Source organism: Notamacropus eugenii, chromosome 3 (assembly GCF_028372415.1).
Source record: "Notamacropus eugenii isolate mMacEug1 chromosome 3, mMacEug1.pri_v2, whole genome shotgun sequence".
NCBI lineage: Eukaryota > Metazoa > Chordata > Mammalia > Diprotodontia > Macropodidae > Notamacropus > Notamacropus eugenii.
The window spans coordinates 294397160-294469248 of record NC_092874.1 but is presented as its reverse complement, the minus strand read 5'-3'; the positions used below and the strand labels follow the sequence as shown (position 1 = coordinate 294469248).

The 72089-nt window shown below is 42.7% G+C and overlaps 1 protein-coding gene and 1 long non-coding RNA gene across 2 annotated transcripts; one reads left to right on the top strand and one right to left on the bottom strand.

Annotated features, from left to right (window-relative positions):
• The first annotated feature begins 23275 nt into the window (after positions 1-23275).
• LOC140534676 (uncharacterized) lies at positions 23276-45141 on the top strand. Its single transcript, XR_011977421.1, has 3 exons — positions 23276-23579; positions 43951-44135; positions 45050-45141. It is a non-coding gene; the product is annotated as an uncharacterized lncRNA (long non-coding RNA).
• Positions 25493-65980, bottom strand: CYTH4 (cytohesin 4). The gene is made up of 13 exons (XM_072655972.1): positions 65815-65980; positions 56304-56386; positions 54780-54844; positions 54215-54281; positions 49333-49451; positions 48062-48142; positions 46249-46361; positions 45271-45419; positions 38886-38997; positions 35670-35746; positions 34107-34178; positions 31989-32143; positions 25493-31273 (listed from the first exon to the last, which is right to left on the bottom strand). Exons 1-13 carry the CDS (start codon positions 65831-65833, stop codon positions 31201-31203), a joined length of 1185 nt encoding a protein of 394 aa, XP_072512073.1. The 5' UTR covers positions 65834-65980; the 3' UTR covers positions 25493-31200.
• Between the last annotated feature and the right edge of the window lie 6109 nt (positions 65981-72089).

Here is a 72089-nt window from a genome sequence, read left to right as displayed (position 1 = left end):
CCTTGGTGTTTGTGACTCCAGGAGCATCTTTATGTATTGGCCCGGGCTGTAAACTACTTCAGCTTTTAAGCAGAGAAGATACCAAAGGACTGGGGAATGATAGCTTGCTGTCACAGCATCAGCTATGATTGGGTCCTCGATACCTTCTGAGAGTTTACCTATTCTCTCTGTGTCGGGGTCGAGGAACCCTGATGGTGGAAGAGGGATCTAGTTACAGAGAGAAGAAGATTTCCATGTTCCATGTGCCAGGGAAACGTCACAGAAGTGGAAATTAGGAAGCAATCAGAGATGCACAGTTTGCCTGATCCAAAAACTCTGTTGTAAACCTGAGACCTGTTGTGGTAGCAACTGGCTAGTTTTGACCCCATCTTACTCAGCTATAGTCTGGCAGCTAGAGGTCTAACTCTCAGTGCTAAAAAGTTATTTTTGATTTTAAGGCAGTAGCAACAAAGAGGACACTGAACCATAAACATGACTTCATAAATGACCCTAACAGTAGCTTATCTCAGTAAAAGTATTTTACAGAGTAGCATAGGGTACTTTGGTCAGGGGTTTGTGATATGCCGAAGGGTTAAGGTGGTGGAGGTGTGAGGGTGATGACCCAGAGTCTAGCCAACATGACTGTTCAATAATATATATGCTCAGTCCCCAGCATCTTCCCAGAAAGGGCAGATGGGAGTCAGTTTGCTACAGGAGAAAGACCATGGACTCTGATGTCAGGAAAGACCTGAATTAAAATCCCATCTCCAACTAGCTATATGATCGAATAAGATAACTACTCTGAGCCTCAATCTCCTCATCCCTGAAATGGGTAAATATCATAAGTAACCCCTGTGTCCCAGGATTGTTGTGAAGTAAAGCACTTTTGTAAACTTTGAATGTCAGCTGGGATTGTTATTAAAATATTTAACTTTGGCTAATGGACACCCTGCTGTGGGATTCCTAGGGAGTCTGATCAATAGAGTAGATCTAGCTGAGAGAGGTTTGGGCGAGAGTAGGGGGGAGACACCAGGTATTGGACCATCCCTATGGAGCCCTGTTCTTCTCCCACACAGCAGCTTTTGGGTTTCTGCCAAGAACTGGATGGTCGATGATTGGAGGACTGGTTACTATGGCAACCAACGGGATTGTAGAGCTGGAGGGACTAAAGGGAAGTTAGCGGTGTGAAACTCTGGGGGCATAAGTGAGAAAATAGAGGTGGGTGAAAGGTCATTACCAAGCCCTTGAATATTTAAAGCAAGCCTGGGCGACTCCTGTCCCAAGGCTTTCTTTCCCTGTGGAAGGTCTTTTCTGCTTCCAGTCCCTCAGCTCCTTCTTTCAGCAATTCCCCATGGAAGGGTGACACTTCTAATAGGCTCAAGTCTTTAACAAGACTTCTTTGCTCTGTGGGGACGAGAGCCTTTCCTCTGACATTCACTAACTGTGTGTAATTCTGAGAGAGTCCATTCTCTTCTCTGAGCCTCAGCCTCCCCATCTGGGAAATGGGTATCCTAATAATGATTTTGCCCACCTTATAGGACTTATTTTTAAACAAAATGCTTTATAAACATTAAAAGTACTTACAGAAACACTGGGAAATGTATTGAGATGGGGATTGTATGTCCATTACCTCCAAAGGCAGCCCATTTCACTTTTACCTTCACTTTGTGCCATCATTAAGATGTTTCCTTACCTTGAACCTAAATCCTGTCCTTTGAAGATCCCTCTCTCTCCTCCTAGTGGTATCCTCGGAGGCCAAGGAGAGCAAAATCTCACCTCTAACTCTTACTGCTTGTGTGACCTTGGGCAAGGGCCTCCATTTTCTCATCCATAAATGAGAGGCTAGATAAGGATCAAATTAAATGGCATCTGAAATCTATTTCAGCCACATTCCAAGGAAGGCTCCTTCAGGTAAAATCAGATGCCTTATCCCTGATGAACCTTAAAAATCTTCAAAATTACTTAAATTCTTCATTACTTAAAATACATCTTCTCATGTCTTCTTTTCCTCAGGCTGAACATTTCCAATTCCTTCAATTGACCCCTCGTGTAGCATGGTACCCCATCTCTGCCATCTGGGCCACTTTCTTCTTGACATCCTCCAGCTTTTCAACATCCTTACTAAAATGGAGCACACTCCTGAACACAATGCTCCTGATATGGTCTTACTAGGGCAAAGCACAATGGTGCTGTCACCTCCTGAGTTCTGAAAAGTCTGACACTCCTAATGCAGTCCAAGTTTGTGTTAGGTGATTTGGAGGCCATGCCAAAATTCAATTTCTATAGTTTACTAAAAATTCTAGACTTTTTGAGTAAAAAAATACTCTAACCATTGCCTATCCTTGCCTCTCCCATCTTGTACCTTTGAAATTGATTTTTTGAACCTAAGTGTAGAACTTTCTATTTATTTCTATCAAACTCTGTCCTTAGATTTGGTTCAGTATTCAAGACTATTGAAATTCTTTTGGTCCTGACTGTTACATAGCATGTTTATTTTCCCTTCCAGTTCATGTCATCTGCAAATTTGATAAGTTTATCTTCACCTAAGTCATGAGTAATATTAATACTGAACAGCAAAGGATCAAGAAGAGACCCCGGCTGTACTCCACTTCCTCCAAGTTAAAATTGACAATTCCACTCTTTATATTCAAACAGGAACAAAAACAAACAAAACCACAAGTTAACTGCACTACTTGAGAAAGTAGAGTATAAGTTCTTTAAGGATGGAGACTGTCTCATTTTTGCCTTTTATTCCCAGTGCATGGCTTGTAGTAAGTGCTTAATAAATGCTTGTTTAATTGAAGTATGTCATCAGTAAATACCCTGTGGATTCCACATACTAAGGCACAGTGCTTGTTCATTATTAACAAAAAATGGCTGAGCATGTATGAGTTGTGTTGAAATCTTCTTTTCAGGAGGAGACAGCCTAGTTTAGTAGGACTGGCATTGGACCAGAACATAAAGAACTGGGACTTTTATCTCTGTTCAGACACCTACCATCTGAGAAGCAGTGTGTGGGGAGTTAAAAGAATACTGCATTTGGAATCACAGGGCTTGGTTTCAAATCCTGGCTGTCACTTTGCATCCCTGGGCAAGTCCCTTCCCCTCTCTGGGCTTTGGTTACTCCTGTATAAAAATGAGTGGGTTAGATTAAATGACCTCTGGCAACACTTTTAGCCCTAGAACTATAGTCCTGTGAACCTAAGAATGTACTTAGGCAAGATCCTACATTGATCATAGATAAGAGAGGCTTCCATTGGCTTCCATAAAGGGAACAAGCATGTGGGTGAAAGCAGGGAGCCTGGAAGTGTTTTTATTATTATTCCCATACTGACATTTTTTTAAAGGTCACTGTCCTAAAGTCATGACCTTGGGGGAGAGCTCTGAGCCTTTCCCTTGGAGGCAGGGAGGAGTTCCCTTGTTGTCTGACCACAGAGTCCTGGGAGTAGGGGTGTCCTTGGTCTACAGTATCATTTGTCTAGAACTGTGATTTCCCCTCCTAAAGTAGATAGCTTCTGTTTTTCCCTGAGTGATTCACATTTCAATGTTAAGTCATAACTGTTTAGCAAAGATCATGGAGGGAGTCATCAGGATTACACAAAAAATGCTTGCCTGGGACACCTGGGATTGGACATGGGGGAGGGGTCAGTTATCATGACATCTTCTCTGCCAAACCTCCTCCTCCTCTTTTTCTTGGCCCCAGGAGAGGATGAGGCAATGAGGGCTGAGAGCAGACGAGGGGGAAGGAAAACAGGAGAGGGAGAGGGAAGGCATGCTGGTCTAATCAGAATAAATATTCACTTGTCTGATTAGACTTAATTACAGTTGAGTTCTCCTTCTCAACTGAAGTTGATGGGGGGAGGAAGGTTTGGAGGGGAACACAGAGGTGAGGGAAGCCAGGAGACTCATGGGCTTACAGATATTGAAGGAATCTCAGAAGCCATCTAGTCCAATTCCCCCACTTTACAAATGAGAAAACAGTCCCAAGTAGGTAAAGTGACTTGTTCAAGGTCATATAGGTAGTAAATCATAGAAACATAGATCTAGAGATGAAAGGAACCCCAGAAATCATTAATTCCCATCCCCCTGCTTTACAGATGAGGAAACTGAGATCTGGGGAGTACCTGCCAGGGTCATTATAGATAGGAAAAATTAGATACGGCATTTGAAACCTGGTCCTCTGATTCCAAAGACAGCAGTCTTTCCCCTGTGACTTGCTACCTCCCTATGTGAGTAGAGAATCTGAGGGTATCCTCATTCTCTAATATCCTTTCAAAGTCCTCATGAGCTATTCCCTGACCTCCAGTTCATAGTAGGATATCTCTATTTCAGAAGGTTTTTGGGGGTGGGTGGGAGATGGTTTGGACTAGATCTCTAATAGGGTTGCCCTCAGGGAAAACTGTCAAGGATAGATGATTTGCTGTCTGCCCCTGCTCCTGTCCAACTTTCCCTCTCTTCTTTAGCTTCCATATCTTCCTTCATCAGATGCCTTTTTGATGCCATCCTCCCCCTATCTACTCCCCGCACAACATCCAGAAATTTCCTCGTCTCCATAGTCCTTTCTCACAGGGTCAGGTCCTCCATATATTCTAAGGGGAAATCTGTGGGACCAGTCAACTAATCTGTGCAAATAAGAGAGGGCTGGAGGACTTACATAGTTAAGACTGTTCCTCCCAAACAGGTGGCATAAAACATCTTGGAGGAGTGGTGGGTTCAAATCCAAATTCTGCTACTGGCTGGCTATTTGACCTTGGACAAGCTATTTCACCTCTCTGAAAGTTGAGCAAGATAATTTCTGAGGTCCCTTTAATCCCTAGATCTGATCTTACGTCCTCAGTCTCCTGGAGACAATGCTGTTGTTTTTATTGACTAAACCAGGAGTCAGTCTGCAGGTGGGGTTTCAGGTCAGGAAGGAGGACAAAAGGAGTGGTGTGTGTGTATGTGAGTGTGTGTGTGTGTGTGTGTGTGTGTGTGTGTGTGTGTGTGTGTGTGTGTTCTGGATCTTGCCACTGTGCTCAAGGAAGGAGCTGTCCAGGGAGGGTAGTTATGGGTAGCTTCCCAGCTCCCCCTGGTGGCCATTGGGCCAACTCCTACCCTTCCTAAACTCTGGATGTGTTCTGAAGATGGCAGAATATAGTGGGACTATCTCCTTCTTATTCCTGGGCACTGTGCCTCTCTTAAGAAAGTCCAAGATTTCATGATTTTTTTATTACCACATTAGCATGCTGACTCATACTGAGCTTGCAGTCTACTAAAACTCCCAAATTTTTGTCAGTCAGCAAAGCAAAAATCATTTATTAGTCACTTACTGTATGCCAGACACTGTCCTAATTTGTGGAAGTATAAAGAAAGAGAAAAAGAAACCATTATCCCTATTTTCACAATATAGTGGTCAGAAAAATGGCTCCCTCATTTTGGACTTATGAATTTGACTTTTTGAACCCCTGGTTAACCTTTACATTTATCCTGGTTGAATTTCATCTCATTAGATCCAGCTCATGGTTTAAAGCTGCCTAGGTATGTTTAAATCCTGACAGTGGTACAGTGTGTCAATTCTCCCTTCTAGCATTTTTTTATCTGCAAATTTGACAAGCATTCTATTTATGCCCTTGTCAAGTCATTTATAAAGAATATCAAAAAGCATAGGGCCAACCATAGATCCCTGAGGCACTTAACTGGAGACCTGCCAAACTGACATGGAATTATTAATGACTACTCTTGGGATTCAGCTATTTAGATAATGCTAAATTGATTGATGTACTGCTATCTAGTTTATACATCTCCATATTTTTTACAAAAATAGCATAAAATACTTCATAAAATTCTTTGCTAAAATATAGACAAACTATATCTGTAGAAGTCTCCTGATTTAACAGTTTAGAAAATGAACAAAAAGGAGATAAAGTTAGCGTGGGATGACTTTATTTTGTTGTAGCCATGTTGGTTTCTGATAATCACCTCTTTCTTTTCTAGATGTTCACTCTAGATGTTCACCACCTATTTGATGATTAGGTCTAGAATTCTTCCAGGAATGTAGATCAAGCTCACTAACCTATAGTTTCAAATCTAACTTTTGGATCCCTCTCTCACCTAAACTCACCCCTTTTCCCAACCCTACATGCTCCTGTTCTCAATGATCTTCTAAACATCCCTGACAGGTATTCAGCCATCCCAGTGAGCACATCTTTTCCTAATCCTTGTCCTTCTTGACATATTGGCAGCATCTAGCACTGCTGAACACTCTCTCCTTCTGGTCACTCTTTTCTCATTGGGTTTTTATGGTGCTAGTCTCTCCAGGTTCTCCTCCTGCTTGTCTGACCAGTCCTCTTTGCTGGTTCATCATCTATATTGTGTCCCCTAACTGTTTTCTTCATGTTCCTGTCCTAGGCCCTCTTCTCTCTCTACTCTCTCTCTTGGTAACCTCATCAGTCAACGAGTTTAGTTATCATATCCATGCACATGACTAACATATTTGTATATCCAACCCTAGTCAGTCTCTCTTCTGAGCTTTAGTCTTTTTTTCGTTTATTTTTAGCTTTCAACATTCACTTACATAAGTTTTAAATTTTCTCCCCCTTTCTCCCCTCCCCAAGATGGCGTGCAATCTGATATAGGCTCTACATATACATTTCTGTTAAACATACTTTCACATTCATCATGTTGGATAGAAGAATTAGAATGCAAAGATTCTGAGCTTTTGTCTTGCATCACCAATTGCTTTTTGGACTTTTCATGCTGGATTTCTGAGAGTCATCAAAAACTTATTAGATCCCAAACTGAACTTCATTATTTCCCGCACCACCTCAACTCTTTTCTTTTCCAAGCTTTCCTATTTCTGTGAAATCTGTCTTTCCAGTTTCCTAGCTTTGCAAACTAGGCATTTTCTTCTTTCCTTACTCTCTCTCGCCTCATTTATCTAAATGATTGCCAGATCTTACCAATTGTACCTCCACAACATCTTTCCCACTCAACTCTTTCTCTTCACTCACAAGTCACCATTTTAGTTCATGCCTTCATTACCTCCGCCCTAATTAATTGCAATAGCCTTCCATTTTAGTGTCCTGCCTCACTTTTCTTCCCATCCCAGCTCTTCCTGTGGGCTGTGGCCAAAGTGAATTTCCTTTAAGTGTCAATCTGACCATGTCACTCCCATACTCCATCAACACTAGCGAGTTCTTATTATTTCTAGTACAAAATATAAACTCCTCTGTTTAGTTTTCAAAGCCCTTCACAACCCGGCCCCAACCTGTATGTACAATCTTGTTGGAAATGATTTTCCTACCTCCACTCTTCAATCCAGCCAGACTGACTTTCTGTCATTCACGATACCCCATCTCCGATCTATGTGATTTTTCCTAACTGTTCCTAGCACTCGCTCCACCACATAGAATGCTTTTCTTCCTTTGAAATATAGCTCAAGCATCACCTTCTATCAACCTAAAACATTCCCTGATCCCCTCAAACTATCTTGTATCTTGTATACTTTGTGATTATGTATACGCCTATAAATTTGTGTATGCCTCCATAAATTCATGTATACATCCATAACTTTATGTATACATACATGCAAAGCAGGCAAATACAAGATAGTTTGGGAGAAAGGTACTAGCAGTGACAAGGATCAGGAAAGATGTCAAGTAGATAGAAGGCAAGGCTTGAACTGTGTATGTATTTATATATTGTATTTATTTTCTTTATGTTTGTCCTATATCTGCTTAATATATTTGTCTCCCCTTTAGAATGTGGATAAGAATTATTTCATTTTTAGTCTCTTTGTGTTTGTAGAACTTAGCACAAAACCTAAAATGCACTAGGCACTTCGTAAATGCTTGCTGATGGATTAATTGGTTGGTTTCACTACTCAAGATTGTACTTAATTTGGGCCAGGTGTCTTGAATTGATATAGGGCAATTAAAGAGATTATTGTCTTATCATAGGCATCCAATCTCTGTCAGTAACTTTTGTTCTGGGCAGTTAGGTGGTGCAGTGTATAGAATGCTAGTTCTGGAGTCAGGAAGACTTATCTTTCTGAGTTCAAATCTGTCCTTAGACAATTACTTAGCTATGTGACTCTGGGGAAGTCACTTTACCCTGTTTGCTTCAGTTTCCTCATCTGTAAAATGAGTTGGAGAAGGCAATGGCAAACTACTCCAGTACCTTTGGCAAGAAAATCCCAAATGGGGTCAATGAAGAGTCAGACATGACTCAACAATATTTTTTATTCAGTCCTTTCCAGTACTAGTCCTTCTCCTTAGGAGAGGATAAAATATGAAATATAAAAACTGAATTTCTATTTTCTCTCTATTGATAGTTATAGCCCCATCCCCTCCTAGCAGTGGTCCTCCTCCTTTTTTTGAATCAAGTCACTCCCAATATAACCAAAACAAACAAACACACACAAAAAATCCAAACCTAAACCTCCTTCTATTGGTTTTAACTTTCTTTCCTTGCCAACCTCAATTCATTATGAGCTTTAGAATGCCCCTCCCTCTTTTTACAGGGCTATATCATTGTCTTATATTCATCATCTGTTACCTGCTCTTGCTTCCATCTTCTGTACTCAGACTTAGAAATAAAATCTCAGGGGTGAGTACCCTGTGTATCCACATCAGTCTCTTTGAGCAGCACCTGATTTTCCTCATCAAAATTGTTTCTCCTTGGGTCTTTAGAAGAGTTTCATTCTTCAAAGTTTCCCTAGTGAGGTAATAAACTCAAGATACAGATTGAGATATATATTAGGACATGGCCAATGTGATAACTTTCTCTCCTTGCTTACAAATATTTGATATAAGGGTTTTGTTTTTCTTTCTGTTTGGTGGTGGAGGGAGAATTAAGGGAGAAAGGGTAGTAGGTGATAGGGTTGCCAAAAGGAAAAAGAAAAGGAAAAAAGTAAGAGAGAGGGTCACTAAAGCACTATAAAAATGTACAGAAGGGAACCAGAGGAAGGTCAGTAGGGAACAGACAAATAGAACCACTTTGAAATGATGCTGAATTTCTTGGAAACAAAAATAAGCTATATGAAGCACAGGTTTGCAGCTGTGTATTCAATCCTCTGTTCTGCTTTGTACATGGAAACATTTATCTTATTTGATGTTTGCTAAGTTTAGAATAAAAAATAAAAAGAAAGTTTCTCAGCACTCCTGAACTGACTTAACCTGTATAATTTTAGACCAAGATATCCTACATAGTCTTTCTCTTAATGCTTTGAAATCTTCTCTCTTCGCATCTAGGGTGCGCACCACACTATACCCAGCTTTCCTCTCCTCTATCACAATCTCTAAGGGGAGTGGCCACTTTCCTTTGAAGTCAGCATCATTTATACCAGTTTCTAGTTGTCCCCAGTAGAGTCAGATCCAGATAGAATTTCCCATTAGTCCTTCTACCTTTTGTAGGCTCAAATGATCATTCATGCAGATGACAAAGCAATCTGACGTCCTGCTTTGGGACAGGAGCACATTTCAGAAGAAATATGGATAATCTAAAATCCCTTATCACTGTACTATCATGCTCCTGCCCCAGGCTCCTCTTTTCTTCTCTATTTTCTCTTTATGCCCGGTGATCTGTAGTGTGCTCTGATAACAAAATTGCTTCTGTTTCTCCCTCTATTGGTTTCCCTCCACATGTTCTGTGCCAGGTTTCTCTCCCTTGGTTCCTGGATGTGCTTACATGAGTTGGCATGTTTTCCAAATTTGCAGATAAAGCAAAGCTGAGAGGAAGAATGAACACATTGCAAGGCAGAGTCGAGATCCAAAAAGATCTTTACAGGGTAGAACTTTGGGTTGAATCTGATGATAAGATGAAATTCAACCAGGATAAATATAAAGTCTTACTCTTGGGTCCAAAAAATCAATAACACAAGTTCATTATAGGACATATGGTTAAACAGATGCATTTAAACAGATTAATGTTTAAAGAGCTTTAGTAGTGTTTTCTCATACTCATTATAAAATAAACATCTACTTCTATATTTTCTGAAGAAGATCTAGTAAGACTATCATTACATTACATAGATAATATGTGCTTTATAAACTTTAAAGTACTGCATAAAACTTGTGAATTGATGATGGTGTATTTGCCAAGAAATTCATCAACTAACTAGGGTCACCTTTCCCTATTTCTCATTCTCACCTAAAATAATAGAATATTAGAGCTGAAGGGGCCCTGAGTAATCACTTAGATGACCCCTCTCCTTTGACAGAAAGGATAAACAAATCCAGAGAAGGGAAATGAATTTCTCAGCGTTCATTGAAGTGCATCTGGGTCTTTATCTCAGGTGTCTTGACTGCTATCTAGTGCTTTTATCATTGAATTACCAGCAACCACCTGATGGTCACTTCTCCCTTCCCCTAACCACTCTCCCACCCCATTGATATCCTTTTAAGAGCTTGATTTGGGAACAGAGAAAGAAGGTGCAAATGAGAGAGTCAGTACAGGGATCTTTGATGTATACCACAGCTTCCTTTCCTCCCCACTGACACATAGATAAGTTTCCATTCATTTTCTGTAGAGGGAAAGGCATGAATTGAAAGTTGCAGGATCAGAAAGTTGCATATTTCTGTCAGACCAGATGATGGCCCTGTTGAGTGGCTGCTCATTGATGACTCACACAGGGAGGGATGGTCCTGGAACACTATGGAATGGGCAGTCCACCACCCGAGTCTGTGGCTCCCAACCAGAAAATGAACTAATGATGTAGACCTCTCTCTGGGACATGATGAGAATTATTTCCTGAGGTGCTGTCCCCTTGAGGGGCTACTCAGCCTCCTCAAATCAGGTTACTCAATGTGTAATGATTCTGCCTCTCCATCTTTGTCTCTCCCTCTTTAAGTTCTCTCTCTCTCTCTCTGTGTGTCTCTCTCTGTCTGTCTCCCTCCCTCCCTCCCTATCCCCTCCTCCTCTTTTTCTGTTTTTCTCTTTTTCAATCATTGAGTGTCCCTCTGTCTGAACCCATCTCTCACTGTCTTAGTGTTTTTCTCTGTTTCAACTCCTCAAACCTTCTCTTAGTCTCTTGGGTTCAGGTCAACATAGTTGTAAAAGACCTGGATCTAGAACTGGGACTTGGGATATAGTCCTGTCCTTAAGCAGCCCTGTGTTCACTTCCCCTCTCTGGACCTCAGTTTTCTTATCTGTAATATGGATGTAATAATCTTTGCACTCCTTACTCCATAGGAATGTTGCAAAAAGTGTTTAGCAAACCTTAAAGGCTATACACTAAAAAATGAACTATTTTCTTTAGCCTTCCTATTTTCTCTCTTTCCTACAAACTGTGGCTGTGTCTTGCTCTTTTCCACTGTCTCTTGCCTTTTCTTCTTTTCTGACTTCCTCTCTGTTTCCCAGTCTGTATCACTATTATGATCTAGCCCTCTGCTTCCTTGGAAACTCCTTCTTCCCAAAATGAATATGGGTCCTGGCCCCTCTCTCAGCTCCATCTTCTTCCATCACAAAGTCTTTCTCAAAAGTCTTTCTAAATGGTTTATGTTGTCAAGAAGCAGCCTCTGGAGGGCTGTTTGGAAAAGAGGGAGTTTGGGAGAGAGGAAGGAGACAAAGGGAGGGGACAAGGGAAGGAAGGATGAGGAGAAGGAAAAAGGAAAGAAGGGGATGGAAGAGAAAGGGAAGAGGACAGAGAAAAAGGAGCATAGGGAGGAAAGGATAGAGAAAGGGCGAGGGGAAAGGAGAAGAGGGAGAGAGGGGAGAAAGGATGGGGAGGAGGAGAGGGGATGGAAGTTGGGAAAAGGAGGATATCAAAGAAGAAAGGATGGGAAGGAGGGGCCAGAAACAGGGCTTGGGCTCTAGGAGGGGCAGGAAGAAAGGGAGAGGGAGGAAGGACGGGAGGGGAATTTGGAGAGGAGAGAAGGGAGGGTAAGGGAGAGGAGGAAAGGGGAAGGGAGGGGAAGGCGGGCTGCGGCAGGGAGTGAGCGAGCGCTGCAGGTTTCCCGGGGAGGGCAGGCAGCTGCGGCTGCTCCCCCTGCCCTTTTTATGAAGATATATGGCTGTTTATCATGGAGATCAGTCTCCTGCGGTGCGCAGGAGTCCTTGATCCGGGGAGGGGTGGTGTGCTGAAATAAATACGCTCATGAACCTCTTCGGGTCATGTGGGGGCCCATGCTGCTGCTGCTGCTGTTGCGTGTGTGTGTGTGTGTGTGTGTGTGTGTGTGTAGTGTATGTGAGTGTGTGTGTATGCGAGTGTGTGTAGTGTGTGTGTGTGTGTGTGTGTGTGTGTGTGTGTGTGTGTGTGTGTGTATGTGTCGGTGAGGGCGCAGTGTTTGGGTGCAGGGGCGCACTGGCGCTCCGCCCGCCGACGGCTCGTCAGTCACGCCCGCGTTCTGAGACTGGGCGCGTCTCCATTGCCGCGGAGCCCAGAGCTGGGAGGTAGCAGCTGGAGGAGTCAAAAAAACGTCACCTCTTTCCTCCCCACCCCCACCTTCTTGGCCAAGAGCCAGGAGCCCCAGGGAGAGGAGGGATAGGTGGGGGGCGGAGGTAGGCAGAGCAGGAGCCCATGGAATGGAGAACAGCTGTGCCAGGCAGGGACCTCGGGGTGGGGAGCTGCAGCCGGAAGGATGGGAGACTCGAGCAAGAGGATTGGTGAGATACTGGGGTCGAAGTAAAGGGTCATTCTCCACCACTCAGGATTTTCGACATAAAGGGAGGGCAATGGAGATTGCCAGATGGAGGAAAGAGATCTATCTGCCTGACCTCGGAGCTGGGAGACCTGACTCAGTCACTGATTTGTCATATGGGCAAATTACTTCCTTTCTCTGGGTCTCAGTTTATTCACCTGCATTTTGGGAATGATAATCGTGGGTATGCTTGAAGGGACCTTGGAAGCTGCTAATCCAAGCCTCTCATTTACAAAGGCTTTGACCCAGAACACGTAGATAGTTCCAGAGGTAAGACTGAGTCCCTAGCTTCTAGAGCTGAAAGGGACATTAGTGATGACCTAGCCAGAGAATTTTTGAGAAAAAAACCAAAATTCAGAGGCCCAGAGAGCCGCAGAGCTGCCTGCAATTTATAAGGCAGATCCCCTGAGTCTAAATCCAACACTTTCTCTCCCACTTACCTCACTAGGCTCTTGTGAGGCTGCAGTGAGATAATGGATATGAAAGTCTCGTGCCACACACATGTCACCACTTATTATCCCCCCAGTGAAGTGACAAGAAGGCTGTTGTTGGAGTCAGGGGACCTGGGTTCAAAACCTGGCTCAGCCCACATGCTAGCTGGGGTATGGTGGCCTCAGGGCCTTTCTCAATAACAAAAACAAGCTGTCGCTTGAATGACGAATTTTATCCCATTTGGTTCCTGTAACAGTTTAAATTATCTACAGATATTGTTCTGGGGGCAGCTAGGTGGTGCTGCAGCAGATAGAGCTTGGAGTCAGGAAGACTCATCTTGAGTTCAAATGTGACCTCTGACATTTGATTAGCTGTGTAATACTGGGCAAGTCACTTGCTTGCCTCAGTTTCCTCATCTGTAAAATGAGCTGGAGAAGGAAATGGCAAACCACTTCAGTATGTTTGTTAAGAAAACTCCAACGGGGTCATGGAAAGTTGGACACAATTGAACAACAACAACAGGTATTGTTTATCTCCATTTTACAGATAAAGCCTTAGGGAAGTATCATGGCATGCCCCAAATCAGACATCTAGTAAATGATGATCCCCAGCAAAAGAGCTAGATTTTGTTACTCTCAGTTCAGTGCATGTCCCATAGCACTACAGCTTCCTAGTAAAGTGGACTTCTGTGTGGTTTTTTTTTAAGAGAGAAAGAACCAAGCTAAAAATGAAGGCCATTTGGAAATTTAGGATGGCAGGTCCTAAACTCTAGCCTGGTTCAAGGTCTAGTTTTGTTCTATGTCCAGAACTAGAAGGGACCTTAGAGATCACATTTTCTTAGGCTCATGAGATCACAGAGAGAAGAAACCCCAGGACTCCATTTTAGAGAGAAGGAAACTGAGGTCTAGGGATGTTAACTGGTTAAGAACAACAGATTTAGGCCTGGAAGGGACCTCACTGACCATCTAAGCCAACCCATAGGTGTAAGGGAAACCTCACTAGAATATACCAGAGAAGGAGTCAGTCAGTTCTGCCCTCTGAGGCCAAGCAAAAGTAGATTAATGTCTTTCCATGTGAAAATTCTCCAAATATTAAAGATAACTAAGTCTTCTGTGTTGCAGGCTAAGAACGGCCAGTTCTTCATCCTCCAAAGGCATGGACTCAAAGTCCTTCACATCATCCTGCTTGTCTCTCTTCAGGCACTCTCTACTTAATCAATGACTTTTAAAAACTGGGGTGCCCAGGGCTGAACACAATGCTCTGGATATGATATGTTTAGGGCAGACCACTGTCAGACCACAGTCTTACTGTTGTTGGAAATTATGGTCCTCAAAGGCAGTCCAACGTCCAATTAGTGTTCTTTCTCTCTGTGTCTCTATCTCTGTCTCTCTTTCTCTCTGCCATACCAGACTGTTGAAATATTGAGCCAACAGTCCACTAAAACCCCAAGATCTTTTTTTTCATACTACTGTCTAGACAGGTCTCCTCCCTTATCTTTACCTCCCTCTACTTTTCTAATGAGGTTGACTTTTTGAATCCAAACTGAAGACTTTGCATTTATCCCTATTGAGTTTGACTTTATTAGCTTTGTCCCAATGTTTCTGACGTGTTGCGAACTTTAAAAATCCTGACTCTGTCATTCATACTGTGATAATCTCTCCTAGCTTTGTATCATCTTCATGTTTGATAAGTATGCTGTCTAGCCCTTTGTCCAAGCCAAAGATAAAAATATTGACAGTCCACGGCTAAGCCCAGGTCCCTGGGGTGCTCTATTGGAAACCTCCTTTGAAGCCGACATCAAACCCTTGACAAGTACTTTTTGGGTCTAGCCAATTAACCAGGTCTGAATTCACTTGCGTGTACATTCTTTTAGACCAAATCTTTCTACATTTTACAAAAAAAAAATAGCACAAAGATGAAGGAATGGAAGCTAAGAAAGGGGAAGGAACATGCCAGCGGGCACATTTTGAATTAGTGGCAGAGCTGATCTCCTGACTCTTGAGTCCTGTGTTCTGGGCCAACCTGGAGCTAGGAATTTTTAATCAAATCAACCAATAAGCATTTATTAAGTGCCTCCTATGTGGCAGACTAGGTGCTGGGGATATGGAGAAAAAAGGAAACAGTTTTTGCCCTCAATTGAGAAGCTTACATTTTATGGGGAAGACAACTGGTACGTACATAAATACCTGCATCTAGACAAGCTAGTCTGGAAGGTAGGCACTCATTGCTGCTGGTGGGAGTGGGAGTGGGGAGGCTCAGGAAAGGTGGCACTTGGCCTGAGCTTTTAAAAGAGCTAGGGATTTGAAGAAGCAAAGGAAAGGAGGGAATATGCCTTCCAGGGATGGGGAGCAAAGGCTTGGAGACAGAGAGAGAGTTCTGTGGTGAAGGAACAGCAAGGCCAGGTTTGCTGGGCTGTAGAGTGTGAAGAGGGGAATAATATATAATAAGAGTAGAAAGATGGGTTTGGATCAGGTTGTGAAGGGCTTTAAATGCCAAACAGAAAATCACTTTGCATCTGCTACCCTGTCTGGTTTCAGCTCCTCAGAACAAGATGCCCCTCCCAGAAGAAGCTCATCACCTCTAAATTGACTACCATGTTTCTGCTAACTCAAATCTTGATGGACCCCACCTCCCTCAGCATCCTCTCTCTTCTGCTTGGAGGGCTAGAGAGCAGAGGACCAAACTCCTCCCAATGCCTTTCTTTATAGAGGGTAGCACCTGACCTCCTCATTTCACTCTACTTTTGTTGCCCTGCCTGGTTTCAACTTCACAGAACTGGCATTCCATGGTCCCTTGTTCCCTGCCCCACCTTTTCCTGACTTCTTTTGTGAGTTGTCTCCCCCTTTAGGTAGTAAGCTTGTTGAGGGCAAGAACTGTCTTTCTTGATTCTTTTTGTGTCTCCAGTACTTTGGCATATAGTAGGCACTTAGTAAACATTTATTGGATTAGATTGGATTGCAAACAGAGGAGTTTGTATTTGATCATAGAGGCAATTAGAGAGCCTCTGGAGTTTATGGAGGATGGGGTGAGGCCATTGTCAGATGTGTGCTTCAAGAATATGTAGAGATTCTGAAATTAGGACAAATTCAGTTATGTTGGGGTGGTGGTGCAGGGTAGGGTTATCTAAGATGTGACCATTCCAGTACACGGCTGAGGCAGACTAGTAGCAAAGATCTTGGGAACTGGGGAGGTTGAAAAACTGGGAAGCCAGAAGAGTTGAAGAGGGCATATATTTAGGTGATATAAAAGATTATAAGTCAGGTACTGAAGTTACGAGAGAGAGTGACAGAGACAGAGACAGAGACAGAGAGAGACAGAGAGAGACAGAGAGACAGAGACAGAGAGACAGACAGAGACAGAGACAGAGAGAGACAGAGACAGAGAGAAAGACAGAGACAGAGACAGACAGAGAGAGATAGGCAGAGAGGCACATAGACACACAGACATAGAGAGACAGAGACAGGAGATAGACCTGGAAGTAGGTAGCAAAAAGATTTGAATGGCATGTCCCAAATTCTACATATTGCTTTCAAAACTATCCAGCTTGTCTGTTCTCTATGCGTTAAAAAAGTTACAATTGGCTGATCCTTTCTGAAAAAGTGACATCACTGAGATGGGGGTGCGGAGGTACATGGACTTGCAAATGTTCTTTAGAAGAGGTTGAAACACCTTTCCCATCCACCACAGAATCAAAACATTTCCTCCAATGGATCCCCTTGACTGCACCTACTTCAAAACTTCAAAAGTCTGCAATTTCATTGGCATGGGGCTTTTTCCATTGCCACAGACTTCAGTCCCTTCCCATCCCTTTGCTCCTGTCCTTATGAGGAAGTCTGAATGAGTCATTGGGGGTCCCAAAAATTTCAAAAATAAGCCTCTGGACACTTAGCTGGTTTCAAGAAGAGCAAATCTTCATCCATAATCTTTAGAACATAGAGCAGAATTGAGCAGTGATCCTGAGATGGGTCATTCCAGCCTAGCACCTCATGCATTCAAGAGTTCCTGAATCCCTCAATGACACTTTAAGCACTTCTCTCTTCCACCATTACAAGGCCTCTTGGAGGAGAGGAGCACTGCTAAGCATCATTCCCTGGCTTTCCAGAACAGAGGGATTGTGAAGGAGCTGCTTATATAGATAAGAGAAAAGGTCAAGGTCAAATTGACTGTTCAGCAGCCCAATGAAATGTTTCCTCTTTTGATGTTTTAAGTATCAATTCCTTGGAAGACAATAATCGGTGTTATGGGTTATTACTTCATGTTTAAATCTGTGGATGAATCTTTTGTGTTTTAGTCATTTCTTTTGTGAGGAGGAAATAAATAGCTTCCCTGATGTACATCAGGAAAAACAGCAGTGAATTTGGAGTCAGAAGATCAGTCTTCAATTCCAGCTCTGCCACAACTTTGTGGCTGAGGTCAAGTTACTTTTCTAGACTTCAGTTTTGTCAACTGTATCAATAGGAGTGTGGACCTCCAAAGTGTCTTCCTTCTCAAAACATACAATTTTATGATACTTCGGGGGTACCCTAGACATGAGCCAAATCTCAACTTTGTTTAAGGGATTTTCCTCATTCTTGAGTAAAGAGCCAGGGACAATGAGAAAGAACTTGACTAGTGTCTGGCAGGGCTAAACCCAATACCTGAATGGGCCCAGAGATAAGGGACCCCATAGAGGAAGACGTCAGTCACAGCTCCATAGGGCAGCAGGTCTTTTCTATAAACGATCTGGCAGCCTGTGCAGGATGAGTTGGAGCTGGAGAGAATGGAAACAGGAAGTCTTTTAGGAAATTGTTTCAATAATCCTGGGGAGGGAGCCAGGAGGGTTCCTCTCTAAATTGACTTTCCCAACTTATATGAACGGATGTTGACTGAAATGAGCAGAACCAGAACATTGTACACAGTAACAGCCACATTGTGTGATGACTAACTTTGATAGACTTAGCTCTTCTCAGCAATGCAAGGATCTAAGACAATTCCAAAAGACTCATGACTGAAAATGCTATTCATATCCAGAGAAAGAACTTTGGAGTCTGAATGCAGATTGAAGCAGACTATTTTCTCTCCTTTTCTTTTGTTGTTTTTTTCCTTCTTTCCCTTGATTCCTCCTATTAGTTCTAATTCTACTTTACATCATGACTAATGTGAAGATATGTTTAATATGAATGTGTAAGTAGAGCCTGTATCAGATTGCACACCATCTTGAGGAGAGGGAGAAAATCTAAAATTCAAAATCTTATGGAAGTGAATGTTGAAAACTAAAAATAAATAAATTATATAAAGAATAAATTGACTTTCCCAATGGTCAGTGGGATATTTGTGGTAGAATGGTGGAATGGATAGAGTCATGGATTCAGTCAATATTTGGGTTTGAATCCTGACTCTGAGATGTCATGACTCTAGGTAAGTCACTGCCTCTCTGGACCTCTGTTTTTCCATTTGTAAAGTGAAGGGGTCAAAGGCAATGATCTCTAAGGTTTCTGCCTGTTCCATAAGCATTTTTATAGGGTAATTCTTGATCTTCTGATGGAAGGGAAGGTTGGCCTCTCCATTCTCTCCTAGGTGGGAAACTCATGTCCTATTCTATGTTTAATTTCTTAGAAACAAGGGGAAAGCTGCGGGAGTCTTCAGCCATGGGCCTCTCTTCCAATTTTAGGAGAGAAAATCTCAGGTTCAACTTGGGAAGCTAAGAGCAAGGTGATCCATACATTTCTCCATGTAGAACTGAGAACTGAACCAAAGTCTTTTTGATTCTAAGGTGAGTTGTTTATCCACAATGCCAGGCTGTCTCTCCTGATATAGTACTTTTGGCCCTTCAATACATTACCTCATTTGATCCTCATAACAACCTTGTGAGGTAGGTGTGTGATACTCCCAGGCTGAAGAATGCACCTTCTTCTTCCAGTCATATATAGTGCCAATCACATCCTTTTTTCCTTCCCATGTCCTGTCTTCCAGTGATCTTGGAAAGGTTGATGCCTACTCAAAGGAATGAATCTCTAACGGTGGATTTTCAGATCACAGCACTATTAATGGGCTTTTCTATCCCTATTGACATGATATGAAATCCATCAGTGTAGGAAGGGGTCCACTAAGCAGTTATAAGTTGCCTCTCACATATAGAAAAGCATCACCCATTATTGTTAATCAATTCCCCTGAAAAGTAGCTATGCATGAAAAAGTGTTACATTAACAGTTACTGTGATAGGAACAAAGCTTATGCTCACTCAGTAAGAAGCAGGGTGGTGAAACAGGATTCCCCTGCATTTGAAATCATAGGACCCCACTGGCCCTGGGGAGAGCCAGTCATCTATAGTCTAACCTTTATCATCCATACCTGAAGCAAAAACTACCTCTACAATATCCTTGAGAAGGGGTTGTCCAGCCTTCACTTTAAGACCTCCATCAATGGGAAAGCCATCACCTGCCAAGACAGCACACCCGGCTTTAGCATAGCCCTCATTCCCAGGAAATTTTTCTTGATATTGATTTAAAGTAGGACTACCTGCAATTCCTTCTCCCCACCCCCTTCTAATTCTTTCTTCCAGGCAGGCAGAATGAGTCTAATCCCTTTTCCACATGACAGATTGGTGTGGACCATCTGATTTACTTCTCTGGGAATTGGATGAATTATTTTATAGCTGGGTTGGTGCTGGATTTGGTTATAATGTATTAATGACCAGATTGCAAAACAATGACCAGGGTCCATGGGGATATGCAGCCTAGTCCTAGAAAGCCAGAGAGTCAAAATAAATAGAACATGGCAGCCCAGCCTGGAGCAGCAAACCAATTAGAAATGGGGATGGGACAAGGAGTATCTATGGCTTTAATACTTCTGAGAATTGTAGGACTCTAGAGCCAAAAGTGCTCTTAGAGTAAAGAATGTCAGATTGCAGAATGAAAGATTTGGAGAAAAAAGGGACATTAGAAGCTGTCTAGTCCAGCCCCTTCATTTTTACAGAGGAGGAATCTATGTCTCAGAGATGGAAAATGATATGCCATTGGTTGCACAGCTAAGAAGTGTCAGGTGGGATTTGATTCTAGGTCTCTGGGAAACCATGTCCATCACTGTTTGCTATACTAACCTCCATCTCTGAGCTGAAAGGGATTTTAGAACAGAATGTTTGAGCTGGATAAGAGAAGAGAATGTCAGAGTTGGGAGAGATCTTAGAAATGCAGTGTTAAAGCTTATAGAAGACCTTAAATATAATCTAGTCTAGCCCCTTGATTTTACAGATAGGAAGGTTCAGCCTGAATAGGTTAAGTGATTTTCCTGAAAAGCTAGCAAGTGTTGGAATTGTGACTCTCAGGTCTCTGCTCTTCAGGAGCAGCACTCCTTCCATTATGCCAAACTGACTCCCAAAACATGGCTTACAAGATACTGTAGCCCCAGGAGATCCCTGGGGAGATAACAAGAGTCCAACCAGCAACTATCAATAAGTAAGCTCATCTCTGGGCCCAGAAATGGCCCAAAGGAACTTAATGGGACTGCTAAATTTCTATGAGTAATCTTTGATAAATCCTGGAGAAGAAAAGAATGTGGGTGCAGTCAACAAAAGGTCAGTAACCTTAATTTCCATCACTGGCAAATTTTTTTGAATAGTTTAGGAAATTGATAGATGATCTGTGAATACTTTGAAAAAGCAAATGGTGATTGCCACGTGTCAACATGAAGTCATGATGATGCATCTGTAATCAAAATTCATTTATTAAATGCCTTTGAGGGTAGCTAGGTGGCACAGTGGATAGAGCACTTGGCCTGGAGTCAGGAAGGCTCATCTTTCTGAGTTTAAATCTAACCTCAGACTCTTACTAGCTGTGTGACGTTGGTAAAGTCACTTTACCCTGTTTGCCTCAGTTTCCTCATCTGTAAGATGAACTGGAGAAGGAAGTGACAAACCACTCCAGAATCTTTGCCAAGAAAATCCTAAATGGAATGACAAAGAGTCGGACATAAGGACACAATGCCTATGATGTATTTGGACCTGAGGATATAGAGGCAAAAAATAAAATGAAAACCTCAATGGCAGGTCAGTTATGTCACAGAATCTTATATGTGCAGCTGGAAGGGACCTTAAAGATTATTTAAACAAATTCTCTGGTCTCAAAGAACTTACATTCTATCCATGGAGAGAGCATGTATGCATTCAAAAGAAATACATACAGGATAAACATACAATAAATGCAAGGTGGTTTGGGAAGGAAGAACTAGCAGTTGGGGGGATTAGCAAAGGCTTCACATAGAAGGTAATTCTCAAGCTGAGTCTTGAAGGAACATGGAGTAGAAGGAAGAGGAGGAAGAGGAGAAGGAGAAGAAGAAGAAGAAGAAGAAGAAGAAGAAGAAGAAGAAGAAGAAAGGGAAGAAAGAAAAGGAGGAACAGGAAAGAGAGTCTTTGTGAGAGGAAGTGTGAGTAGTGTCTAGTGCAAAGGCCCTGCTAGACCAACCAAAGCACACTTGGGTTTTGGTAAGGGATTTGACAAAGTCTTCCATACCATCCTTATGGATAAAATAGAAAGATGGGTATGTGATGACAATACTGTTATGTCATAACTAGAAAAGTCCTTACAGGCCATCTAGTCAAACCTTTTCACTGTTCAGATGAAGATAGTGAGGCCTACAGAGATTAGCTGGAAGATATTCTCTTAAAGATCATCTAATTCCACCCTTTCATTTTTACAGATGACAGAATTGAAGCCTGAAGAACTTAAGGGACTTGCCCAAGGTCACACAGATAGCAAGTGGCAAAACCAAGATTTGAACCAAATCTCTTGATTTTAAATCCAACACTCTTTCCATACCATCACTACACCCACAGGAGGCATACTGGTATGGTAGAAAAAACACTGTATTTACTCTAGCTAACATTTCTATGCAGTACCCATTATGTACCAGGTGCTATGCTAAGCACATTGCAATTATTATCTCATTTTAGATTTACAATAACTCTGGTAGGTAGGTCTTATTATCCCCATTTTACAGATGAGAAAACTAAGGTGAAGTGACTTGCCCAGGGTCACACAGCTAGTAAGTATCTGATGTTGAATTTGAACTCAGACCTTCTTAAATCCAGACCCAGTTCTCTTTCCACTGCACCACCTAAGCTGCCCAGTTTTGGATCAGAACTGAGGGTGAATCCTGCTGCTGGCACTTAGGAGTTGTGGGACTTTGGACATGTCATTTAACCTCTCTGCACCTCAGTTTTCTCATTTGTAAAAGGAAGGTGCAAGCTTGGATGTCTTCCAAATCCTCTTCTAGCTTCAGAGCTGTAATTCTATGATCCTAAGTCATCTAACTTCTTAGGGATTTAGTTTCCTCAATTGTAAAATGAGGGAGTTGGATTAGATGACCTCTGGGTTCCTTTCCAGCTCTAACTACATGATTCTTTGATCCTGAATCACTCATCTTTGGGCAACATTTTCCTAAATTATAAAATGAGAGGGTTGGGCCAAATGACCTCAGAATCTCCTTCTGGTTCAATTGCTATGCTCCTAATAATAATAACAAATTAAAAATGCATGTATTCTTTTAACGTTAGCAAAATGCTTTGCATATATTGTCTCATGTTATCTTCAAAACAGCTCTATTAAGTAGCTTGCTATTGTTGTCACAGATTAAGAAACTGAGGCTGAAAGGTATTAAATGACTTTATTCAGAGATACATGAGTAAGTGTCTGAGGTAATATTTGAGCCCACATGTTTTTGATTTCAGGTCTAGTGCCCTTTTCATTGCCTGTCAGATGGGGGAGACAAGTAAGTATTTGAACCCAAGTCTTCTTGACTTCAAGTCAACTTTCTTATGCCAAGCTTCCATCCACTATACTTCTCAGGGTCTCAGTTTCCTCATCCATAAAACAAAGGACTGCATTATATATTTTCAGAGAATCTCTTCCAGTTCTAAATTTTGTAAAATTCTAATCTGATGTGGAGGTCTGTGGCATGCAACCCTTCCCTGACCTGTCCATGGTCCTGATCTGTTTAACGTCTTTATCAGACTTGGCTGCGGACCTAGTTATCAAATTTACGGCTGACACAAAGCAGAGGGAGATATGAGCTGACATGTTGGATGATAGGATCAGGATGCAGAAAGGTCTGGACAAATTGTAAAGATAGGCCAAGTCTAACAAGAGCTAATTCAATAGGGAGAAACATAAAGTCCTGCACTTTTGTGACTTCACAAAAACCATGATGGAGCTGGGGAGGGGGAGTGGAAGTGGGTTGGACATCCCTTCATGTGCCAAAGATCTGAGGGGTTTAATGGACTCCAGGCTCATTTCTAATGTGATTTTGGACTAGATGAAAAGATTAGGGAGGTCACATTCCTGCCATCTTCTGCCTGGGTCAGATCATGTCTAGATGACGGTGGTACATTCTGAGAGCTACATTGTAGCTAGAGCTTTGACAGAGTGGAGAGAGTTCAGAGGAGAGCAAGGAAGATGGTGAAGGCAAGGGAGACCAAGGCCTTTGAGAATCATTTGAAGAAAGAAGGGATATATATGATCAAAAAGAGAAGGCTTGAGAGTTATATTCAAGGAAAAGAAAGGCTGTTACATAGAAAGGTGGGAAAGGATTAAGCATATATGTATATATATATATTTCTATATCTATAGCTATATATCTATAGCTATAGATATATATAGTACATACTGTATGCCATGCACTTTACAAATATCTCATTTGGTCTTCACAACAACCCTGTAAGGTAAGTGCTGTTATTAACCCCATTTTTCAGTTGAGGAAACTGAGGCAAACTAAAGGTTAAGTGATTTGCTTACAGTCATACAACCAAGAAGTGTCTGAGGCAAGATTTGAACTCAGGTCTTCTTGACTCCAGGTCCAGTGCTCCATACACTGTGCCACTTAAGTACTTTGTGGAGAGGGATTAGGATTATTCAGATGAGCTTTAGGAACAATGGGCAGGGGTTAGAATGAGGAAGATTTTGGTTTCATGAGGATTTTGAAACCCTGAATTTGGATTTCAATTTAGTCTGGGTTCAAAGTGCCTCTGTCACTTTCTATATGACTTTGGGAATGTTAAGGAAAGGAATCCCCTCTAATCCTAGTGCTGTCCTAGCAATGCATAAATAATGAGCTCCCTGGCACTAGGTGTGTTCAAGTGGAGTCTGGATCCCTGTCCCAAGCCCCCATACCCCCATGAGCTGGGGGAGATGACCTTCAAGAATAATTCCATTTCCAAGATCTTTAGCATTCTGAATCTAGAGTTTGATGGAGACCTTCACAGGTCATCTGGTCAAACTTCTTCATTTTATGCTAAAGGAAACTGAGAGTTGGAGAAAGGAAGACGCTTGCTCAAAGTCATCAAAGACACCAAGTAGCAGGATTTAAACTTGGGTCTTCTGATAGCATATCTAGTTGTTTCCATTACACTACCCTGCCTTTCTGGCATTTGTGCTGCATTTATTTTTTCTTAGATAATTTCTTGACTATTCTCCATGTGAGCAAGTTCTATGTCCCCCATTATACTTGGACTTTCCAGGGCAGAGGCTTAGTTAGGGAGAGTCCCCCTCTGGTGCCTAGGATGCACCAAGCAATTTTCAGTGCTTGGGCTTCTCTGAACTTTATATTTGCTTGTGGTTGGAGCCCCCTGCAGGCCAGAGAAAGGAATCAGAGAAACCAGCATGAGTGGAAGGGGAGGCTGCCTAAGAGAGAGGGAAGATGGTGGAGGGAGGTCAGAGGGAGCCAGGAAAGGAAAAAAGCAGAGAGAGGGATGCCTGAGAGCATAGAGGATGTAGGGGAGGCCTGGGGGTAGCTCCTTAGCTCCCTGGCTCCTCCTCCCTGCTAGTCTTAGCCTATCTCACCTCTAGGATTCTCCCTGGAGCAGCTGGGGCACTGGGGCCAAATCTCCCTTTTCTTTTTTTTCTTTTTTAAAATTTTTTTGTATTTAAATTTATTTATTTAAGTTTTCAACATTCATTTCCACAAAATTTTGGGTTCCAAATTTTCTCCCCATTTCTCCCCTCCCCCTACCCCAAAATGCCAAGCATTCTAATTACCCCTATCACCAATTTGTCCTCCCTTTTAACATCCCTCCCTTCCCTTATCCCCATCTTCTCTTTTGTCCTGAAGGGCAAGATAAATTTCTATACCCCATTACCTGTATTTCTTATTTCCTAGTAGCAAGAACAATACTCAACAATTGTTCCTAAAACTTTGACTTCCAACTTCTCTTCATCCCTCCCTCCCCACCCATTCCCTTTGGGAAGGCAAGCAATTCAATATAGGCCATATCTGTGTAGTTTTGCAAATGACTTCCATAATAGTAGTGTTCTGTAAGACTAACTATATTTCCTTCCATCCTATCCTGCCCCCCATTGCTTCTATTCTCTCTTTTGATCCTAGCCCTCCCCAAGAGTGCTCCCTTGTCCCACTGCCCTCCCTTCCATTATCCCCCCCACCCTGCTTATCTCCTCCCCCACTATCCTGTATTGTAAGATAGGTTCTCATACCAAAATGAGTGTACATTTTATTCCTTCCTTTAGTTAAATGCGATGAGAGTAAGCTTCATGTTTTTTTCTCTCACCTCCCCCCTTTTTCCTTCCACTGAAAAGTCTTTTACTTGCCTCTTTTATGAGAGATAATTTGCCCCATTCCATTTCTCCCTTTCTCCTCCCAATATATTTCTCTCTCACTGCTTAATTTCGTTATTTTAAGATATAATCCTATCCTATTCAATTGACCCTGTGCTCTCTGTCTCCGTGTGTGTGTGTGTGTGTGTGTGTGTGTGTGTGTGTGTGTGTAATCCCATCAACTACCCAGATACTGAAAAAAAGTTTCAAGAGTTACAAATATTGTCTTTCCATGTAGGAATGTAAACAGTTCAACTTTACTGAGTCCCTTATGACTTCTCTTTGCTGTTTACCTTTTCATGCTTCTCTTCATTCCTGTGTTTGAAAGTCAAATTATCTTTTCAGCTCTGATCTTTTCATCAAGAATGCTTAAAAGTCCTCTATTTCATTGAAAGACCATTTTTCCCCCTGAAGTATTATACTCAGTTTTGCTGGGTAGGTGATTCTTGGTTTTAGTCCTAGTTCCTTTGACTTCTGGAATATCATATTCCATGCCCTTTGATCCCTTAATGTTGAAGCTGCTAGATCTTGTGTTATCCTGATTGTATTTCCACAATACTTGAATTGTTTCTTTCTAGCTGCTTGCAATATTTTCTCCTTGACCTGGGAACTCTGGAATTTGGCCACAATGTTCCTAGGAGTTTCTCTTTTAGGTTCTCTTTCAGGAGGGGATCAGTGGATTATTTCAATATTTATTTTGCCCCCTGCTTCTAGAATCTCAGTGCAGTTTTCCTTGATAATTTCATGAAAGATGATGTCTAGGCTATTTTTCTTTTGATCAAGGCTTTCAGGTAGTCCTATAATTTTTAAATTGTCTCTCCTGGATCTATTTTCCAGGTCAGTTGTTTTTCCAATGAGATATTTCACATTATCTTCCATTTTTTCATTCTTTTGGTTTTGTTTTGTGATATCTTGGTTTCTCATAAAGTCATTAGCCTTCTTCTGTTCCATTCTAATTTTGAAAGAACTATTTTCTTCAGTGAGCTTTTGAACCTCCTTTTCCATTTGGCTAATTCTACTTTTTAAAGCATTCTTCTCCTCATTGGCTTTTTGAACCTCTTTTGCCAATAGAGTTAGCCTATTTTTAAAGCTGTTATTTCCTTCAGCATGTTTTTGGGTCTCCTTCAGCAAGGTGTTGACCCAGTTTTCATGCTTTTCTTGCATCTCTCTCATTTCTCTTCCCAATTTTTCCTCCACCTCTCTTATTTGATTTTCAAAATCCCTTTTGAGCTCTTCCATGGCCTGAGCCCATTGAATATTTATTTTGGATGTTTGGGATATAGAAGCCTTGACTTTTATGTCTTTCCCTGATGGTAAGCATTGTTCTTCCTCATCCGAAAGGATCGGAGAAGATATCTGTTCACCAAGAAAGTAACCTTCTATAGTCTTATTTTTTTTTCCCCTTTTTTGGGCATTTTTCCCAACCAGTTACTTGACTTTTGGGTCCTTTGTCAAGAGTAGGGTATACTTTGGGAATCTGTCAGATCTCAGTTCCTCCAGTGTGGCATGATCAGACGTGTACTGGTCTGGATGCAGAGAGGGATTTTTGTGCCCAGAATCTTAGCAGTTACCTCTCCACAGCCTCCTGGCCTCCAGTTCCTATGTCAACACTGGAGGCTGATTTTCAGATAAGGTGGATGGGCAGGGCTGCCATTCAGTGTGAGACAAAGACCAGCTCACCCAGGGCCTCCACACAGGGTGCAGGCAAGACTCAGCTCTTCAGTGCCCCCAGGGTTTTTACACTCCAAAAATGTATGCAGCTGCTGCACCTGCCATGTAGCCTCTGAGGCAGCTTGCTGCTGCCAGAGCTATGGGAAGGCCCTTCTCCCTTCCTGGCCCGCTGGAAAAACCCCGTCACTGACCTTTGGTGCCTATGGGTTGAGGGATCTTCGAACCTGCTGTTGCTGGGACTGGGGATTCCGGGAATGGAGATTCCGCCCCCAATGGCTGTTCGTGAGCCATGTGCTGTGCAGCCAAGGCTGGGTTGGGCTCCGTGCTCGTGCTCCATGCTCTGCTACATGTCTGGTGCAACCCATGTTTCCCGTGGGCCTTTCAGGTCACCCTGGGCTGGAAATCTCCTCCACTCTGCTGTTCTCCACTTCTGCTGCTCCAAAATTTGTTGAGCATCCCTCTCTACAGGTATTTTATGGGCTGTGGTGGGAGACCTTGCCGTATGTGTGTCTTTCTACTCTGCCATCTTGGCTCCACCCCGCCAAATCTCCCTTTCCAGGATCCTGGTCAGGGATGATGCTTCCAGATGGGACTGACTCTTGAGCTGAATCCTGTAAACAAAGTCAACCCTGGGTCTTCAGAGGACTACCTTCTCTCGATTTCCCTTTCTTCTCTGGGCACCAGTTCCTTTGTGGATAAAATGTGACAAACAAGATGTCTGCTGGTTCAGAGTGTATGTTGGGCATAGGGAAAGTCAGTGGGACATGGCAAAGGCAGGGCATCAGGCCAAGGGCAAGTAGTACTGGCCCAGGGCACAGACCACTCTCTGCAGCTTTCTGCAGGGCTTCTACCCAGCACTAGAGATACCAGAGATGTCATGGAATCAGGAGCAGAACCCCAGAGTGGCCACATTAGCAGGTTGGAGGTAGGCTTAGTCCCCAGCACAGAAGGGAAGGGAATATTGTAGTACTAATATAATAATAAAGGCAGGCTTGGGAGTCAGGAATTCTGGGTTCAAATCTATTCCCTAGGCTCAGTGACTCTGGGCAAGTCACTTAAATTTCTTAGTGCCCCAGGCAATTTGAGAAAGCATCTGGGGAAGGGAGTTTCCTCACCTGGAACTCCTTCTATAGATGAAATCACTGATCTAGAGCATCTGCTTTCACCCCTTCCCTGTCCCCAATGCATAAAACAGTTACATGAAGACGTTTCCAACTTGAGGAGCCCATGGAAGGCCTCTTAGAGGAGGTGGCATTCAGGTTGGGTTTTAGGAATTAAAACTATAACAAAGATATGGTGATTGGGGCTTTGTTCTGGGGCTTGAAATTTAGAGGATGCTGATGACATTTACTGTAGTGTCCCATTTGATCCTCACAATTTCCTCTACCCCACGAAATCCTCTCCATGGAGTAGTGTGCTGCCTTTGCTCCACAATCAGCCTATGGTACCTTTCCTTCTGCTTACTGCTGGAGCAAAAATTCCAAACTACTGCTCTAGAATACATATTCTTCCTTGTAATTTCTATTATAAGTAAGTGGCAATAATAATGATTCCTCTCCCTATGGCTTCAAGTTTCCAGGGAGTTCCCTGCCATCTTTGTCTTGCTTGCCTCATCCAGTTCAGTTGGCCTCCTAAGGGAAGCCCTGAACAGAAGGAGATTCAGCTCTCCTTTCCCTGGAAGAGTCTCCTGGGAGCTGACTCCATAAGACCCCTGGGAAGGGAGTAAACACTCTTTTGATTAGCTTTTGGGCATCTTGATTCTCTCAAATGCCCCATTCTCATGCTTAGAAAGATCTTTTTAATCCCTGTTTCTCTGTGGAATTCCTACCCATCCTTTCTGCCACCACTTCAGGGATGCCTTCACTGTCACCTTCCCATCTCCACTGACTTCCCCAGGTCCATCATGGCCTTTCCCACCTTGGACTTTTCATAGCATCTCTTGAAGACACTTATAGGATCATATATTTAAAGCTGAAAGGGGCCGGAGACCATCTAGTCCAACTCTCTCATTTTATTCAAGGGGAAACTGAGGCTCAGTGTGGTTACATGATTTGTCAAAGGTCACATTGGTAGTAAAGCAGAGGCTTTATATGTACCTATATAGGTGTTTGGTATATATGTGTGGTCTCTCCCAGTGGAACATGAATTACTTGAGGGGAGGGAGACTTGCCAATTTTGCCTTTGTCTCCTCCAGTTTTGGGCTCGTCCTGTGGTAGAACATTCTGAGCTCGTATTGGTCTGATCAACCACAGTTGGACACATCAAAACTTGACTTTAGCATAGTAATGTCATTTTGGTCCTCTTTGAGAATGAAGGATAACCAACCAACCCATCTTGAAGTGGTAGTTACTAAATACTTGTCAGATTTATGCAGTCTTCCCCAATAGTATGAAAACACCTTGGAGGGAAGAAGAGTTCCATTTCTGTCTTTGTGTCGACAGCCCCTAGTTCAGTGGCTGGCACATAGTAGGTGCTTACTAAATACTTATTGATTGATTTGAACCTGGGGACTTTGACTAAATCCAGTGCTTCTCTCACTGAAAAATGCTACCTTTTAAAACTATTAACTCATTGACATTACATCTAATGAAATGTAATTATATGTGTTATGGATCCCTCTACATGCATCTCTCCTCCTCCACGCCTACCTCACACTAGACTCTAGACTTCATGAAGGTAGAGCCATATCTTATCTAAACTCCATATCTTTTGCTAACAACTAATCCATAGCTCTACATAAGTTAGCCCCTTAATCAATGTTAGTTGAATTGAATTGTTAGCTGAGCTGACATTTATGCATTGATTAACAGTTTATAGCTTACAGTTTCCTAAGTGTTTTCTTCATCTACCTCTGTGAGGCAGAGAATGGAGTGTGATTGGTCCTTTAAAAAATCCCCATTCTGCAAACATTCAGAGGTGGTCTATTTCGTCTTCTGTTGGTTGTGTTCTGTTGGAGGCTGGCTACCCAATTCAATTGTCAATTTCTATGGAGGTAGGGAGTGTCCTTCCTTTTCTTGCATCTCAGACACTCAAGGTGGGACATGAATATCCGTGCCTCCTTCTTGACCTTGATTGAAAGGCTCCTCAAATGCGGGGGGGGGGGGGGGCAGCTGACTTTTGTCCTCAGTCTTTCTGTGGCCTCTTCAGCTGGAGATAGGAATTAGTGTGGAAGTGCTGATAATGATAGGGCTTCAAGGTCAAGCCCTGACTATATGCAGAAGACCCTGGTCATGGGCACACATAGGATTGTAGACTTTAAGCTAAAAGGGACTTCAGGGGTCACTTGGTCCATCTCCTTCATCTTCAGAGAGATCAAAGAGATCAGTTAACTTGTCCAACATCCCAAGGATAGTAAACATCAGAAGTGGAGATGGAGCTCTTACAGGGGGACTCCCCACCCAATAGGGTGTGCATCCCTGGTTGCTCTGCCCCACTTGTTATATCTTTTGGGCTCAGAGCCCTATGTCCAATCCTGAGTGCCCCCAAGAACACTGTCTGAGGCTTCCCAGTCTCCTGCTTGTTCAATCCTACTCTCTTTGTTACAGTAGACCCTCAAAGAGAGAATGGACTAGAGAATGGGCATTCGAGTACAGAGCCTTTCCAAACTCTTCAGGCCAGTGTGGATGAGTACTCCTAGGCCAAGATTCTATCATGCCTTCGTGGCCAATCTCAAAAGAGATTTAAGGCCAAGGAAGGGGAGATTGGCTCCTTCCACACTGTGGCTTCTTTTCTTAATTCCCCACTCATTTCTACTTCTACTCTTTTCATCTCCAGTGGAGCCTGTGGGAAGGTGGGATGGGGGAGGCTGAGGTAGAAGAGGGCCCTCCAAAGGATGGGCTGAGGCAGGTGGTTGTTTCCAGGGACTGCTGGAATCACAGATCACCTTAGCCCTCACAGGACAAACTGGCAACCCAATGGTTGCTCATTGTTTGCTGGTGATCTTCTTTTTTCTAGCAGAGATAAGGTCATAGAATGGAACACGAGTGATGCTGGCCCTGGAAAGTGAAAAGAAGACAAGTAAAGAGCTGTCAGGGCTGGGGGTAGAGAGAGCTGCTTTATCAGAGAGGATCAAGATCAGCAAAGTCAGAGCGTCCCAGGTCTAGGGCTGGAAGAGCCCTCAGGTGCCATCAGCCCAATACCCTCCTTTTACCCAGGAACAAAATAAGACACAGAGTTTCAGTGGTTTACCCAGGTCTCATTTCAAATTTGATATTCCTTCCATTGCACCATGTTGTTGTTGTTCAGTTGTTTCAGTCCTATCTGACTCTTTGTGACCCCATTTGGTGTTTTTTTGGCAAAGATCCTGGAGTGGTTTGCCATTTTCTTCTCCAGCTCATTTTCTAAATGAGGAAACTGAGGCAAATAGGGTTAAGTGACTTGCCCAGGGTCACACAGCTAGTAAGTGAGGCCAGATCTGAACTCAGGAAGATGGGTCTTCCTGCCTCCAGGCCTGAAACTCTATTCACTGAGCCACTAAGCTACCCATTATACCATACAGCCTCCTGGGGAGAACTTGCCATTAAGATGCTGTCATGTCTGATGGTAGGAGGATGGCTAGAATTGCCCTGTCTGGTCTTCTCCTAACTTTGAGGAGGTTCCGTGAAGATTGGGCAAAGGGCAAGAGATCAGGTTCTGAAGAACCAAGTAGAGTGAAACCTGCTCTGGGATCACTCCTTCCACAACTTCAAGCCTTCTATTCCCTGACCATACCTTATGGCCTTGATCCACTCATCCCTTTCTTCAGGGCTTGTTGCAGAGATCTTGTAGGATTGGTGTTTCCCTTCTACGACTTTCCCATCCCCATCTGTCTTGCATGCTTTGATCTTCTGGCCTTTGCAGTTGGGGTTATAGAGCTCCAGGCAATACTGAATGGAGGAAAAGGGAAAAGTGTAAGGCCAAGAGGAACCAAGTGTGGAGTTCCCCATCATTGGAGATCTTCAAGAGAAAGCTGGATGGCCAACTGACATGGACAGGACTAGTTGTTGATGGATTCAGTTCAATAGAACCGAAAGGACCAGGGCATCTGGTACAACTCCCCATTTTACAGAGACCTGAGGTGGCTGCCCAAGGTCACACAAATAATTGTCAGAAGTAGGATTTGAACCCTGGTCCTCTGATTCCAGAATCAGTGATTCCCTCCCCCCTCCCCACCCCATTTTTCAGTGGTGCCTCCCTGTACTTACTGTTTGTCAGACCCTAAGGGTACAAAGATAACAGTGAAGTAATTCTTGCCCTCAAACAACTTACATTTACTGGGAGGGGGACAATATGTACATAGACAAGTAAATAAAGAAATATGCATATATATGGTGAATATATACAAATATATGTACATACAGTGAATATATTTTATATAAAATATAGAATATATTTTAATATGTTCATATTGTGAACATATTATATATAATATATATAATACACAGTGGATATATTATATATAATGCATATATAGTGAATATATTATATATATATGATGAATATATGAATATTAAATATATATTCACTTATCTATGTACATACTGTCCTCTGAATCAGTATGTGTGTGTGTGTGTTTTCAAAAGTATAAAAAGATAAGTACAAAGTGATTTCCTGTAGTGAGGGAGAGCAGCAATAACTAGGGAGTGTGATCAAAACAGGTCTCACATAAGAGATGCCCCGCTGAGCTGGCCATTAAGGGACCCAGGGATTCTCAGCCTCCGAAGTACTGAAGGCAGGATTATACAAAGGCATAGAAAATGGAGGTGGAAGGCAATAGTCTAGTTTGACTAGAACAGCTCTGGCTGTCCCCCTGGCTCTGGGGGCCAGCATCCCAACCACAGCAATGTCAAATCAGGCTGTAGAGACTGTTTTCTGCATGACTTTGAATGCCAGGCTGATGCCATTCTGTCTGGGGTTGGGGGTTCTTTGGTATCATAGACCCGGTGGCTCAGGAAAAGAAAGTGAGCCTGGTGACCTTGCACAGCCCTCCTTTATTCAAATAAAAGTTAACTGCAAGTCATGTCATCATCTTCATGTCATGGTCCTCTTTGAGAATGAAGGACAAACAACCAACCAAACAAGACCCTGTGGACAGTCCATCTGGTGAAACTCCAGACCTTTCCCAGAATCATATTTTTAAATGCATGAAATAAAATACAGACAACTATAAAAGAAACCAGTTCTATTGAAATGCAGTTTCCCTCTGTCCTTTATTTTTCTTCCTTCCTTCCATCCTCCCTCCCTCCCTTCCTTTCTTCCTTCCTTCCTTCCTTCCTTCCTTCCTTCCTTCCTTCCTTCCTTCCTTCCTTCCTTCCTTTCTTTCTTTTTTTCTTCCTTTCTTTCTTCATAGACCTCAAGTTAAGATCCTCTGGACTAGATGACTTTTAAATTCAATATCTTCCAGCAAGATTCTAGGAGGAAATGGAGACTTTAGGTTTAAACAACTTTTTCAAGATGTTTGGCAGCAAAGCTGGTTGAGGGAGAGGATATAGAGGAACAGGAAAGCTTTGTTTTTAATGGGTTATTGCAATGTTTGTAGGCATATGGAGAAGAATCATTGCAGAGGGAGAGAAGTAGGGAGAGAAAGAGGAGAGAAAGAGATAGGAGAGAGCTACAGAGAGACAGAGACAGAGAGACAGAAATTACAGATAAATGAGAAAGAGGGGATAGCAAGGTCCTGGAGGAAGCTAGAGGTAAGGTTTTGAAAATCAAAAAAAAAAATAGCAAAAAAAAAAATCAAGATAAATGAGAAAGTGAGTTTGACCAAGGTTTTAGAAAACTAGAACTGAATTTATTAAATTATTCTGCTAAATAATCTCTGAAGTTCCTCTTTCAGCACCCCAAACCTACCGGCTTCTTGGGATCATCCACCTTTTGGACACAGAGATTCTCCAAAGGGATGATGCCTCGCGGTTCCTTATCCTAGAAAAGAAAATGAGAATATTCTTGCTCAGGCTATTGGTACCAATAACACTAGGGAGGGAAGGTAAAGGAGAGTAGACAGGGACCTTGATCTTGTCCTAGGTCATGGTGAAACTTTTTGCAAGGATAGAGGAGGAAACTTAGTCAGGGAGTTTGTGGGCTGAAAAGATGGTCACCTCAGTCACCACTCTCTCATATATGTTGTCTTCCCCAAATTCCCAGTTTGAGGGAAGAGAATGTCTAACATTTGTTTTGGTGTCCCCAGTACCTGGCACATAGTAGGCACCTAAGAAATTTTTTTATTGATTGACATGTAGAGATATTCTCCCAAGAGAGTACGCAAACTACTTGGGGGAAGGGAGTGTGTAACCTTTGTATTTGTATCTTCAGGACCTGCACAGTGCCTAGAATATGGTAGGTGCTTAATAAATACTTTTTAATTAATTAACTCATTGATTAATTAATTCACTAAGGCTGTAAGGACCTTAGAAAACTCCTTGACCCCATTGGGTTTCATTTGAGAGGCATAGTGGAGGAGTGGAAAGAATGCTGACCCTGAAATTGATGAGATTTAGGGTCCATCCCACCTCTGCCATTTTCTGGCTGTGTGACTTTGGGCAAGTCACTTCTCTGCTCCTCTGTTAACTTATCTATAAAATGGAGGTAATAGTAGCTAGCATCTACTTAGCAGGATTGTTATGAGGATTAAAAGGAATAATGCAGTTAAGATACTCTGGAAACCTAGAATTTCAGTTATTGGCATCCTCCCCAGCCATTAAACTGAGGTACTTCCTGGATTCAATAGTGAATTCAACTGGATTCAGCCCCATCCCTTTGCCTCTCTCTCCCATCTTCCTGTGTCTCTGCTGTGTCTCCTCCCATTTGTCTGACTCCTGTTCCTCCATTTACTGTTAGATTCTCATCTTTGTGATGCCCACTATCTGTGAGTGCCCTTCAGGGCTCTGCTCCAAACCCCTTCTCTTTTCACCTTTGACTTTGTTAGTCACTGATTTCATCAGCTCCTATGGGTTCAATTATTCTCATCTTGTATAGATGATTCCCTGATCTCTGTATCAGCCCTATCTGACTCTCTTCTGAACCCCTAACTACTTCGCTTCTTATTTCAGTTCTGCCAAGGTGAGTTTAAAAAAATAATTAAGTCTCACCTGATTTCCCTCTTCTCCTCTTTCCCCTGTAAGTCCCTTCAGGATCAACTGTAACGTTCTGGACTTGGCATTTAAGGCCTTTCACACCCTGACCCCTTCCTGACTTTACTTCCCACTATGGACTGTGTGTTTCAACTATTTAGGCCTTCTTGAAGTTTTTGGACTCCAGTATTCCACCTCTCCTCTTTAGTGGTCTCCATGTCTGGAATGATGTGCCTCCTCTCCTCTGCCTCTGACTGGAACTAGGATGAAGTTGCCAGATGCCATCATGGTCTGAGGGAACTCTGGCTATAGGACTGGACTTTACCATTAGTGAAGGGCTTACCGTGGTGAACTCAAAGTAGTAGAGACAGTTATCTGTCAGGATGAACCAGCGACGTTTCCAAGTCTTTACTCTTCCACCTGAAGAGAAAACAAAAGGCAGATGAGATGGTTGGGCAGTCCTGGAACCTCCTGCCAGACCTGGGGAGGAGACCAAGGAGCTGTCTTTTCAGAACCCTCTCCCCTGTCAAAAGACCAAAGCCTAGGTATTTGGAATTTGTCTCTGGATGACAGTCCCTAACCAGCTGAAGGTGATGGCTTTCCACCCACTACCAGCACTTCCTGAGAGCCCTTATCCACCCAACAGTGAAGGAGGGAGGCCTCTGACCAACTCTTACTACACACAATTCTTCTCCCGGCTGATAGAAAGTGTAAGAGCCTAGAGATACTGGAGAGAGTCTCAGAGCAGGGGGAGAGACTGGAGCCTCATGGGAAGGAAGGGCAAATCCCAGAAGAACATCAAGTGTCAGCCTTAGTCTGTAGCAGCAGCAGCAGCTAGAAGCAGCCTGTGCCCATCTCCAGCCTGAGATGGGAGTCTTTGTGATCCTACATCTGCCATTTTTCTGTCTCTCACCATCCTCTTCCTTCTTGCTTATCCTCTCCTCTTTTCCTCAAAGAGTTCCTCTCTCCCTCTTTTTTCCTTTCCTTTCTCCCCCTCTCTTTCTCCCTTCATCTCTTCTCTCTTTCTATCACCTCCTCCTCTCTTTCCTATCTGCCTACTCCCCCTCTCCCTTCCGTGATTTCTCCTCTTCCTAGGTTTCTTCTTCTCAGCTGCCTTTCTCTACCTTTTCTCTCTCCTTCACCTCCCCATTTCTGTTTTAATTCTCCCCCTTGGTGCCTGCTTTCACCTCTCTCTCTCTCTCTCTCTCTCTCTCTCTCTCTCTCTCTCTCTCTCTCTCTCTCTCTCTCCCCTTTTTTCACCTCTCTCCCTCCCATTCATTTCCTTCTCCCCTCCTTTTCCTTCCACTTACCTCTCCCTCTTGCATATTTATCTTTTTCCTTTCTATTCTCAATCCTTTTTCTCTCTTTCCTTGATTTTTTCTCTTTTATATCTTGACTATTTCCTATTTCTTCTTCTCTTTCCCCCTTTACTCTTTTTTTCCCTCCTCTACCATTCCTTTTCTCTCTCCTTCCCCTCTCCTTCTTTTCCTCTTTTTCTCTTTCCATTATCTTCTCTCTTCTCCCTCTCTCCTTTTCTTCTCTCCCTCTCCCTCTATTTCCTTTTTTCCTCTTTCCCCTACCCTATCTCCTTCCCTTTTTACTTTCTCTTCTTTTTATTCTCCTCCCTCTTTTCTCTTCCTTTCCTCACTCTCTTCTTTCTCTTTATTTCTTCCCTCTTTCTTCTTTTCCCCCTCCCTTCTCACCCCCTCTCTTTCCCCCTTCCTCCTCCTTCTTCCTCTTTCTTTCCTTCTATTTCTTTTCCCTCTACCCTCCTACAGAACTAGTAGAAACAAAACCACATCACACCTACACAAACACACAGGCTGATACCCACTGTGTGCTTAGCTGCACAATTGTGGGTTAGTCTGAAGTTGGGCTCCAGCTTTTCCTTCTTCTCCCCCACCCCTCCACTCCTCCTCTCTTTTTCCCCCAGACACCATGACTCTTCTGCTTCCAGCCTTCCTTACCCACCCTCCTCTGAACTCAGAATGTTGCCTACGGGTTGTTCAGAAATGAGGCGTGGGAAGGTAACCCATATTGAGTTTCACATAGCTGTGATCATCTCTCTGGTCACTGAGGCTAAGCAAAGCTATGGTATGATGGTGTTAATGTGCTGCAAAGAGCAGCTTTAGTTTCATAAACATGACCTCAAGTCAACTTTTAAAGATAAATTCAAATGGAAGAGAGATACCTTCCCCATCCACCCAGGACATGTCAGGTGTAACCCCTAATATATCTTGAACCTGTGGCTAGGTCTGGGGAATGAAACAGGGTGGAGAGTGCTGGGAAGAAGCTCATCAGGGGGCAGCAGTTTTTAAATTTCAGTGCCGTGGATCAAATCTCCAATAACCTCTCCTTAGTTATGACTCTGCCTATAGACCAGTAAGGAAAGTTTTGCTTCTTAATCCAACCTTGTTACCTTGGAAAGCCCTTTCAACCAGTTATTCACACCTTAGTAAGAATTTAATAGGGCAGCTAGATGGTGCCAGACCTGGAGTCAGGAAGATCTGAATTCAAATCTGGCTTCAGACACTTACTAGCTGTGTGACCCTGGGCAAGTCACTTGACCCTGTTCGCCTCAGTTTTCTCATCTGTAAAATGAACTGGAGAAGGAAATGACAAAACAAATCTCTGCCAAGAAAACCTCAGATGGAGTCACAAAGAGTTGGAAACAATTGAAAAACAACTCGACAACTAGATTCTCATATTCGCCCCTCATCTATACCTCTTCTGTGCACCTCCTTCAGGGGCCTTCGCTGATTCCTTGGGGCGACAGTGATCTCCTCCAGATCTTCCAGGACAATTCTGCTCCATGTCCCAACATATCTAACACTAATTACTAATCTAATGCTAATATCGAATACTAATAATTACTTGTATTGACTTCTTATCCCCTTATTAGTCTCTAAACTCCAAGACCATCCATAGGACCATAGGTTTACGGACCTTAGAGATCATTTAGTCCAATCATCTCATTTCAGAGATAGGAAAAATTTTTCAAATTAGAGAAGTAAGTGTTTTATACAGGGTCACACAAAGAGTGATAGACAGAATGGGAACCTGGGTCCTCTGATGCAGAGCAAATATTCTTCCTGCTTTTATACCATCTCCTCTAAGGATTATGTCATGGTTCAACCTTGTACCTTCCCCAGGATAGAACACAGGACTCTGCATGCAGCAGATTTGAATTGAGAGAGGTTGGAAATTTTCCTCTGACAATCCCTAGACCAGAGAAAATATCTAGCCTCCTAGCTCTAGAGCAGGAAGGGACCTTAGAGGCCATCCAGGTCAATCTCATTTTACAGAGGAGGAAGAGAAGTAAAGTGAATTACCGAAGTCACACAGGGGGTAAGTGTCAGAGGTGGGATTTGGGCCCAGGTCTTCAGACACCAAAGCCTCTTTCCATTGTACCACACTGCCTTTGAACAAAGCTGGGGGGGATCTGTTTGCAAGTGTTTTTAGGGTGATGGGAGGCACCAGGGTAGAAGGGGCATTAGAGGGAAGCACCAGGGAGAGCCAATGCAGGGGGTGGGGTGGGAAGTGGGGACATTACTCTCACCCAGTTTGAGGAGCCAGCCTTCCCGGTCTGGATTGAAGAAGGTGTGAGTAAGATCATTCCCATCGTCCTCTGGGATGGAGAAAGGCTCACTCTTAATGCTGTCAAAGAGGTTCTGCTCCGAGGAGAGAAGAGAGAGATGAAAGCTTGACAGTGTTTCAGCTCTAACTGGAGAAGACCCTGGGAGTGGGACTTGGGCTGTGCCCAGAGGTGTTCAGGAGGAGGGAACTTTTGGTTTGCCCATACTTTCAGATGCAGACAGGTGAGGTGAATTATGAAATGTCAGAGCTGGAAGGGAGCTTAGAACAGGGAATGTCAGAGCTGAGAGGGACCTTAGAACAGAGAATGATAGGGCTGGGAGGGACCTGAGAGATCAGAAAGCCAATCTCCCCATCATTTCACACATGAGGAAACTGAGGCCCAGACACACACAACTGTATGATGACCGAGCTGTCCCTGGAACTCTAGTCTAGACCCCTTCCCCCTCCCCTCTCTATCCCTCTGCTTCCAAGCCCTCACCTGCCAGGGTTTGTGTGAAGTGCCCTTTGTACACAGCAGAGCAATAAATGAATGCTCTTATTAGGCTGATCCCCTAGAGAGATGAAGGTTTGCCAGCTTAGGTGGGTTTCAGGGGCAGATGGGGCTCATTGGAGACTTAGGAGGGCTGGGGCTCTCAAAGACTGCCAGATCCCTCAACTCAGCCCTGAGAGGGAGGTGCAGAAAGTGAAATCCGGCTTCTGTTTACAGGGCTACAGCCCTTCTGCCTCCCGCACAGGTCAGTAGGCCAGCGAAGCTGGGAGCTCCCCTCCCAGAAACAAGCTGCTGACATACCCACGTGGCCAGATGCCTGTTTGTCCGGGGCTCTGCTTCTGGAAAGCAATCTCAACACTTCTAATCTAGACAAATATTTGGAAGGTACCTGGGGCACGTAGGCTTTCAGGGTTTTTCCCAGAAAGCCACAAGAACACACAGATGCTTCTGCGGTCAGTTTATCATGTTTTTTCTCTTACCCTGGGGGACAAAAAATCATCCAGTTGAGCCTGTATCCTACAAGCAAGCCCCCACAGGAAAACCTGCCTTCCTCACTGCTCACCTGCCCTGGATGCCCACCCACCAGTGTTGTTCTGTGAATTGGTCATTCAGAACATAGATAAATCTGTGCTGGAGGAGCTGGGCTGGGTCCTGGCAGTAAGGAGAGAAATGAGTCCTGGCTTGGGAGTACAGGACCTGGGCACACCTGCAAATTTGCTGGGTGATTGTGAGCTAGTTGGTCCCCTTTTTGACACTGGATTCCTGAGCTATACAATGAAGGGACTGGTTCCTCCTAGCTTTGACATTCCCTGTTCTAAGTTCCTTCCCATGGTTCCCCATAGCCTCGAGCTTGGGGCAGTGGAAAGGGTGATGTTCAACTGGAGTCACAGGACCTGGATTTGAATACTATTCCTGTCATTCAATGCCTAGGTGAACCTACGCAAGTCATTTGATTTCCTCTGGTCTCAATTTCCTCATCTGTAAAAGGATGGGGATAGATTGGCTGTCCTCCCTTCCAGCTCTAAAATGATAAGCTTTATTTTTCTTTTAATATACTTTATTTTTCCTCCAATTACATGTTAAAACCTTTTTTAAACTTTTGAATTCCAAATTTTATTCCTCCTTCCTTCCCCTCTTCCCTCCCTGAAATAGTAAGCAATCAGAGTTAGGTTATACATGTGTGGTCATAAGCTTTATATCAGGTTATTTGAATGTGAAGTTGACCATAGATATTCTAATATTCTATTTTCTAAGCTCCTTTCTGCACTAGGTTTAAAATTTAATGATTCTGTGATGAGAACAGACCAGGGCCTATATGGAGATAGGCATTTATATGTTAAAAAAAATCTTCTGATTCCTCTCCCCTCCTCTCTTCTCTGACCCCCCCCTTCTATCTAAGACAGAAGATAACATCCTGAAATATGTTCTTTATTAAGAACTATATGCAAATTCTGCTGGTGCCTTCCCTGCAAGTGGCACAAGGATGGTGAGGAGGTGAAAGGTAGGGTGAAGAGTCATAACTAGTTTCCTGACACCAACTTGCTTTCAGTTGCCCATGTAGATGGGAGTGTGTGTGTGTGTGGGGGGGTGTTAGCAAAGGTAGGAGGAGAAAGAATCCACGGAGTGGAAATTCACCAGTGAAGAAGTCAAGGAGGGTGGAAAAGCTGTGTGGCTAGGACTACTTCTGGTGGTCTTTACCCACAATTTCCCATGTACTCTTATTGGATTCTCCCAATAAGCTTGTGATTCAGACAGGGCAGAGAAACCATGGCCCAGAAAGAGCCAAGAATGCACAGCTAACATACGAGTGAGGTTGGTCTGGCATTGAGACTTCCTGATTCCACTGCTTTCCCCAGAGGCATCCTGAGAATCAGAACATCATGTAATCCTTCCCTGGCATTGCATGCCAAGGAGTATCAGGACACAATACTTACAGCAATTACTGGAGATAATTAAGTCTATTGAAAGCACAACACAGGAAAGCTCTGCTTCTCAGCTCTCTTGGCCCCTGCCTCTTATGTAGTGATCCCTAGTTCCTAGGAGTTATAGAATCTGTGACTGGGAGGAAACTTGGAAGCCATCTGGCCTCACCCTGTTCTGAAACATCAGTCCTCTTCCCATACAAGGAGAAATCCAGCCTCCATTCCAAGACTGCTAGGGACAGAGAGCTCACTACCTCCCAAGGCAGCTCATTCCATTTTTGGATACTTCTGGATGTAAGGAAGTTTTCCTTCTGGAAGAGCCCAAGTTCATGTCTCTGTAATGTCCCCTGCTTCCTCCGTTGCTCTCATCTCTGACTTCTGGGAGTGCACAGAATAGGGACAATCCCTCTTCTGTGGGATGGGATAGGCTTTTAGATAATTGAAGACATTTATCATGGGTTTCTTCTCCAGGCTAAACACCCCTGGGTACTCTAACTGAATTTCATAGAGTCTCTTCGCTCCCTTCAGCATCCTGGACATCATTCTATATACCAAGGGATCAGAACATTTTATGATTTGAGGTTCCCTTTGGCAGTATGGTGAATCATTTGTAACTCTTCTCAAAAACATGTTTATAAGGGAATAAAATGAAATACACAGGATTACAAGGGAATCCATTTCTATTGAAAAAGACTTATGAAAATAATTTTTAAAAGAAGTTCACAGATGTCCTGACTCATTTTCATTGACTGAAGCTGAACTTTCCTGGTACTTAGTGGGGTGAGGATAGGGTAGAAGAATGTTGGAACAAGTTGGAACACCTCAACCATGGTGCAGTGTAAAGGGTGGTACTCAGTTTGGAGTCACAGGACCTGGGTTTCAATACTATTCCTGCCACTCAGACTGGCTATCCTTTCTTCCAGCTTTAAGGTGATAAGCTTTATTTTTTTTCTTTTAATATATCATATTTATTTTCCCCAAATATATGTTAAAACACTTTTTAAACATTTTTTTTAAAGTTTTGAGTTCCAGATTCTATTTCTCCCTTCTTTTCCTTCCTTGGGACAGTAAGCAATCAGATATAGGTTTATACATATGTAGTGATAAGCTTTATATTGGATTATTTGAATGTGAAGTTACCCACAGTACAAGACCCTTTTGGGGAACCCTGGGAAAATTAAGTTAGGCTAAATGCTATCTGGAGCCTGGGAATCTCAGTCACTAGGATCTCAAAGCCCATCCTGTATTACCTGTACCTGAACAAGAATCCTATGTCTAGTGTCCCTAAAAATGGTCATCTAGCCTTTGCTCAGACCTCCAGTGAAGGAGATCTCTCTGCTTCCCCAGGCCGCTCATTCTACTGCTCTGGGTTGAGAAGCTATTTCTTTCACTAAGTTGAAATCTGCCTCCTGGAAACCTCAGTTCATTTTTCTTCTAATTCAGCCCTTTGACTTGAAGCTGAAGTTGGTGGGAAGTAAGAAGGGGTCTAAGAAATGCAGTCCTGAGCTAGGCTTAAAGAATTCATACAGATATTGTAGCCCTTCCAGATCTGTTCCCTACTGTCCCTCAGTCCTCCTTTACCTCCCAAATACAGGTGGCTCCCCCTTAGAAAGTTGGAGTTGTATCAAAATTGAATTAAGCAAAAACTCTGCATCCTCCACATACATTTCCCCCCTAGGACACAGGAGATATAGACCAAGATTTAATCAAGCAGAGATGTTAGATACTCCTGTCAGTAAAGATGATAAAATTCCACCTTTGGAGATGCCCAGAAAGAAATCAGGAACATGGAATGAGAAAAAGCAACAAGAAGAAGCTGGCACAGTGAGAGGGAGGGAGTCTGTTCCAGGGCAGTGCAGTCAGCCCTGGTCATAGAGTCAGGAGGTTAGAACTTCAACTGAGCTGCTGGCTAGCTGTGTGATCTTGGTCCATTTCTGTCCCTTTATCTAGGTTTCAGTTTGCCCATCTGTACAAGGGGGACAGTGGGAGTTGTGCTAATTCCTCTGCAGGGTTTTTGCAAGCACCAGACCTTTCAATGCCAAACCAGCAGCTGGGGTTGTTACCGAATGAATATTTAGCTGTTTCCTTATTGGCATAATGAGTTGGGAGGCTGAGGATGCAGATGCTAGCCCAGGCTTAGGGACTAGTTGGCTGCGTGAGCTTGGACAAGTCATTTGGTTCTCTAAACCTCCATGGTATTGGAGGGAAGAGCACCAGTGTTGGAGTCAGATATCCTGAGTTCTACTATTTCCTCTCTGTGTGATTTTGGGGAAGTCACTTCCTTTTCTGAGTCTTACTTTTCTCACCTACAGAATGGTGGGGAGGGGATGGATGAAAAGGGTAGATAATTTTAAATTCCTTCTGGATTCTGATAGAAAGTAGTACAAGCTTCTAGATGGAGGCAAATGTTGTTTCATTCTTTGTCTCCACAGTATCTGGTATAGTAAGTGCTTTATGAATGTTTGTTGATGGACTGATTGCCTCATCCATAAATGGGAATGTTAATCCCTGTCCTATTTAACTCTGGGAACTGTTCTGAATCTCAGTAAAGACAATGGATATGAAAAACTGCTAAAGGTTCTCTAATAATGCTGTGTGTTATTTATTATTTACAGAAGGGAGGATTTTGGGGAAAGCCAATAAGCAGAGGTTGAGTAAATCCTTTGAAAGATGGATGCTGCTGAGAGCGGAAATAGGCTCAGAATCCCATCTTTTGGTGGACTCTCCAGTTGACAAAACACTTTCCTCTCAGTGACTCCTAGAAGCAAATTGTGCAGGGATTAATACCCCTGTTTGGCAGGTGAGAAAACTCAGAACTGGTGAATCTATTGGGAGGCAGGGTTATTGTTGTTTAGTTTTCAGTCATGTCTGACTCTGCTACCCAGTTTGGGTTTTCTTGGCAGAAACACTGGAGTGGTTCGCCATTTCCTTCTCCAGCTCATTTTATAGATGAGGAACCGAGACAAAGAGGGTAAAGTGACCTGACCAGGGTTACACAGCAAGGTCTGAGACTGCATTTGAACTCATATCTTCCTGACTCCAGGACCACATACACATGGGGAGGCAGGGTAGTATGAAAAGAGCTCAGCAGGGCCAGGACCTGACCTTTAAATCCTCCCTGTATGACCTCGAGCAAATGATTTCCCTTCCTTGGGCCTCAGTTTCCTGCTCTGTAAAAGGAGAGGGTTGAATGGTGTGCTCCCTCAGGTTCCTTTTAGTTCTGCACTGGGGATCCTAGGGCGGCCCGTCTGGCAGCCTCTTGCGTATTACTCACATGAAGTCTGGGGCAGTGGGAAGTTGGGGATGTGGAGATGGCAGGAGCTTAGAGACACTCTGCTCAATCCTTTGATTTTACAGATGTAGAAACTGAGACCCAATGAGTCTTGTCCAAGGTCACACAGAAGTAAATAGCCCTGCCAGTTCTGATATTCCCTGTTCTAAGACTCCTCTCAGCTCTGACATTTCATGTTCTAAGGTTCATCCTAGCTCCAATAACGTATGTCAGAAAGCAGTTAACAAACTTTAAAGCATTATACAAATCTGAATTATTACTGAATTGAATAGTAGGAGGGGTGCATGTTGGTTTGCCTTGGGAACACAGATCAGTGATTTCGGTGGCTCTCCTTCTCACTGAAGCCAAAGTTCAAGGTCACACGGGTTGTCAGTACTAGAGTAAGGACCTCAAATCCTGACCTCTGATTCCTCTTCCCCTAGGGCAGAGGTGGGTCACAAAATTCCCCATTGCAGCATGAACCAGATGAAAATGCAACCAAGAAATATTTCACAAAAATAAATAAAAATGCAATGTGACATAGCTAATTTGTGGTTTTCTAAGTCAATGAGCTTTTGAATTTGACAGCACTGTCCTAGGGGACTGGGTGAGGATGAATGCTTCAGTGGCCCCAGAAATGGTAAGTCTCGGGGGCAGTGGGTACCTTCAAGAGTTCTTCAGGGAGGTCTCCGCCATTGTTGATCCCTCGGTTCATGGACACAAATCGTTCGAAGGGGGGTTTGTCCCGGACGTTGGGATTGTGCAAGCTGGTGTTGAGCATGATGACAGAGAAGGACAGGACGTAGCAAGTGTCTGAACATGTGGGATGGGAGAGAAGAAGGACCATGATCCCTGGAGTGTGTAGGGTTCCACATCTGCCCTTTAGGGCATCAAGTGTCACTCTCTTCAAGAAGGCCTTTCTTAGCACCACATGAGGTACGTCTTGGGGCCAGGATTAGAAAGGCTAATTACTCCCTTTTCTATCCCAGTGTATGATTTACACCTGGTGAGATAACTGTATGACCTTGGGCAAGTCATTTCCCTTTCTGAGCTCCAGTTTCCTCATCAGAAAAAAGAGAATAATAAAACCTGCTCTGCCTGTCTTAAGGGGCTATTTGGGAGGAAAATGCTTTGAAAAATGATGGCTGGCATTGCTTAGGGTGGTGAGGCATTTCACACAAATGATTCCCTCTGAGTCTCCTGGCAAATGCAGGGAGTTTTCACATTGAGAAGCCCACATGCTGAAGAATAATCACAGCTGGCATTTCTATAGAATTTTAAGGTTAGCAAAGGTCTTTACAAATAACTGATTTAATAAAAACAACTAAAAAAATAAAATAAAAGCAATTAACATTTACAAAGCACTATGTGCCAGACACTCTGCTGAGAGTTTTACAGTAATATCTCTTTTGATTCTCATAACAACCATGGTGTGGTTATTTTACAGATGAGGAAACTGAGGCAAACAAAGGTTAAGAGGCTTGCCCAGAGTCACTACGTGGTGAGTGTCTGAGGCTGGATTTGCACTCAGGTCTTTCTCACTTCAGGTCCAGTTCTCTATCCCCTGTTTGAATTCAAATTACAGCTGTCACATCTGTCCCCTCCCCCTGCCCAGATTTAGTGAAGAATAAAATTCTTTTACCTGTGGACTGAAAGACGTCGGGGTTGCAGAGACAGTACCGGGCTGCAAAGGCCTCCATCATCCGGTCGATCTTCTGGGCCTCCCCAGGAAGCCTGAAGCTCCATAAAAATTGTCTGTTGGGAGCAGAAGAGGTCAGAGACTGGGGAGCTCCTGAGAGAGGATGAGTTTCTAACCCGCTGGAGCACTTGGGCTGCTGAAACTTCTGCCCCTCTCCCTACCTCCTTCCACCTCCCCCTTGACCTTCAAAGCCAACCTCAAAATCCATCCCTTCCATAAGCTCAGTTGGGCTTCAGTTTCCTCTTCTGTGAAACTGGGATCTTGGACTTGTAGGTGTCTAAATGCCCTTCCATCTCTGATGCTCTGACATTCTTTGTTCTAAAGGCCCTCTCAGCTCTCACAATCTATGATTTCTATTTTTTCCCAACTCTAACCCCCTCAAATTCTCTCCTTCTCCAGAATTCTTCCAGCTCTTAGAGTATGTCACTCACATAGCTAAGTGGTACCAGAGCGTACAGATGACTGGACTTGGAATCAGGAACACCTGAATTCAAATACAGCCTCAGATACTTACTAGTTGTATGACCCTGGACAAGTCACTTAACTTCTGTCTACTTCAGTTTCCTCATCCATAATATAGAGATATAAATATAGGCAGCAAACCACAGCACCTATATTCAAAAGTTGTGGTGAGGCTTAAATGAGATATTTGAAAAGTACTTGACCCAAAACCTAACACACAGTAGGTGCTTAATAAATGCTTGTTTCCTTCCTCCCTACTTTCTGGGGTTGTTGTGAGGCTAAAGTGAAACAATGTTTGCAAAATGCCTTGCAAACATTAAAGCGATATATATATTATATATGCACATATATGTCATATAAAATAATTGTTTATTATAGATTTATTTAGTTAAATTATATTAAATAAATGTTAAATATAATAAATATATATTAAAGAAATATTATTTAAATAGTATATATTATATAATTTTTGTATAATAATTATTTTTATCAATAAGTATGGAATGTATATATGGACATATACTTATTGTTAATAAGTATAAATATTATTTCCTGAATAGTGTATATACACATGTATGGGTATATGCTATTATTATTATCAATAAGGACAAATTTTATTTCTGAAATAAAGAGTATGTATATGTGGACATATATGCTATTCTTGTTGTTAAAAAATATAAATTTTCTAAGCAGTAGACAGAGTGTCTGGATTCAGAGGCTCTAGGTTCAAATCCTGTTTCTAACACTACCTATGTAACCTTGTAAGTCACTTGACCTCTCTTAGCATCAGTTTCCTCATCTGTCAAACAAAGGCAGCTGATCTAAATAGCTTCGAAGGTCCCTTTTATCTCTAGATCAATGAAGCTTTATTCTTTCTTCCTTGATTTTTCCTCTTAGTAAGACTTTTCTGCAGGGCAGGGCACTTCATGACCTTGCCCTCTTTGCCAGTAATAATTGGATCCATGATGTTCCATTTTTAAAAGACCCTTTTGTGACCCTGCTGCCCTGTATCATCTGCTGCCCTCTGGATCACACCGGGAGTTCTGGGCTCTCTCAACTGTTCTGTAGCATTGATAACCATTTTCTTCTGCTGTCTTGTCAAAACACAAAGCTCTGACTACCACTCCCATCTGTGTGTTGTCTCTCTCCGTTAGAATACCATCCCCTTGAAATCAGAGGTGCTTTGCTACTTATATTCATACCCCTGGTGCTTACTGTGGTCCTCGGTCCAGAGTAAGCGATTAGTCAATGTTTTTCATTTATTTAACCATTCCTTCATTCTCAGGCCACTCACCTCAGCGCCTGCACTAGGTGTAGGTTGGCAAATTCATGTAATTCCACAAAGGCCTGAAGGATCTTGAGGTTGAATGGATCCCTAGGGAAGGGGTGGAGGAAGAGAGAGGAGGGATCAGAGACTGCTCTCATTATTTACTCTTTCTGTTTATCATGTGTCTTCAGCTTGACATCTTTCCTAAATTCCCTGCAGATAGTGGGTCCTTAATAAATAAATGTTTAGTTAATTAAATTGAATTGAACCTCTATCCATAGGTGGATTAGTGGCTAGGGCACTGGATTTGGAGTCAGAAAGACCTGAGTTCAAATCCTGACTTTAGCTTAATCTCCCTCTGCCTCAGTTTCCTTCCTCTGTAAAGTACAAGGTTTGAAGGGCAGCTAGGTGGTGCAGTGGAGAGAGTACCAGCGCAGGAGTCAGGAGGATCTGAGTTCAAATCTCACCTCAGACACTTGACACTCACTAGCTGTGTGACCTTGGGCAAGTCACTTAACCCCAATGACCTCATCCTGGGCATCTCCAGTCATCCTGATGAATATCTGGACACTGGATTTAGATGACTTTGGAGGGAAAGTGAGGCTGGTGACCTGCACAGCCCTCCCTCACTCAAAACAAAGTCAAGTGCAAGTCATATCATTATTTCTCTGATGGCATGGTCTTCTTCGGCAACGAAGGACGAACACACAAGGTTTGAAATTGTTGGCCTCCCTTCTGGCTCTAAATCTATGATTCTATGATCTATGTTACAATAGGATGTAAGTTTCTCAAGGACAGGGACTGTTCCATTTTGTCTTTGTATCCTTAGCACCTAGTATAGTGCTTAACAAAAAGTTAATAAAGGCTTGTTGAATGGATGAATGAAGCATGTGATCATTTCTTTTGCTGGAAGAACTCCAGTGATAGAGATCACTACTTCTGGAAGAAGCTCATTACACCTTGGGACAGCTCTGAGGATTTGGAAATGTCTCTCTCATCCTACCTTGTACCTTTATCCTTAGGAAGCTTCCAATTGTTGGGGGCCAAGAAGCCCTGATGTAAACTAAAAAAAGATCCAGGTGTGTCCTTGACATCACTAAGAACTTGACATGTGATCTTGGCCAAGTCATGCCTCCCTATTCTTAGTCTCCCTATCTAGGAAATGAATCCCATCCCTGGGATTGATCACACATAGAAAGTTCTCCAATGGTTTAAATGTTGAATGCTCCATGGAGGTTTGGTTGCTGCTTTTCCCACTGAGCCTAAGGATTGCCAGTGGAGAAGAGAGACGTGCTTACCTCTCCCCCAGGTAGTCTCCGATGGCTGTCTTGTTCAGTCCCTCCCCCTTATAGAGAAACTGGGCGATTTCTTCTATATTGGAGGAGAGAAGTTTATGTTCAATAAGGTACTGGATCCCCTGTGGGCAGCAAAGAGAAGACAGTGAAAAGGGGGTAGTGACCAGCCATCTGTCCAGCAGTACCTGACATGGACCAGGAACCCTGCCAGAGAGCCAGTGAGGGTAGAGTATATACGGAACGCATCATCCCCACTCTTTCCAAGTTCCCAATTTAAAGAGTCAAGAGATCACTTTTGACAAGAGTGCAAGTATGGCAAACTCTGCCATACTTCATCTGTGTGATCCTAGCCCCCAGCACAGAATGTCCAACAGAGATGGTAGAGTTTCAGAGAGAAAAGAGTACCAGACTGGAAGTTAGGAGACCTGGGATCAAGTCTCAGCTCTGATGCTTAGTAGCTGCTGAAGCTGAACAATTTAATTTGCTTTTCTGAGACTCAGCTTTCCCCTTTGTAAAATAGGAATAATTGTACCATATACTTCACCTCTCAGGATTGTTATGGGGGCAATATTTGGTAAGAAATGAGAGCTGTTATTTGTTAATAATTAGTGAAATTATAAGCAGTTACCTCAAAATCATTTAACAATGATTCATCTAGTGTCAGGCACTATACCCGGTGCTGGGAATTCAAGTACAAAGGATAAAATGATCTCTCCTGATAGGGAATTCCCAACCTAATGGGGGAGAAGTGTGCATATAAAATTATAGATGTTGTAAAGATAATAAATTAAATTATAAAAAAGTGTAAATATAAAGGTCATAGATATCTATATAAACAATGTAATCAAATACAAGGTGGTTATAGGAGGGAGACCATTCCAGCATCGGGGATGGGAGGTGGCATATCATGAGTGAGAAAGAGAGAGAAAGCCAGTCTGGCTGGATCATTGAGCACAGGAGGGTTGGTGATGTCCACTAAGGCTGGAAAATAGATGGGTCAGATTGGATAGAACCTGAAAGGCTAATCAGAAGAGTGTTTGTTTTATCTGTGACTCATTAGAGCACCATAAAAGTGGTCCAGTATGGGAGTCACATGGTTAAAGAAAATTATTATGTAGAAATCAGACTGAAATATGGAGAAAGTGGAGGCAGGGAGATCAGCCAGGAAGCTATGACATCAATCTATCAAGAAGTGATGAGGGTCACAGATAGGGTACCAAGCTTAGAGTCTGAAAGACCCAGGTTCGGTTCCTGCCTTTGACTTGACTTGGATGTTTGAATCTGGGCAAGACAATCTGTGAGGCCCTAGGCAGTTCTCTGAGATTATAGATTATAGGGAAAGGGAGGACCTGTGCTGGTAGTAGTTTCCTCCCTGAGAGCTCCTTGTACCATGAAGTTACAATCCTAGACCAACCATTAAAAAAACAAGCTAGTTAGAATAAAAACAATATTATTTCATGGTTTTTGAGGATTGCCTGGGATAAAAAAACAAAACAAAACAACATTATCACCCCGCAGTCAAGTCAAACTGCTCCCACCCTTGGTCTTCTGAAAATATGTTGCTACTCAGTCCATACTGAAAAAGACTGCATGGAGGGTGTAGAGTGCCAAGCCAGGAGTCATCAAGACCTGAGTTCGAATTCCATCTCAGATGCTTGTTAACTGTGTGACCTTGGACAAGTCACTTAATTAATGTCTACTTCAGTTTCCTCATCCGTACAACCGAGGGTAATAATAGCACCTACCTTACAGGATTGTTGTGAGGGTCAAATTAGAGAATATTTATAAGGTGCTTAGCACAGAGCCTGGCATGTAGTAGGTGATATAAAAATGGTAGATATCATTATCACTATAAACTTTTCAGGGTGGAAAGATTGCCCAGATTTGTGCTCTGCTGGCATAGCCTCCGAGACACCAGGTTTGCTTTATGCTGTGATGCCCCAGCAGAGGAGGAGGAAGGCAAAGGAAGGGGAGAAGAGGGAGAAGAAAGCATGACTCTTTAATAGGATTGTCTTTATCCCAAGGAGCTCCAGAGCTCCTGCCTATACAAGCTCCTGGTCTTCAGGAAGCCCTAAGGAAAATATGAAGCATGATCACTAAAAAGCATGCGCATTTAGTTTAAAAAAAGGAATGTGCACATATATGTAGGTACCTAATGGGTATGTATACACTATATAGATGTGTGTATATATGTATATGTGCACATATATTTAGATACCTATATAAGTATATAAATACTATTTAAGTACATGTGTATATATGTATGCAAACACATATATAGATACATGTGTATATATAGGTACAACAATGTATATATACACTATATATACCATACTATATAGGTATGGTATACATATAGGTACCCAGATATATGTGTACATATACATACACACGTATATCTATCCATTCATTCATTCATCCATCCATCCATCTATCTATCTGTCAATCTGTCTGTCCATCCGTTCATCCGTCTATCTATCCATCCATCCATCTACCTATTATCTATCTATCTATTTATCTCCAAGTTAGCAGAAAGCTTGGCCCAAGACCAATATGTAAATTCCTGTCGATGCTGCGGGGAAAGTGAGGTAGGGAATTAAAGAATGAGTGGTTGGGAATTGGAAGGGGCAGAGTACATTGGAGTTTTCCAAATCAAACATTTGACCAACTCTCACATCCTCACTTGGACACTAATAAGTGTTTGAGGCAGGATTTGAACTTAGGTCTTCCTGACTCTAACTCCAGTGCTCTATGCACTGTGCCTCCTTGCTGCTTAAGTATTTGAACACCACTCTCCCAGCACTTTCTTGGCTACCAGGTTTCTGAGCATCTTTCATTTTACAGATGAAGGAGCAGGTCTAAAGAGGTGACATGATTTGATCAGGGTCAGACAGGTAGGCAGCAACAGAGCAGAGGCAGAATCTTGACCTCAGGTAGTCCTCAGCCAGGGGATGAAAGCAGACCCAACTGAGGCCCCAGGCCAATAGCAGAACTGGGCTGCTCTGGGCAGAGGCAGAGGGAGCTGTCCTCTGACCTCAGATCTCAACATCTTCTCAGAGACCTGCGACCTGAGCTCTGTGGACTAGCTCCATCTCTGAGGGTCAGCTCAGCCTTCTCAAGATCGACTGTCCCACCTCTCACCAGTCTCCCAGAATCTACCTGCAATTTCTTTCTTCTCCTTCCTTCCTCCTTCTGGGGGCTTTTCTAGACTAGCTACCAGATGGAAGGGGATGTGGTCACCAAATCAGCCTTTATGTGAGCTCGAAATGCAGCATCTGGGGTCCTTGGGGCAAGGGGACAGAGAACTCTAGAGGCAACCACAAAGTCTGGAGCAAGGCAGAAATTTCCGGGATTCTAGTGCTACTGTTCCAATCGCCTTCAGACTTCATGGAGGTGGTTTGTGGTTTCTTCTTTCCTGGCTTGCCTGTCAGGGCTGGGGGAAGAGGGGCCATGAATAGATGTGGCCCAAGGAGAAAGAAAGTGTCTTTTCATTAAACGTGCCATTGGCACAGTTGGTGTAAGGGGAGGGAGAAGGGGAGAGCAGCTGTGACTCTGCAGAAGCATCATGATACTAGGGAAAGAGATCTCTCTAAGGAGACAGAGGACCTGAGCTGAATTGCAGCCACTTGCTGCCCTTTTGGTCTTGGACAAGTTACTTCACATCTCTAGACCTCAGTTTGCCCCTCTGTCAGATGGGGAGGTCAGGCTAGTCTCTAAGGTCTCTTTCAGCCTGGAATTCGTGATTCATAATGTGAGATCCCCTACCTGTGTAACCTTAGACAAGTCACCTGTCTGGGTCTCAGTTTCCCCATCTGTCAAATGGGGAGGTTAGACTAGATGGCCTCTAAGGTCCCTTTCAGTTCCAAATCCAGGATTTTATGATCTTTAAAATGGAAATAATAAACTTTCCACTCCCTGCCTCAAAGGACTACTCTGAGGAAAGTCCATTGCAGGCTTTAGAAAGTTCCAGAGGAATCGTGACTATCTTTCTTACACAGATTATTTGGGGAAATCTGTGATTTCATCCATGGGGCACAGATTGCAGCTCTCCAAGGTTGTGGATGGTTTGGGGGAGTTGTCCCCCTCCCCCCACTGGGGCTAACATTGGGGGTGAGTCATACAGACTTGGAGACCATAACCTGGCTCTCTTTGAAGTGTCTCTTACCCCTCAGAAGCCCAGAAGGCATTTTAATCCCATGATGACGCCATCAAGGGAGGAATAGAAAAATCATTTTTGTTATTGTTATTTTGAGAAACTGAGGCGCTGTAGAAAAGAAGCTGGCCTTGGATGCTCCAGGAAATACTCTAGGATAGGAAATTGCAGATGAATTATGTAGAGCTTACGATGTGCCAGGTTCTAGGCTAAGCACTTTGCAAGAAACGTCTCACAACCATCCTGGGAGATCGATTCTATTATTATCACCATTTTACAGATAAGAACACTGAGGCAAAAAGAGAAGTGACTTACCCAGGGTCACAAAGCTACTAAGTACCTGTGGATGGATTTGAACTCAGGTTTTCCTGACTCCTGACCCAGCATGTACTCTGTCTGCTTCTAGACCTAGCCACCAGTCAATCTACATCAATGGAAGGAGTTTTCCCATTTGTTCCACAAACTGATGAAACCAAGGTCTTAACCCCTGTTCCCCCAATCACACACCACCAAAAATTTATTGCTCTTGGCCTATCCTTCTGAGAATTTACCTAATCTATTGTGGATTGCTTTCCCTACTTTCTATACTTGCCCAATATGGAAACTGATCCATGGGCCTCTGGATGGCAGAGCCTAAATTCTCCCAGACTATAGAGATTTTCTTCCTCCTGAGCTTCGCTAGACAGCTCCCAGAGATAGAACCAAACTTATCGGTAGCCCCCCAACCTTTACCTTGCTGGGGTCCATGTTGAATTTCTTCTTGCCGACACATAGGTCTTTCTCCTTCTGGGCCTGGCGACTGGAAGCAGAACAGGGAACAGTCAGACTTTCAGCCCAGGCCAGGCCCCCTCCTCCTCTGCTGCAGAATCCTCCTTCCAGGCCTTTGCCTTCAGGGATGCTCCTCTCTGGCTCAGTATGACTTCTCCTCTGTGGATGTTGGCTCCCTCTTTCCTTCCTTCCTCTCCTATTCCTTTCTGGAGGGACAGCTGAGCATCTGCCTCTTTCAGGGTGGGCTTCCTTTCTGGTTCTGGTGTCAAGGTTCTCTGCTGGTCTGTACTGGCCCCTGGGATCCCAGTGCTGGTATGCAGCCCTGGGCTTGTGGTCCCCCTTGACCCTCATAGGAAGGTGATGCCACACCTTTTCCTCTGTTCTCTGCAATGTCACCAGTCCCCTACTCCAAACTATTTTCCCCCAGGAGAAATAAAAACAAATCTAGTTCCTAATCTATGTGAGAACTGTTATAACATGCAAGCCTCAAAGTTCTGCTCATACCTGCCCACTCCCCTCCCCCTCTCACCTCTGCTGTGCATGCTCAAAGCACTCAATCTGAGCAAACACTTCTGCGATTTCATCCTTTATCTTCTGCAGGGGTAGGGACAGGCCACCCAGAAGAGACCAAGGCAAAGAGGAAAGATTGCAATTAGATAGTGGCTAGAGAGGAAGTTGTGTCTCTAACTGGGAGGACCAAGGAGTCAGCCTGCCATTGAGTTAACCCCTCCCAGAGACCCCAGTGGTTCCCAGGGCAGCTTTGCCCTTTCTGCTTCTTCAGTCTAGTTATACATTAATCCCCATCCACACGTATTTAGCCCCAGCCGTACTGGTCTACTTTGGACATGATGCCCAGTTTCCCAACTCCATGACTTTGTACTGGCTGTCCCTCATACCTGGAGCATTCTTTCTTTTCACCTCTGTCTTTTGGAATGTTTCTTTTAATATTCAGTTCTAGTGCCACCTTCTGGTGAAGCAATTGTAACCCTACAATAAACTCTCCAGCTGCTCCTGCCTTCTCCTATGCTATATTATATTCATTTTTATATATTTGGCATATATTTCTACATATTCATGTTCTCTACCTTTCCCTCCCCCTTAGAATATTAACTCCCATATAAAATGGCAGGAATAATTTTACTTTTATCTTTGAATCCTCAGTATCTAAGTTCCTGGTATACAGTAGGTATACCTGGTATACAGTAGGTATATCTGGTATACAGTACTCAATAAATGTTTGCTGATAGGTTTGATCCAACCTCATCCAGGACTAAGACTGAAGGGAAGAGTTTGAGGGATGCCAATATACTAGATAATAAGAACTTTCCAAGTTATTTTGGTTTCCATCTTCACAGCACCCCTGAGTGCATTGAAGGCATGGGGGACAGCCTAGGCAAAGGTGTGCAGTTGGGAAAGTAGGTCAGTATGACTGGACTGAAAATGTGTGATGATGTACAATCAAGGAAGATCCTTCTGTAATCCATCCATCAAAGGTTTGAGTCCTATACCTTCAGGAGAAACCCAGTGGCAAAGAGGATTCTCTCCCATTGGGTAGAGACCTGAATTAGGAACCCGAAATAAGGGATTACTTTCAGAGGTACTGGAAAGGAAGGCAAGCAAGCTTTCTCCCAATGTCTTTCCAGAGGGTGACCAGGAGTGTTTCTGGCTCATTCAGAAAAACAGCTCCTGCCTGGGAAACAGGTTTCAGCCACAAGGTGCTGATTCTATGCCTTCTGGGATCTAAGAGTTGGAAAAGACTTCAGAGAATGAACTGGAATGCCCACTTCAACATCCCTGTCAAAAGATCATCAAACTTCTACTTGTCAACCTCCAGTGATGGGAAGCTCACTACTAAACCAGGCATTACACTGGAAAAGCCCAAATTAGTGGCGGATTTTTACTGACAATGAGCAGACATTTGCTTCTATGATGTGATGGGCTTCTGAGCTATGAAGCAGGTGGGCTTGGCTAAAGCCTCTGAGGGAGGCTATGGGTCACATCTGGCTGGTCACCAGCCAGTGGCTGGCCCCTGGGTAGGGACAGGGCCACATACCTGAATGTCTTCCAGAAGCTGTTTCCTATGGCACTGGATAGTCTGGAGCTCCTCAACTTCAATCTGACTCAGCTCTGGTGGATCTGAAAATGGAGAAAGACTGGTAGAATATAGGCAGAGGGAGGCTAGAGAGGGCTCATGCCCTGGAGAGCTGATTGTTAAATTTCAGTGTGAGCATTTACCTCAGAAATTGGCAAATGCTGCAACCAAGGGCTTGATTTCTTGTTTGGTTGATTATCTCTATACTTAACGAAAGTGACAGAGAGAAAATGATAATAATAGTGATAAAATGATAATCATGCAAGTTAAACCTAATGCGATATGCATTTATTTGCACAGTTCTGGGTGTATGGATCATGCAAATCATAGATCTAGACCTAGAAGGGATTTCACAGGCCATCTGCTTTAATCCTTTGCTTTGTAAATGAGTAAACTGAGTCCCAGGGAAGGGAAGTGACCTGTAGACAATAAGAATCAGAGTTTGGGTTTGAACAAGTGTTCTGTTAATCCAGATAGATTCCTAAACTTGGAGTCCAGAAAGACCTGGGTTAAAATCCCACCTGAGGTTCTTACTGACTATGGGTAAGTCACTGTACTTTATTCCATCGCAGAATGGGAATAATGATAGCACCTACCTCATAGGGTTATTGTGAGAACCAAATGAGGTGATGTCCATAAATCACTTTGCAAATTTAAAGAGCTAGAAAAATGCTTGATATCAGAGATCATAGATCATTAGAACCTCAAGGACCTTAAAGAGCAATTAGTTCAACGCCAGTCATGGGTAAACTGAGATACAGAAATGGATTATCCCAGGTCACATAGAGTTGACTTTTAATCTTACGTCTTTGTCTCTTGGTTTAGGACTCTTTCTGCCATTCCTCTGTGTCTGAGAGGATTCCCCCCAACCCCAGCTTGGGTGTTAGTCTCCCTTCTTCCCTATCAGTGGTCCCATTGATAGATCTGTTGGGTAGCAAAATTTGGAAAGAGTCAACTATTTTCCTGGACTCTTGATAGTATGATTACCCCTAATGTTCATCTCAGATGTTTCATTGTGCCTGGGAGATCCCCTAAGATTCTCAAAAAATTTATTCTCACAGCCTATTCTGGCACATCCTACCAAGAGGTCAAGGCTCTGAGTGTGAGTCCTGAGTGTGGGTTCTATGGGCTGTGTATCTCCCAAATATACACCTGATTCAGTTCAGTTGGGTTTGTCACAGGAGAGCTGGCCACTGGCAGAAGAATTACTTTGGCATTAAGAACAAAGCTAAATGCTGGGCTGAGGTCTATGACAACTAGAGGGAGGATCCACATTATTGAAACTGTGCAACTTTTGAAATATCAAAGAAAAGATTGTGAATCTCCTATTTGTTAAGAACGGTGATTAATAATGCTAGAGAGACATAGCATAGTGAATAGAGAGCTAGCCTCAAAATCGGAAAGACCTGAGTTCAAGTGCCGACATTGACACAGGCTGATTGTGTGACCCTGGGAAAGTCACTTAACTTCTTAGTACTACAGACAATTCTCAAAGGCTATGAGTTTCAAAGGAGTTGTCAACTTGTATTTGTAGAGGGAGTTTTATTACCAGGGAGTCTCCTATATGATTGGAATCACAGTCACAGGCTCTGTGCCTATCCTAATAATCCTGGTAATGACAAATGCCCACACAGACCTCAGAACAACCTGGCAAACTCAACCAATGAATTGTTGAACTCAATCAAACTCCACCTCAACCAAAACTAGACCATTATCACAGATCAAACTATTGCTCACAATAGCCCCAAGCAACATTGATTGTTAAAATTTAAGAATCATTGTTTTCATAGATATTACTTTGCCAAATACTCATTATCTCCGAGCAACGTGGAATGAAGAGATTTCAAAATAGAGGGATCTGGGGGAGATCAAGATTGCATGGAAAGAGGATTATATGCTCATTAACCCTGCTGCTGGTCTCCTTATTGGAGCTGTCCAGTGAATTTTTTGGTGAGTCATCTACTTAACCCAGGATAAACTGACATCCTAATGCCTTAATTCAACTACAAAAAAAAAAAGTTTTTGTTCACTTGTGCATTCGTCTATAGAACCTTAAAAATAAAGGAATACTAATGGAAACAACTTGATCCAGGACTGCTTTTATTTGAGTTGTAGTTAAAAAAAGATCTTAGGATTATAAGATCACAGTTTAAAAGCTGGAAATGTCTTCAAAGGACATCTAGTCCAATCACCTCATTTGTAAATGAATTATTATAAATTTTTGTCATTATAAATACATTTTGTAAATGAAATTCTGGTAGTTGAGTGATGTGTTCAAGGTTTTTCAGGTAGTAAATTTGAACCCAGATGCTGTGACTCCAAAGCCAGTGATTTTTCCATTAGCACAAGAAAATAATAATGACAACAAAACAACAATAAGCTGTCATATAGTACTTAAAGCTTTGCAAATTGCTTCACCTATTTTATTTTAATGAAGATAGGTGCTATTATTTTCCCATGTCATAGATAAGGAAAGTGAGACTCAGAGACTGTAACTAACTTGTTCCAGATCGCACATTTGCTGGTAGGTGGCCCCCACTGGCACATATTGATCTAGGGCTGATCTAAGGAGAGGGGATCATGGTAAGGAGTTAAGGTGCTAACCACTGATCTTTACCCAGAAGAAAGGAAGCCGTTTGCTTTCCTGGCTGGTGACAGTGAATAGCCCTTGTGCACAAAATAATCAGGTTTCAAGTCCTATCTCTGACATAGACTGGTCCTGTGAACCTGAGCAAGTTACATAGCCCTCACTTCCCTGGGCAATTCCTTAAGGCTGTAAGTTTCTGAGAAGGTGCCCACCTGCATGGGTAGAGAATGTTTTCTCATAAGGGAATGACTTATGTCAAAGAAATCACAAAGTTATGCTTTAAGTCTAGTTATCACCAAGACTTAGTGGAACATTGCTCATGATAGCCAATAAAAGGTGGTCTCTTATTCAAAGGGAGCAGATTAGATAAGAGGAGGAATATATCAAGAACATACACTCATATGGGGAAATTCATCAGCCAACGGTGGAAGCACCAGAATCACAGGGTCTGAATTTGAGATTTGAGCTGAACAATCTGAGTTCAAATCCTAACTCTGCTACCTGTCACCTGAGGGACTTTGAAAAAGTCACTTCTCTGGGCCTCAGTTTCCCCATCTGTGAAATGAGGTGTTCAGATTGTATAAACTCTAAAGTCCATCCCAGCTCTGGATCTAGGGTCTAATGATTGATCCCATCTTCCCTAGGGGAAGGACCATAACCCATACTGTGATAGGAGAGTGCTATAGACCACCTAGTCAAAAGAAAGCAATGAATGATGAGTCTGAGAAGTACATCAGCTTGGCATGGTAGGCATGATATAGGATTGATGGGGACTTCAACTCTCCAGACATTTGCTGAATCTCTCACTATGAACACTGAAGTTGTTTGATTGGCCTTAATGGCGAGTTCATTCTTCAGAAGGTAAAGGAAATAACAGTTGAATTACTTTTATGGGCCTTATTCTGACCACAAATTAGGAACAGGTAAGCTTGCAAGGGAGTGGCTTCTCCATTTTAGAGTTTGGGCAGGTAATAAAGAGGAATCTGGCTATAGTGTGACACTCAAATTTTGGGGGAAAAAAAGATTCCAAAAGAATTCTATGGCCTAAAATTTGATGGTGGAAGTTAACTCAAGACAAATAGAAGGCTCTCAAAGAACAAAATCCTGATGACACAAACAGAAATAAAACCAAGGAAGGGAAGGGTGAGCTGTCCAATGAAATGGATGAGATAGCAAAGAGAAGTCATTGATAAACTAATATGAAACAGAGAGAGAGAGAGAGAGAGAGAGAGAGAGAGAGAGAGAGAGAGAGAGAGAGAGAGAGGGAGCAGATAGAAAGGGTAGATAATGGAGAAAGAATACAAAAGAGTGACATTATCCTGGAAAAATAGTATCTGGAGTGCTAACATTCTGCACAGTCTGAGGCTACTGATGGAATATAAGCCTCTGGAAGGAAGGTGCTGCCCCATTTTCTATCTCCAGTGCCTTGCACAGAGTAAGTGGTTGGTGAACTGAACAGAATTGATGAAAGGTAAGGGAAGAGAAAGGACATTTTTTAAAGTGGTGTGGAGCAGTAAATGGAAGATCAAAGAAGAAATAGAACTGCTACTTGTGGGTGTGCTAGATGATGATAAGTTAGAACCACTCAACTCTCAATTTGTTTCTGTTTTCTCTACCAAGGGGAACAATCGTCAAACTGGTAAAGACAGAACAAAAATAGGTAATGAGGAATTGAAACTCAAGATAAGTGAGGAAGCAGTAAGAGATCTCCAAGCTACACTTAGGGAGTTTACATGAGCAGACTTAGAAAATTACAAATTACCATTACATATGTTGTATTTTTTTTTATATAAAATCCTCATAGGTGACTGCCAAGCTGCTCTTGGTGGCCTTCAAAATAAGTGGCAAATAGTAGAGGTGGCCTAGGGCTATAGACAGACAAATGTTAGAGTCCTTATCTTAAAGGATTAATGGTAATAAAGACAAGTAAACTTGAGTTTAATTCCTGAAAAAAATTTAGACATGTAATGAAAAGCCTGGTTGTAGTGATGATCACTGAAAGCCAGCATGGGTTCATGATGACAGGTGATGCAGACTAACCTCATTTCCTTTTGTGACAGGGTTACCTGACTAGGTAAGGCAGATGGTACACCTGAATTCCAATATGATGCTTAACTAGGACTCTGAAACTATTCTCATGGACAAAATAAAGACCTGTGAGCTTGCTGTGGAGGTAGCATAGTGCAGCTGATCCTAGAGTTGGTTCCAGCATCTCCTAGTTGTGTGACCATGGGCATATTTCAGAATCTCAGTTTTCTTATACATAATCCCACTGGATGTTCTCAATGTGAGATAAGTGCTATTATCATACCGCATGGTTTTTGCTTTGACCAGACTTGTCATTCCATCCATCTAGGGAGCTGGTTGGGAACTTTCTCTTTCAACAATGAAGATTAGCACGCCCCCCCCCAAAAAAAAGGCTCCCAGAGGGTTGTTTGGGGCTTGAGGAAGTTAAGAGGCTTGCCCAGGGTCATACAGCTAGCATAGATCATTCGTGGGAATTGAACCCAGGTCTTCTGCAGTGATGTCAGATGCTCACTGCAACATTTAACAAAATTAATAAAAGTACAATGCAACATGGATAATGTTAATTTATGGTTTTCTAAGTCAATATGCCCAAAGAAGTCTGTTTCTAGTCGCCCCCATTGTTTCTAGAGTCCAAGGTCAGCTCTATATCCACTAGGCATCCTTCCTCTACCTTGACTGAGGAAACTGGAGCTTAGAGGCTCAGTGACTTGTCCAGGGACACGCAGATTGAGATTTAAATCTATCGCTTCCTGACTCCAGATCCAGTGATCTCCCCATTGTGCCAACTGTCGTCTGAACTGTCCAACTGAACAATAAAGGGCTGTACAAATTTGGATGCATTTGCAGCTTTATCTTGTCCCTCTGTGAAGCAGCTTAACATGCAGGATAGAGCACTGAGCTTGGTGTAGGACAGGATGTGGGTGTTAATCCTGCCTATGACATTTCATAAAGATGTAGCCCTGGACAGGCTCCTTAACCTCAGCTTTCTTCTCTATAAAATGGGGGAAATAATTCTTGCTCGACATGCTTCATGTGGTTCAAAGTGAGGAGATAATGCCTAGAAGGTTCTTTGTACACCTTACAGGTCTCTATAGATGCTAGCTATCGTTATTCAATGCAAGTAATCCACACTCAAAAAACCCCAAAACAAAACTCAAAATAAACTCTGGGCTTCCCTTAGTGCTGAGAAAGGAGAAGAGAGGCAGAGAGGGCATTATCAGGATCACTTGAGTTTGGATAGTGCTTTGCCAAATACTTTCCCCCTGACAGCCTTGGGAGGTCATGGATTATTAACCCTACTTTACAGATTAGAATCTGAGGCTCAGAGAAACACCCAGCTCCTAAATATCAGAGGGTCCTTTGAGTTTTGCCAGGTAAGTGGCAATTCTAGACTACTAGTTCCTTGGGCTATCCCTTGTTCTTGGCACAGTGCCCATCACATAGTAGGAGCTGAAAGAAAGTCTTGTTGACTTGAACATGATAAAGTGCTGGGTGAGAGTTAGTTTTCAAATCCAGCTTCTGATACTTATCGTCTGAGCAATGGTGGCCAAGTTATTTCGCCTCTCTGAGCCTCACTTTCCTCATCTGAAAAATGGGGGTGGTGGATATAGTGCTTAGCTCATTTGCATAGTTATCATTCATTCAGTCTCCCCAGCTGTCATTGTCATCTTCGGTGTCAGCACCACCCTAGCGATCCGGGCGCTCCAGGCGTCCAGTCCTTGAAACTGCTTCCGTTTTTTTCCTTCCTCTTTCCCATCAATATTTTTAGAAATCATTTAGTGTGCAAGACCAGCTTTCAGGACAGCTGGAGTCACTTCTCCTTTCCCGGACAGAGACGCTCATAACCCCATGGGCGGGGTGATGCCCCCGAGAGGGGGCAGATGTTTCCAGAGGAGCAGGACCCTGGAGGGGCGGGGGACTGGAAAATGAGGCAGTCTCTCAGCAAGCAGAGGCAGCTGCTCACTGAGCAAACCTGCCTGGTTTGTGGGTGTACACCACTCGCTCACACCAACCAGCGGCTTCCTCTACTCGCCAGGTCTGGGCTGCTTGGTGGAGCTAGCTTCGCTTACCGCCCAGCGCCAGGCTCCTTTTAGGTCACTTCTAAACAATTCTCTGTGGTAGGGTTGTCTATCTCACCAGCGGATCCCCTTACCTTCCTGTTAGTAGGGGGAAGGGAGGCTGAGCCCCAGAAATTTTTGAGAGATGATAAGAAGGCAGTCAGCTGAGGAGAATGAAAACAATGATGGATTTGGAATCCAGAGACCTAGGTATGAATGCCTTGTCTGGGGCTCGCTAGCTGTGTGACCTTGAATCAAATGACCTTGAATCAAATAACCTCTCTAGATCTCAGTTTCCTTGATACAAAATGAAGAAATCAGTGCATACTTTTTAAACCTAAGGGGAATGAAGAGGGTCTTGAAGATATCCTTAGGCTTTTACTTTACCGATTATTACAGGATCGTAGATTTAGAAGAAAAGAGACTTAAGAGATAATATAGTCTAACCTTTATGTTTGACAGATGAGGAAACAGAGTCCCAGAACAACTTGCTCATTGGCTGAGTATCTAGGAATAGGTGGAAGTGGGATTTGTAAAAGTGAAAGTGGGATTTGGAGTCAGAAGATAGGGGTTTGAATTTTAATTCTACTGCATACTAGTTGTCTACCTCTGCACAGGTCACTGGCCCTCCTCGAACCTCAGTTTCCTCATGGAAGCAAGAATGCCTATTTCCCCTTCATCAGGAAGCTATTGCCATGAAAACACCCTTGAAATCCTGAAATCCTGGGGTGGGGGGAAGGAAATGGGAGCTCTTCCACTGTAGGAATTAGATTTCTTCCCTGAAATTTTCCCTTCAGTGTGTCTGTGATGTGGATGGATCCTGGACCCTCAGAGACTGTCTTAGTGGACTGCCACTTCTAGCAGGTCTTACCTAGCTATCAAAGGCCTCCAGCTGGATTTTAAGTGTGCCAAGACCAACCTATGGAGACTCATTTCCACCAGACATTCCACCTTTAGATACCATAATGAAATTTTTTATCAGGAAGAAGATGGGTTAAGGGACTGTATGACATAGGTCAGTGGCCCACTTTTAAGTTCTGGGTCCTGAACTGACCCTGGGTTATAGAGAGTTGTCCATGAGGTGGCCCTGAGAGAGCCTCCAGACTAGACTTCCTATGTATTAGTGAGATTAGTGAGATTTAGGGACAACCTACTCCCATCTCCAAGCTGAGCTACTTGTTTATATAAGACATGCCTTTGAGATGGGTCAACTACTGTCATAAGATTTAAAGAGGGCCCCTAGGAACAATCTGATCTAATCTCTCTTGAGGCTCATGAGGGAAACTGAGGCTCAGAGGCAGAAGGACTGGTCTAAGGTTGCACAAATAGCCAAGCTGTAAGTCAAACCCAGGTCAAAGGCTCATGGACCTAGAGATGAAAGAGACTTCAGAAGCCATCAAATAATTGATCAATCAACAAGCACCTATAAATTGCTTACTATGAACCAGGCACTGAATTAGTTTCTGGGGATACTAAGACAAAAAGGAAATAGTCAAGCAGCTTACATTCAAATAGGGGAGCAATATATTAACATAGAAATACATATATAAAATAAACACAAGATCATTTTGGGGAAAGAAGATACTAGTGGTCTAGGCCAATGTGTTCATTTTATGGATGCAAATTAATCTATAAAATGAGGCCCAAGGTACAAGCGAAATCCAGGACTGAGAAGGGAGTAAGTGACAGGTTTAGCTTTTCTAATTCCTTATCCAATGCCCTTTACACTGAACCAGACTTCCTCTCTTCATCCCCAGTGGAGTGTAAGGTTCATCCTACCAGGAGGAAAGGAGCACAGGGATTTGTACTCTCTTTTAATGAAGCAATATCATTTGTTCCACCTCATTGCTTTAGGGTGGGGCCTGGGCCTTAAGCCCTGCCAAAGTATTATGTTGTTTTTTTTAAGATCAGAGCATCTTAGGGATGGGAGCCCAGGTAGTTACTGAATCACACAAACACAATTCATAACTTGCATCCTGAAAGGGAAAAGATGATTTCCAGACTCCCTGCTGTCTTCCAACTCCCTACCACCTGTATCCATAGGACAAAGAAATTCTGGGATATCTTCAAGAAGGAAAAAGGTTTTAAGGTCCCTCCCAGCTGATGTTCCCTGTTCTAAGGCTTCTCCTAATTCTCAATTCTATGCTATCTACTATGCTCAAAACAAATGGTGACAAGTATCTTGCACACATAAAGACCTAAATAACTATTTAAAGACTACATGAAAGAATGAATTCATGGTCCCTTTCCTCCTTTCCTGCCCTCACAGTGATGACTCCTAATCACAGAAGCTCAGTGGTAGAAGGCATCTCTTTGGAGAGATCTGGTTCAATATGAACTTTCCCAGGAATCCCGTCTGTGATATCCCTCATAAGTGGTACTTCTGTCTCTCCTTGAAGATCCCCAGTGATGTGGAGCTCACTAAATTTCCCTTTGGCCCAGCTCTGAGTTTTAGGAAGTTTTTTCTTACATCAGATTGCAGTCTGTCTGTCTCCTCATTGCTCCTGATTCTTCCTCTGGGGCTAAGCTGGCTATAAAGTGCCCATAGGTAGAGGAGAGAAAAGTTGGATGGACCATTTCTCACAGTGAAATGCTCCTCCTGGCTACCCAGCTCTGGGTTGGAGTAGGACATTCTTCTGTCTTTTATAGGATCTTTTATAGGATCATGAGATTTAATTATTTTAGTGATGAGGAAATTGAGTGATTTGCCCAGAGCACAGCTCTATTCTTCACTGTTTTCCTTCTCCTCAGTTTCTCTAATACCCACTTTTCTGAATTTGCCCTGCCCCAGGAGACTTACCTGGGTGACACAAAGTCATGCTGAGCCCTCAGAAGGAGGGCAGATCCCCTCCTGCCTGCTTCTGCCTTCTCCTGTGCCTCTGCTTGACCTGGCTGTCCCTGTCCCCCGTGATGGTAGCCTCTATGTCTCTCTGACACAGAAGATGTGTCATCTGGGGTGGAACATGTTAGTCTTCTTGGGGCTCCAGGCTCCTCCCCTTCACCATAGCCACAGAGGAAGTCCTCAGACTTGGGTGTGCTGTGTGGAGTTTCTAACTCTAATACTTCCTAAAACTGCCCCCCAAGAGTCTCAGGGGCCTTCCATTTCTGACCAGTACACCATAGAGAGAAAGAAGCCAAGAAGGAAGTGAGACCCACCCAGGAGGAGAAAACTGATGCTGGCCAAGTGACCTAGCAGTGGTTGATCTGCCTGTGAAGGGGGAAAGCAAAGAATTCCAAGAGTTTAAGAAATTCTCTAAGGCCACTTTCAGCTCAGACATTCTGCATGCTATACTCATGGATCTACCCTGTTCTGAGGCCCCACCCAGTTTCTACATTCCACTCTCTAAGGCTCTTCCCAGCTCTGATTTTCTAAACTCTAACATTCTATGGCACACATTCCCTACCAGTTATAATGTTTTATCATTTCATTGTTTGCTATAATATAAGGTTCTCTGAGTTCTGACAATTTCTGGGACATTTCTTAAGGACAGAAAGTAAGAGAATATTGGAAAGACAATTGGGGAAGGTAGAAAAGTGAAGATAGGGGTGAGGAGGTGAACAGGAGGACAGGGAACCAAGGAACTACAGACTGGAGGAGAAAATAGTATTGAAGGTTGGTTGGGAAGAAACACAAAGAAAAATGGAACCAGTATAATGGGAGGATGGAGGTAGGAGCAGGGGAAGCAGTGCTTATATTGCACATGATGTGTAAGTTCCATTGATGGGAGGTTTGGAGTAGGGGAGGACAATGTGTAATTAGAGAGAAGGGACTCCTAGTCCTGTAGCTATCAAAATAATCTTGTCTCTTCCCTTCCCCAAGCCCACATTCTGGCTATCCATTTGATAATCCTTTAATTGATTCTTGGATGTCTTGGCTTCCAATCTCTTCTCCTACCAGGTCAATAAAGATTTCCATTTTTTATCTAAAGATAGGATAGAAAAATTTTTGCCCGGGAGGGCTGCCCAAAGACCAGGATACTGGACCAATGAGAGGTGATTCTAGGGTTATGATCTCTGTGAGTCAGTGGTCTTTGAAAGGATAAGGATTCACCTCATCTTCTCTTTCTAGGCATAAGGGAAGGAGACCTGTGCTTAAGTTCTGGCCTTACCTCTCTCTCACTGTGTCACCATGAGCAAGTCACTTCCCCCCTGTGCCTCAATTTCTCCATTTGCCAAATAGGGATACTAATACTTATACCCCTACCCCATAGTTTGCTGTGAAGAAAGCACTTTACGGTGCAAAGCTCTTTTTTTGAAGTGAACCTCAACTCATCCTTGAATTCAAAAGACTGGTTTTTCAGAGAACAGCTGCTATTTCAGGTTCTAGAGGTAATTCAGATGGTCTGTCTGTACTCCTACCACTATACCTCAAGACTTAACCTTTCTAGGGGAGGAGGCAGCTAGGTGGAGCAGCGGAGAGCACCAGCCCTAGAGGCAGGAGGAGTTGAGTTCAAATCAGACCTCAGACACTTACAAGCTGTTGTGATCCTAGGCAAGTCACTTAACCATGAATGCTTCCCCCTCAAAAAACCAAAAAAACCCCACAAAACTTAACTTATCTGGGTCTTAGTTTCCTCATCTGTAAAATTAGGAGGTTGTACTTGATGGCCTCTAAGGGAAGTTCCTTTCAGCTCTAAATCTATAATCCTGTGATCACATGACTCCACAGATGCTCCTATTAACAGTTACCTAGCACACACAATTAGTTCTTTTCAAAGGCAATTTACTAAGATGACATAGTGAAAAACAGTAGCTATAAAGCATATCCTCCCCCAAATACACCTGGGGAAAAACACTATCTTGCCACATTTTGTTTAGCCATTCCCAATCAGTGGACATGTACTTTGTTTCTAGCCTTTTGCTACCACAAAAAAATGCTGCTATAAATATTTTGGTGTATATGTGAACTTGCTTTTTATCAATGAGCTCCTTGGGGGATGTGCTTTGTAGTGGAATCTTGGAGTTAAAGTGCGTGGATATTTTAATAAGTAATGCATAATTTCAAAATGTTTTCCAAAATGGTCCAACAACAATGAGTTTATATTCCCATAATCCCCCCAACATTGACTATTTCCATCTTTGATCTTCTTTACCAATTTTCTGGGTGATAGGTGTAACTTTAGGGTTGTTTCGATTTACCTTTTTCTTATTAGTGATAGTAGGTTTTCATACGGCTGCTAGTAGCTGGAAATTTGTCTTCTGAGAACCAGTTGTTAATGTCTTTTGATCACTTATCTACTGGGGACTGGCTATTATTTTTATATATTTCTGAGAGCTATATATCTTGGTTACCAGACCCTTATCAAAGAACTTGCCCAAATTGACCACTTCACTTCTTAATCTAGAATAGATACATTAATTTTGTTTGTGCAGAACCTTTTTGGTTTTATGTAATCAGAATGATCAATTTTATCTTTTTTCATTGACTGAACATCTTTTTTGGTTAGGAATACATCTGCCCATTGATGTAAACGATACAAAATATGTTTCTCTTCTAATTTTTTTAATGTAAATACCTTTTATATTCAAGTCATGTATCTGGTTTGAATTTATTGTGGAATATGGTGTAAGACGTTGGTCTAAGACTGATTTTTGCCAGGCTGCTTTTCATTTTCCCTAGCTGTACTTATCAAATGGGGAATTTTTTCCTAAGTAATTTATGTTTGGGGGTTTATCAAACACTGGGTTATTGAGTCTCATTATTTCTGATTCTCCCTTGTCTAGTCTTTTCCATTGATTTATTTCTCTAATTTTTCACCAGTACCAAGAGGTTTTGATGATTGCTGCTTTATAATAAATTTTGAAGTCTGGAAATGCTATTTCTCCTTCATTATAACTCTTTTTCATTACTTCCCTTGGTGTGTTAGATTTTTTTTATTTCCCCAGATGAATTTTGTTTTTATTTTATTGAGTTCTATAAAAGATTCCTCTGATAATTTGATTGGTATAACATCACATCTGAAAACTAACTTTGGTAGAATTGTCATTTCGTTGTATTGACAAGGCCAAGTCTTGCCAGCTCTGACATTTTATCATCAAGTACAATAAACTTCCATTTAACTTGGAAGTTCAAATATAGGAAAAAAATTTTTCTTCATTCTTCAGTAACTAACGAACATAATCTGAGGCACTGTGAGTTTCTGAATGTGTGTATATACACACATATATAATGTATGTATGTACATCTATCATCTATCTGAAATTGTATTTTTCCTTCTCCTCTAGCCCTCTCCCTCATCCTCTTTTCTATTTCTCTTCTTAGAAGCAGGATTTCTGTATAAATATCAACCTGCAGCTGAGCTCTACCCTTGTCTTTCCTTGAGAATGAAGGGCAGAGGAGACAAGCTATCTCTTAGCTCATTCATAGGGTGACCCCATTTGCTTGCAACAATGAGATCCTTGGCACCTTCCTCCCCCACCAAGGGATGTAAAAAGCTTTCCCATCAAATCCATCAGCTCTAACCAGTGGTCACAGTCCTTATTGTAACCATTTATACACCATATCATGACCATTTTGCAGAGGGGAAAAACAGATTATTTGGGTCTTTTTTTGTATTCCTAGCAGAGGCCTCTCCATTCCCTAGGGTGGTAGAAAATAGGCTTTAGATCACAACTTAGTGGCTAGATAAAGGAAAGGGCTTTTTATGACGTGCCTGAGGACCAGGTAGGTGTGTATGAAGGAGGAAGAGGGAGAGCCCCTATCTCCACATAAAAACCACAGCATAATAGATAATGTTCTGGGTTTATTTACAACAAGGAAGACCTTGACTTGAATCCCACTTCGGAGACTTGTGTGGGCTATATGACTCTGGACAAATCTCTAACCTCTTCGAAGCTATGTTTCCTTATCTGTAAAATAAGCGGAATGCAGACTAGTCAACTTTTATGATCCCTTCTGACTCTAAAGCTGTTGGTCTATAGGTATTATAGGCCCTCACTACAATTGGGAGAGGGGGGTGCTCACTGGGAGTTCCTTACACCAATCATCTTACTGGTCCAGTACAAAGAAAAAGCAGGAGGCCAAATGGAATCACTATATGAAGGAAACACAAATAACTGGATCTTCTTTAGGCAAGACACATTGACCACACCATTTTCAAGGAAAAAGTAGTGGCTATTTATATCAAGAAGAGGTCAGCATCCTCAAGTCGAAGTTCAATGAGAAGAGCCAGTGCAGAGCAAGGAACATCTTTGAAACATCTTTCTTAAATTATGTCTTTGGAATATAAAAGTAGATGACAATGAATTTAGGAGGTATCTGAACAAAACCACACACAATATTAACAAAACACAGGGTCCACCATGCTAAGGCAGTTTTAGGAAGATGAACACTTCCTTGTTGAAAGGAGAAAGGGAACCAACTAAAGCCTGCATGATAAATAAGTAAAAGAATATACAAAAATATTTCCTGTCCAGATACCACTTTGCAGAACAGTTAAGGCTGATAATAGATAGATGCTATTTGCCTTTTCAAAAGTAACTGGTACAGTATTGGTTTATCATCGGATAGAGCCTGGGAAATGACTAAGATCCAAGAGTGAAACCAAAATGCCTTCCATAGTCAACATTCATACTAACTCAATAAAAAATTGAGCCCCAGACCACAAATCAGGGTCAAGGTCTTGGTCCATTTACGATATCTGTGCCAGATATAGGTACTAAAGGATGACCTGCCTAGGCTGTGGCCACCTTATCTTGGCATGTGGTTCTAGCCACTACAACATAATACAAGTATTTATGTGTACGAGAACGCTACTCCACTGAGGTTTATATAGAGTTTACCTAAACCAGTTCATTCTCTAATGAGAGAATATACATTTGCAATCCAGTAGGGGGAGATGACCCCAACAGAAAGCGCTACTTCCCTCTTTCTAATCTTGCACCAGCTACCATATCCTGCCAGCCCACAAGTTCACATTTCTAGGGTTTATTTGCAAGGGAAAAAAAGAGAATATGCAAATTCAGAAATAAGAATGTGAGGTCATTAGAAATGAAACTAAAAGAAATTTTCCCTGTTCCAGGCTAGGCAGATCCTAAACTTTTTGATCTCTTCTATCAAGCTCTCAGTTTCCAGACTTACCTCGACCTAGAGTGATTCCAAAGAGAACAACAGTCCTTCAAATATATAAAATCATCTGTCAAGTCTTCCTTATTTCTTTCCTTCAGGCCAAACACTTCCCTTCCACTGATTCTCATATGGGCTTGAAGCTCTGCACCACACTGATCACCCTCCCTGGGCTGTCTAGCTTATCAATGCCCTTTTTGAAAGCTGGTTCCCAAAAACAATCACAATACTCCAAATGAGGACTTCTTAATGTAGAGTGTGTAAACTTAAGAAAATATAACTATTTCAATAGACTTGTTTTTGTTTGTAGGAAAGGAGAAAGGAATTCTTATATTACTACATACCAGGCACTGTGCTAAGTGCTTTACAATTATTATCTCGCTCGATTCTCACAACAACCCTAAGAAGTAGGTACTGTTATAAATACCATTTTACAGTTGAAGAAACTGAGGCAAACAGAGGTTAAATGACTTGCCCCAAATCACCGAACTAGGAAGTGTGTGAGGTCAGACTTTGTAGTCCTGTGTACTTTATTTTTTGCTTTGAAAAACATGACTCAGAGAAGGGGTTTACAGGCTTCACCAGACTGGCTGTTAAAGGGGTCCTTGCCAAATAAAAGGTTACAAACCCCTCCTCAAGATGGAGTCTAACCCAGGTAGAAGACAATAGGACTGTCTTAGTTATAGACACTCCATCTTTCTGAGAGGATATCCTTTGCATGTTGGGTTTGAGGAGGTTGGTGTTTTGTCTACATTCTCACTTCATCAATCAACAGGCATTTTATAATCACTCACTAGGTGTCAAATACCATGCTGAACAATGGGAATATAAAGGAAAAATTATTCTTGTCCTCAAGGAGTTAATGGTCTCACAAAGAAGAAAAGAGATATACTTACATAGATATATAATTAGATACAGAGTAGATGGAAGGTCACCTTAGAGAAGGCAGTATGAGCAGCTGGAAGGACCAAGACAGATCTTTTGCAGAAGGTAGTGCTTCACTTGAGTCT

Coding starts and splice junctions, on each gene's coding strand:
- CYTH4 (XM_072655972.1), bottom strand. Junction 54,845..56,303: donor AGCTTCTGGAAGACATTCAG/GTATGTGGCCCT, acceptor CTACCCCTGCAG/AAGATAAAGGATGAAATCGC. Junction 32,144..34,106: donor TGGATGATCCCAAGAAGCCG/GTAGGTTTGGGG, acceptor TCCTCCATTCAG/TATTGCCTGGAGCTCTATAA.